Source organism: Phaseolus vulgaris, chromosome 2 (assembly GCF_051622355.1).
Source record: "Phaseolus vulgaris cultivar YP4 chromosome 2, ASM5162235v1, whole genome shotgun sequence".
Lineage (NCBI taxonomy): Eukaryota > Viridiplantae > Streptophyta > Magnoliopsida > Fabales > Fabaceae > Phaseolus > Phaseolus vulgaris.
The window spans coordinates 28,522,775-28,594,863 of record NC_143499.1 but is presented as its reverse complement, the minus strand read 5'-3'; the positions used below and the strand labels follow the sequence as shown (position 1 = coordinate 28,594,863).

The window sequence follows — 72,089 nt, the reverse complement described above, 5'->3', positions numbered from 1 at the left end:
TATCATTATGATTTTTCTTTTTGATGTAAAGTGCATTTCACAAATCAATTTATTTAATAAAATTAATAAAAAAAATATTTATTTAATTAAATTTTAAAAAAATATATACATGATTAATTTTTTTTAATATATATTCAAATAAAAAGTAATAATAATAAAATAAAATTTTCAACTAGTTACGACCTGCCTGAACCATCCCATTTATGATGATCAATGAGGATTTATCTTATAGTATTCAGTTTACATCAAAAGGTGTAGTTTTATTTTGTAATTATAAAAATGGATAAAGAAAACTTATTATAAAATAGATTAAATTATATATGAGTGATATGACTTTAATAAAATAAAATAAATTGAAATCTTCAATTATTTTTATTTAATATTAAAGTCGTTACACCTGGACCAATTTTAATTATTTTTATTTTACATTTAAGAAGTTGTATATAAATTTCAATGTAATTTTTTAATCAAAATAATCCTTCAAATTTCATTAATCCTAAAATCGTGTTTATTGATTACCACTTCTTCCTACAAATTCTTATACTGAGAGAAGACTTATCCAAATTTATAATTTATTCATTTTTATAATTACAAATAAAAATTACACTTTGATACAAAAACCGGTAGATTCACTGTTACAAAAGCGACCCTTTCTCTCAACTCAATTGTCTTCATTTCACACAAAACCATCTTCAATTGAAAACCATTGGAGAACATGGGAAATCACACCCACCATGCCATTACTGCTTTCCTGTCTCTGGAATTTATGTAAAATGTAAAAAAACAAATACAACAACCACACCAGGAATCTCCCAATTTACACTGTTACAAGTTTCTGCACTTTTCTATACTTTTGTGTTTAAGGTGATAGCTTTAGCTCTTTAATGATTACTTTGTTGATTATACATGTAAAACCAACAAAGTTTTTTATTTGTTCACATATATCCTCTATATAGGATGATAATTTATAAATTTTGAAAGTTCTCAGATTTATATTTACTTTATTTTGTTTTTCCTAATATAGTGGTCTCACTCTCCTTTTTTTCCAATTTAATATTTTTGTTTTTTTTTAAGAAATTTTTACTTGATTTCTCTCTTAAAGTGCCCAATTTTCATTATTAAAATATACATACAAAAATTTTAAGACAATGTTTTTTGGATCCATCAAGGCAATGCTAAGAAACATATTCACCTCATTAATCAATATATTTTTGTTTTCAAGGTAAACAGTTGAGAAACATCAAGTCCGCTGCAGCAGAATTGGGGGAGAATTTTTTTTATTTCATTTCACTAAGTACTGTTATTGGTACCTTGTATCAAGAAGAAAAAAAACTGTGTAATTAATTTGTTCATACAGAGATAGCTATGATTTGTTTTAGGTTGACAAATTTATCCTTAAACTTGTAGTTGGCATTCTATATCGTCATATATTATAGAGAATAACAAGAAATTATCCCTTAATATCTGTGGTTAAACATTTTTGGAAAAACAATTAAGAAACACAGAGAACATAAACAATCAAACTCTTGTGATTTGTTGACAATTCTATCTTGTTTTCCGCATTCACATGATTGAAAAAAGTGGATGAAGACTTCTAAATTCAGCTACTTCCTGTGAATCTAATTCAGACCCTTTTCAAATCTCTGTAATAATCATTAACTTATTGTTTTAATTAACCCGTTCAATTTATTCCTTGTTTAATTTAATTACAATCTCGAAAGTAAAGCTTAAGCAATTTAAACCAATTAAATTTGATTGTATTCCTTATTGTGATGATTAAATTTAAAGATGCCTTTTCGGTTGAATACTTCTATTTGGAAATAAAAAAAATAAAAAACACATTGAATTCTTTTACTCAAAGGATCACAAAATTGGTATCAGTAATGAATAGTGTTTTTACTTTTACATTCATAGGTAATAAATGGACAAATATACAATTCGGCGCAGGAGTGAACGTGCAACCGGACACGTGTCGTAATATAGTGCTCACCTGGGTCAGCCTTTCATCGCATCCAACGGCTGATATTCGATTAAAAAAGTACATTCGTTTTGCAGCACGAGATATATAAAGGGGGTCCGTTTGCACTTTTAGAAGTCAGGGGGTTGATCGCTCTTTCAACACTTATCCTTTTCAATTTATCAAAACTATGGGAGTTTCTCTCATCCGAACCGGTTCGCTGCCGGTCCAGAATCCGGTTTTCCACGGTTCACCTCGACGTGCTCTCTCGCGTCAAGCCTCTTTCGCCGGCGAGAAGAACCACGCGAAATTTTCCACGATTTCAATGCACTATTCCCAATCCAACGCCCGCAGGGACGCACCGCAAAACGGGATCAACAGAGCCTCGTCGGAACGTATTCCTGAGAATCCCGACGTTTGCCGGGATCTGAACCGCACCGGATCGTGCCCGCCGATCATACCTCACGAAGAACAATTCCTCTCCGACGCCAATATACGCAAGCCGAGCTACTTCGGGATCATACCGTTGGATCTACAATCCGGAAGTGGCGGCGGCGGTGACCATCACGGCGACGAGACCCTCACCGGCGGAAACGGCGGTGATAGGATGAAAATGGACGCGTACTACGTGGAGATGTTGAAGTCGAACCCGACGGACGCGCTTCTTCTGAGAAACTACGGCAAATTCCTCCACGAGGTGCGTGAAACGCTCCACAAACAAAGCACGATCATTGATTCATTGAATAAAAAAAGAGTCAACGATTTTAATTTGAACGGATGATGCAGGTGGAGAAAGACACTACAAGAGCAGAGGAATATTACGCAAGAGCAATTCTAGCGAACCCTAGAGATGGCGAATTGCTATCGCTCTACGGATCGCTAATATGGGAAACGCAGAGAGACGAAGCGAGAGCCAAATCTTACTTTGACCAAGCCATTCACGCCGATCCTAATGATTGGTATAATCATAATCTCACATTTTCCCGCATAGCCAAACAGAGAATAACGAAAATAACAGCAGTAATTATTATTATTTTAAATTATTAATTATTTTATTTTATGTTCAGCACTGTGCTGGGATCGTACGCGCACTTCATGTGGGAAGCGGAGGAGGAAGAGGAAGAGGAAGTTAACGGAGGAATGACGGAGAAAACGGCGAATGAGATGATCGCTGCTAATAATTAAGAGTGCCACCTGTTTGTTAGTATATATATTCCTAACCGGCGTTGAATGTGAAGGTTACGTTACAAGAAAGCAATAAATGGTGTGGTTTGTTTGATTTGTCGAACCGTAAGCTACAAAAAGAGACCATACACCGGAAAATGAGAGACTGAACTGAAAGTGATACCTATCTCTGTCTTTTTCGTTCCTTCTACTCGCTCTAACATGTAACTTGTAACTTGTTTGTACATGTAACTATGTGCGGTGTTTTCTTAACATTTTTCGTCTTAGTACGCAGTTTTAAAATTTTGTTCATGAGCAGCTAATTTTCCTTATCAAATCTTGGTTGCTGATTAATTAATTGCATCCATTGTTGATACCAGGTTGCTCTGGATTTCATAACCCTAAATTGTATCTAGCTTCTCAACCCAAACACCTTTTGTTTTCATAGTTTAGTAGCTGCATCTATCCTTCCATGTTAAAATTTGTTGCCCGAACTCTGTCTGATATTGGCCACGAATCTAGTGATTCTCTTTTTGTGATGGGTTTGAAACAAGTGTATTTTTAGTTAGTAACTAAGAATAAGTTTTTGGCTAATCACTTTCATGGATGTGTCTTTCTCCAGCCATTTTGTCTCTGAATTGAGTTCTTCAAATCATTTATACCAAAATGCTTGAGATTATTCTTGCTCAGAAGAAACCTGTGAATATTTCATGGACAAATTGGAGACGTATCTCTCTCATCACATGTGACCTGACGTATGTCTCGATCGGTGAACTGTGTGGATAAACACATGGTTCCTGGGTTATGAAAAGCTCTGAGATCTGTTCACCAACCCTACAGTCGATGGAAATCATGGATTTTGCTGTTAAAAGATAGTCGGTTTCTGCCTGTAACTAATATTTTTGTTCTGGTACCAGTTGTTCATACGACAAAGATTCAAGACGAATTTTGTTACAAGTTGTGATAGAATAATCCACATCCTCTGTTTTTGTAAATGGCTCCATGCCTATTGTTTTGACATATTTAATAAGTAATTGCAACTTAAAAGTCATTTTTTAGGTCTACATGAATTATACGGGGAGATTTATACCCACAAAGTCTGCCCACAGAAAGTAAGTACAAATTCTAATAGAATTTTGAAAGATAAAGAAGAAATTACTCATGTTGTTGATTTTTCATGAATTCATTAAACTAGAGATGGAATAACACAAAAAATAACTATATTTAAAGATAACTACATAAGAAAACAAAACAAGTTAAAAAAAAAGATGATAAGTACTATAAAGAAAATAAAAATCTAACGAAGATCTAATACTCCGTTTCAAGGTGGGAACATGGGATAGAAAAATGAGAGATTCTTATATCTTGATTTGAATGATATGACCATCAATTTTGATGTCTTGTTTTTTTCATGAAAGGAAAATCTTTTGGCAAGTTGAATGACATGAGCACTTTCTGATAAAGCCAAACTTAAATGATGAAACACAAATCATCATAATAATACTTTATCCATTGTAATCCACAAGTAAGGGAGGCTAAAATTAAACACTTATTTTTATTTTTTTTTATAACTTTTGGAGAGGGTAGATTACTTATGGAATTTCCATAAATTAAAGAACTATCAAAGAATGCATACTTTATAACAAGAGATTGTCTGCTAACTTGACATATAGCTCACTTTTGAAAAACTTGAAGTGAATTTTATGATCATTATGAATAAACAGAACAATCTCATTTTTAATGCTCCTCTCAATATATATTAGAATTTCTAAGATTGTCTACAAGTGAGGTGTCCTTGGTTTAAAAACAAATTGGCTATTTTGTTAAACAACAAAACCTATGTTTCCCAAAAGAAGTAGGAACAATAACGAGGTATCCATCAAAATTCAACTTTACAAAAGGATTAACATGAGAATTGGCTAGTTTACAACATTCATATTAAAAAATTATTTCCAAGCAATACTTTCTTTCATTTAGAATAAGACCAACTTTGATTTTTACAACTTCAAACCCTAAGAAATACTTTAAATAACTAAGATCCTCAATGTGAAACTTATTATGAAGTTCTTATTTAACTTTGTTAATTTCATTGAGATCAAGGTTATCAAACCCTAGGGTTAACCCTTAAATTGGCGAGTCGACTCAGAGTAAACTCAGAGTTGACTCGGTCAGTCTCGGTCAAATTCGCGAGTTCAAGGTTGAGTAAACGAGTTGTGAAAAAAAGGTTCAAAACGGTGTGTTCCATTATGATTAGGTTAGATTTTAGGGTTTCTTTACCTAGTTACACTCTTCACGCTCACGGTGCTTTCCTCACTGTCATCGTGCTAGCATTTCCGTTGCACTGCACCATTTGTCACGCTGCATTGCTCATCGCACCGCATCGCATTGTGTCGTTGTAGCACCTCACAGCTCAGCTGCTGGTGTAGATTTTTAGGGTTATGACATATTGGAATTGAAATTAGGCTTAGGGATTTTGAAATTAGGTTTAGGGTTTTTTCAATTGGGTTTGGGTTTTTAAAATTGGGTTGGGGTTTAGGGCAGATTGGATTTCTTTTGGTTTTTTGATAGATTGTATTTTTTTTTTTTTGGACAAACTGTATTTTTTGGGCAGATGTCTGGAAGTGGTTCAAATTCAGCATTTTCACTATCACCTAGAAGTAAGAATATTGTGGGAAATAGAACAGATGTCTGTAAGTGGTTCAAATTCAGCATTTCCACTACTACCTTAGAGGATTAGATGAATGAGACTTTTAAACTTGATAACATTTATGTTGTTTTAGTTATTTTGTTGGTCTATGAACATATTTATTTCAATATTATGGAATTGGTATCATGAATTATTTTTTTTGTTAAATTTTTATGTGAAGTAGACTCTTACGAGTCTACAAGTCGGGTTTACTGGCCTCCCACAAGTCTGAGTAGACTCTCGAGTCTGATAACCTTGATTGATACTATTTATAGGAAGCACAACATTATCAACTTAAACTAATAATGGTGCAAAAGACAGTTGGTTTATCTTAACATATGAGGAACGATTTTAGAGCTTTGAATGTATCTAAGAGAAAGAATCGCTAAATTAAGCTTCTTATTACATAGTCTACTATCTTACTTTATGTCTTATCGAGATTTCTAATGTTTGCATATACGAGTTGGGTTAGAGATGGTTATACTAGAATGTGGTCTCATGTAAACTTCTTCATTAAGCTTATGTAATTGATGAATGAATCATTTTTTTTAGACAAAAATAGACAAGATAACTATCAAAGTAGATGATTTTGGTGCATGAGAAAAGTCTAAAAAAATTACCCTCCATTGGTTTGTTTATTTAAAAGACTTGAGCTTAGTATGAATAATAACAAAAAGATAGAAAGAAATATGATTGTCATAACACTTGGGATTAAGAAATAAGAAAAGAGATGTGGAGGGATATATATGGTTTGTAACACTACTATCAAGGATAAAAAAGGAGGATTGGAAGCAATACCCAATGATTAACCATGGAATTCTGAACATATTTGATAGAGTATGAAGGAGTTTTAGACTTCTAAATAAGTGCTAAAATAGTTTTACATTTTACATTGATACTTTGAAAAACTTAACTGATATTGGCTTGGGTTGTCCACCAAGTTGGCATTGGTGAGGGGTGTCTAAGTCTATTTCAAATAGATTAGTAGAATACTTGAAATTAGAAGAATTTCCCTTGCCCTTTGTCTTATATCGAACACAAAATTCATGTTGAAGAATTTCACTATAAAAGTCACGAGTTTCATAAAGATTATCTACGATCGAACTTGTGCATATATACCATAAAATTCACGTAAGAATCTAATGATTCCCATCCTTTTCTTTAACTTTAAAACAAAGCCAAAAGAAAAACTGTTAAACATGTACATTGCAAAATATATCTATACATTTCCAATTTTTTTCATTAGATCTTAAGACAAGTATGATACTAAAAAAAATGCTTGAATCTTAGCGACAATTTTAAATTTGATCTTAAAGATGTGCAATGTGAAACTTATCAAAATGAGAAAAATGATATTTGAAGATCTTTTCATATTTTAAAAGTTGTATCCATACACATGACTAAATGCTTTTTTTGGAAGACTCACAAGAGAGCAATAATATTATCATTTGATTGTATCTCTTTCCAAGCTTCATGCAAGGGATCTAATTATGAAGGATAAGTTATTATTGGGGTTCGAGAGCAATACTTATGTCGTGTTTCCATTGACGTAAATTACTTAGTTAAGAGAGGAAAATACGATTAAGTGTTAAATTTTCCCAAGAACGAAGAAAATATGGATTTGTAGGATTAAAAATATGACTAGAGACCTTGATCATGATTATTTGCGACCATAGTTAATAAAAGATAAAACCTAAAAAATTGAAATTGAAAAAGTGAAAAGAAAATAATAAAATAAATAATTATAAAGACTAACAAAAGATTAAGATTGTGAATTCATCATATATTCATTAAACAATAATACAAAGAAAGGAACATAATTATATAAAAAAATAAAGCAGAGGAACCAACAAATAATAGATTAGGCTTTAAAGCTACTTGGCTAATACTGAACCACGATAATAAAATCCTATGATATTGATGCACATCTGATAAATGTCATAATTCAGTAATATTTCATACAAAAAGATAAGCGCTTATGGACTTTAATTGATAAAATAATTATAATTCAACCTTCGATTTAATAATTTTAATCTTTTTACATATTTTTGGATTATAAGATGAATATGAACGATTTATTCTCAATTTTGTGTTATTTTCAGGAATTTACGAGAAACACATTAGATCTTCTTTTCTTGCTATCTCTCTACTAGTCAACACGAGTGACTAATTATTTTATTTGGAATTGAGAGTAATCTCTTCAAACTACTCTAAATACATCATAAGAGTTTTTTTTTCTTCAACAATTTAATTACAATCATATCAATGATATAAAGTCACTTACCAACATTCATGTCCCTCAATTATTCGTCTTCTTTTCCAACAATTTGATTACAATCATATTTACTTAACACTTACATAATTCATTAAACACCATTATTTATATAGACATCTCACAAAAAATTATTATCATTTTCACCTTAATCCTGACTAGTGTTATGTAATGAAGTGTTCGTCTTGTTTGAGAGAAACTTATTTGACATTTAAGTATCTTATCTTTAAAAAAAGAATATAATTAATTATTATACCTTATTTAAATTAAAATTAAGTTAATCTATTTCAAATAACCACATGTTTAAAACAATATTTGAAACACATGTTCTTTTGAAAAAAAAGTTTGTAATTGAAAATCTTAATAGAATCAATGTTGTAAGTTGATTCTGATATTTTTTAAAATGCACTAATTAAAACTACTGTATGTAAAACTTCAAATAGTGTGGCTGCTGGGATTCGAGCCCAGGTCTCCACGGCCACAACGTGGAATTCTTACCACTAAACTACAGCCACTATATGTCTAAATTGTTAACTTGAAATTAACTGGTTTTAGTTACTTTTTTAATTGTGAGGTTTTTATGAATTTTGTTGGGAAATTTGGTTTTAGAGCTTTCAAGTCTCTAATTTAGTCAATATCTAATTTGAAATATCTTTAATTTAAGTTAATTATTTTTAAATAATTAAAAATAACACTTAATTGCAATATAAATTATTTATCATGAATATACAATAGAATTAATATGTTTAAAAAATCTATTATAAATTATCATATTACTAAACGTATAATCATAAAAATAATTGTTTTTACCCAACAAATTAAAATATTACTTAATTAATATTATTAATCGTTGAGACATTGTTAGTGGTTAGAAAAATAGGAATTATAATATTTATGTTTTCAAGTTTTTCTTTTATGTGCAAAATATATCTGAATACATATCAAATGCCTTTACCTTCCCTTCATTCGACCACCTTAAACCTATTTTAGGGTTTCTTCCAAAGCTCTCTTTTTTCTGGAAGTACTTCTTCACAGATTTCCGATTCATTCTTTCCAATCCAATTTACCAATGGGCAAGAAGAAACCCAAGGACCCGCAACAAGCCGACACTGTTTCATCCCCTTCCAGCATTTTCGACAAGCTATTCGGCAACGCGCCGGAACAGGGCACCGCAACCGCCGCTCTATTTTCTGACGACAACCCCTTTCGGAGAAAACCTGCTTCACTTTCCGACACAGTCAACAACGCTCAAATCCCTTACAATGGCGACGCCGAGAATCGCGATGCCGGCGACGAGAAGAAGCGGAAGAGGAACAGAGAGATAAGCCCAGCCCTTGATCCAGTTCCTGTAACCGAAGCTTTGAAGAAATCGGAGAAGAGGAAACGCGGCACCGATGAAGGAAAAGAAAGAGACCTTGATTTGGGTGCAGAAGCAATTGGGAAAAGGAAGAGGAAACGGGATGAAGTTGAAAGAGAGTGGGAGGAGAAGAGATATGGGCCGGTGGAGAAAGTTGAAAAGGAAGGGATTGAGAATAAAACTGTTGGGAACAAGAGGAAGACGTTGGATGATCCAGCTGATACGATGGTTTCAAAGGAGGGTTTTGATGACGAGGATAAGCTTCTGAGGACTGTCTTTGTTGGGAATTTGCCTCTCAAGGTGAAAAAGAAGATTCTGTTGAAGGAGTTTAAGAAGTTTGGTGAGGTAGAGTCTGTGAGGATTCGTTCTGTTCCAATACAAGATGTAGGTTTTCCTCTTCTCCTGTGAGTTTGTTTTGTACTGTTGAGGTTTTCATTGTTTTTTATTGGGATGATAATTTAATGTTTGTTTGTTCTTTTTTCTTGGTTAACCAGACCAAGAAACCTAGAAAGGGAGCTATCCTCGCGAAGAAAATAAATGATGCTGCTGATAGGTAATGGTTCTGAATTGAATGACTGATGAGGATATTGTTAATCGTTTGTAGTGAATGCGGTTACTTTTTATATTTCATTTGTTTTGAAATGATTCCATTGATTTTGGAGAAAGGTTAAACCTGTTTGTTTTGGGCTTCGAGAAATCATTATGTTTGTTTTTATTTACTTATTCATTCTAAGGATAACTATAAAAGCTCCCTTCATATATTTTATTTTGCAAATAGGTATAGTTTTTTCCCGGTGGACTCGAGTGACTTGTAGTGTGTCTGATAAGACTACAAGCCTGCTCTGTGTAAAGGATACCTTTTTATGCGTTTCTAATAGACACATTGTATTTTTTTTTTTGCAGTGTACATGCATACATTGTTTTCAAAACCGAGCAATCGGCACAGGCTTCTTTGTCACACAACATGTCACTGGTATGTCCTTGGTTCTCAAAGCTGATGTGGATTGGATCAAATATGCTGTTTTACCTTGTGTTTCTTTTCATTGGAATAATTAACTTTTTTAAAAATTATTGTGTATTCATCTGGCTGTAGGTTGAAGGAAACCACATTCGTGTTGATAGGGCTTGTCCACCCCGCAAGAAACATAAAGGGGAAAGTGTTCCTCTTTATGACAACAAGAGAACTGTTTTTGTGGGCAACCTCCCATTTGATGTGAAGGTGTGTTTCTAAGATAATTTTATATTTGAAGGTCACAGAATTGTGTGGTTGTTGTCTAATGGTTCTATCATGTGATCCTTTTCTACAGGATGAAGAGCTTTATCAGTTATTTTGTGGTATATCCAACCTGGAATCAAGTGTAGAAGCTGTCAGAGTTGTTCGAGATCCTCATCTTAATGTTGGAAAGGGTATTGCTTATGTGCTATTTAAATCAAAGGTATGATCAGGGGCCTGAATAGTGCATTTTCATATTATTTCTTATTATAGGCTCTTTTCATATTTAGTTCAAATATTTTATAGTTGATGGATGTTCTCGTGTCCCTTGCTTTTGTGAAATCACTGTTTTTTGGGGTTGACAAGGCCATAAAGACCTAATTTCTTCATTTGTACGATTCCTTTTAAAGGTTCTTGTTATCTATTTCTTAAGGAGATACTTTTTGTGCTATAGATTGCCTTGTTTTGATTGTTTGTTTACTTACTTTGGTGTGTTATGGGTTGGCGCTTCATATTTTATATCATGTCTTTTTGTAACTAGGTACATATATGTCATTTTCAAAAGGTACCTTGTTTCAATGAATTTAGTATTAGTTAGACTTAGAGACTTTGATATTGTGGAGTAGCAATGCGTTATGCCTCAGACCATTGTTTATCTACTGTTGCTGTGTTTTGAGGTAGCAGGAAAAGTAGTGGCCCATTGTTCTTTTGATCTTGGAAAATTGTGGCCCCTGATGCTGCTACTGCTACCACTCTTCTTTCACAGGGCAAAATCCCATATTTATTATCTTGTTTTAATGCAACATTTAAGAAGCCATTTTATGGTATTTTTGCCATTTCGTGATGTTTTATATCAGAAAAACTTGTGTTTCCGATTTGTGAAACCGAACACCTTTCTTGTACTGAGCCAGCTTTGGCAGTGTTTCTGGCCACTCTGGATGTGTCTTTGACCAAACCTCTTTTTATGTGACATTCCACAATTTTCTTTGTCTGTTCGTGTGCCAAGCTATGCAGAGAGGTCTCTGTCCCCTCCCGCATATCTGTTTTCTCCTTTTCTTTGTTTGCTGAGTGGCAGGATCGTCTCTATTCTTTTCCTCCTTTTATGTTCCTTGGCTTCTGTTGTTAATGCGTCTATTGTATAAATAACTGCATTCCATGAAGAGACCTTATTTTTTACTAAATAAATTTTAATTTTTTTCAAGTCATTTTCTTATTTTTAAACATTTATCTTACATATGATCACCACTTAAATAGTATATATATATATATATATTTTTTTTTAATTTTATTATTATTATTATTAATTTTTTCTATCTGCATTTTATATTCTTCAAAGTAGAAGTCATCTTGCATTTGGTTATCCTGTTAGCTGTCTGTTGTGTACCACATTTAAAGTCCATATGATTTACTCTCTGTTTACCTGTGTCTGATTACGTTTTAGTCACCACTCCACATTCTTGTAAAGCTCACTACGTTGTGACAACGCAGATATGACTAGACCTTACAGTTTAGATTTATGAATGATATAAACCCAGTATATTATTGTACATATTGTACGCTGACTTTAGTGCTTTCTCCCTTGTGTTCTTGCTTAGCCAGTCTTATTGCAAGATCAAGTGCCATTATTCCACACCTCTACACCCTGCTTTTGTTACCCGTGAAGAGCTAGGCACTGATCCCCCTCTCCCTCTTCAGGCTTGCAAACGAAGTGTGGCATAATATGCGACAGTTGATTATGGCTAATCCATAATCTACACTCATTCTGCACGTAAAGTCAATGCAATGTTAATCCAAAAAACCCATTCTCATGTGGTTTTTGTCTTAGCTTATGTGTAAATTAATATAATATGGGACAAAGGGCATTATGGTCAGTGCCTAGTTAAACCAACTACATCTCTTTTTTTCTTTTTTCAAATCATCTAGATACACTTACGAACTTTCAGCTCAAATCTTCTTCCTTTTCAGTTTCTTTTCTTTAATCTAAACAATGTCACTTTGCATTTTTTTTCTTCTTTCCTTTCACATTTCCTCATTTTCTATCACGAAACGTGTAAAATTTGTTTGTGCAATTAGGAGAAAATAAATAAATTAGAGAAGCTTTCCATAATCCCAATGCAGATTCAACTTGGGGTGATGCGTGATGACCCTCAGTTGGCTTGCATAGCAGTAGTCTGGCCAAAACTGGAGTACGACCCTCTGGCCAGAACTGCTGATCTTCTGAGTGCGGTTTAGTGTATGAGTACAGAATGAAAATTTTAGGGTTTCTTCTGTTGATTACTACGTGTAAATGAACTGTTACTTCATTTGGTTTATACTGCTAATTCTTCAAGTTTACTAAATGGTGTTTGATTTGTTGTAAATTTAGACATGTTAGGTTGTTATTAGAGGTGTAGTGTTTTTGCATTCAAAATAAAAGTGGCATAAGGAATGTTCAAACCTTTTTCATGTCTTATACCATATGTCAATAAATTATTATTATTATTATTAAAGTTGTCTTGTAAATGCAGGAAGCTGCTAAATTTGTTGTTAAGAAAAGGAAGTTGAGACTTCGAGACCGAGAGTTGAGACTTTCTCATGCCAAAGCAGATGCTACCCCATCTAAAAGGCCAAACCCATCATCAACACAAGCTTCTACCCCATATAAACGGCCAAACCCATCATCAACGCAAGTTCCTACCCCTTCTAAAAGGCCAAACCCATCTTCAACACAAGCTCCTGGTACTCCTGCAAAGAAATTTTCTGTGGCTTCACGGTCTCCTTCGAGCAGTATTAACAGGTCAAACAGAAAAACCAATGCATCTTATCAGGGTCTACGTGCAACCAAATCAGATGTGCACAAGAAAACCCACGGTGGAGAAAACCCAAAAGAACGCCAGACAAAGAGGCCTTCAGTGGCTGCCAGAAAGGCTAAAGCAAAAATGCACATGGAGAGTGGAGCACCTAAACAAGCAGGGATAAAACGCAAGTTTGATAGTCGTACTCCAGACAGTTCCCTGCGTATTAAGAAAGTAAAAAAGAACAGGTAGCTTGTTCTAATTGTTGGGAGAGGAAGTGTGCACATGGAGAAAGTTTTGTACCGACCCTAGCATGGATTCAAGGCAATGGGGGATTTCTCCTACATTTCTCAGTGGACTTGGCACATTTGGTGGCGAATGGTGAAGACGAATTAAGAAATCAGTGGACAGGAATTTAACGTTGTCTGGTCACTTTATTATTTGAAATTTGATGTGTAATTTTAGTTTATAGTGTTCTTTTATTGGTAAGTTGTAACTTTCACTTTGAGGCCTGTTTAATGGCTTTTTTGCATGTCCTACCTTTAGGAGCATTTTTCGATTCTTTTTCATAAGTTTTTTTTTATAATTATACTGTTGTATACTTTATCATGACAACATTCTGCAGAATTTATTTGTCATCTTATTAGTCGAATGGGTTGGTGGGCAATGAAACAGGCAGCATCTTCATCGTCTAAATGTATGTAATCTTATCAACGGGATACTTTTTTTTCTTTGGTTTAAACATTAAAGGATTGATCGAGTTCAAAATTGATTTTGGTACTAAATTAACATTATAGTTAATAATATAGACTTAGAAAAATGACCTAAATTTTCAAGATTTACAAATAATAGAACTTACAAGAATTTATAACATTTAAGTCAATTATTTTATATTAGATTTAAATTTATAATATATAGAAAAGGAAGAGTCATGCAATCAATTAATATATTATTATTAGTAACCATACTTTATTATTTTTATCGTTATAAATAAAACTTTGATTTATGATGTATTAAAATTTTTATTTTATAATATAAATTAGAATTAAATACTATAGCACGAATTAGTTTTTATCTATAATTCAAATTTTAAATATCCTAAATACTTATAGTAAAAAAACTATTCTTATCAATGGTAAGTTTGGACTAGGAACAAAAAATAATTTTAATTTAATAAAAACATATTTAATTTTATAAATTAATATATACAAAATAAATTTATATTTATAATAAAAATAAAATATAAAAAATTTATTGAAAAATAAAATTATATATAATTATTTATTTATATTAAACAATAAATATATCATTTAGTTAAATTGTACATTTAAAATATCTAATTATTTTAATTTAAAATATTTTTATCTTAATTATTTTAATTAATTTTTTAACATTCATCATAGCGTAAAAATATATTTAAACCTTCATTTTATCAACTTTTATCTACGTTGCCGATCCAAAGAATAATAAACAGAATTGAGGTATTGCCCAATGTTTATCTCTTACCTAAAAGGAGAAGGCCGTTTCTTTCCTGCGTACGTTTTTAAGGCTCAATTCCCTGTCTAGCACTATTTATATCTTTATTTTCCTATCTAGCACCCTTTTGTTTTTATTTCCCTATCTAGCATCCTTTTGTTTTTATTTTCCTATCTAGCACTCTTTTATTTTTTATTTCCCTATCTAGCACCATTTTAAAAATAAATAAATAAATAATAAATTATTATTTTTTTAATAATTTTAATTTTGAATGCATTAAAAAATAAATATTTTTAATGTTTAAAATAATTAGAAATATAATTAATGAATAAATAAATGAGTTTTTACAAAATAAAAATAAAAAAGTAATAAATTAAAAATATTTAGTTTAAAATTATTTTTTTTTACAAATGTTACACTTATTTTATTGTTGTTGTTTTTATTTTCTAGACTTATTTATTTTTGCATTTTTTTCTTCTCATTTTTAAGCATTAAGTGTAACATTTGTATTAGTTTTTTTTAGAATTTTGCATTTAGGTAAACACTTCAATATTATTTATGTGTCCACTATTAATTAATACTAATTGACTTTGGTTTTTTTATAAATATGTCCTGTATTTTTTAGTTGAAATTAACATGATTACATCATCAATAATAATAAAAATAAATAGTAATTTATGTTTATAGATTCAACTTTTATGTTGTTGTAAAGTTTAATTTTTTATTTTCTTCATTTAAAAAAAATAATTTTAAACTAAACATTTTTAATTTATTACTTTTTTTATTTTTATTTCGTAAAAACTCATTTATTTATTCATTAATTATATTTCTAATTATTTTAAACATTAAAAATATTTATTTTTTAATGCATTAAGTGTAGCATTAAGTGTAGCATTTGCATTAGTTTTTTTTTAGACTTTTGCATTTAGGGTAGATACTTCAATATTATTTATGTGTTCACTATTAATTAATACTAATTGACTTTGGTTTTTTTTATAATTATGTCCTGTATTTTTTACTTGAAATTAACATGATTATATCATCAATAATAATAAAAATAAATACTAATTTATGTTTATAGATTCAAATTTTATGTTGTTGTATAGTTTAATTTTTTATTTTCTTCATTTAAAAAAAAAATTAAACTAAACATTTTTAATTTATTACTTTTTTATTTTTATTTTGTAAAAACTCATTTATTTATTCATTAATTATATTTCTAATTATTTTAAACATTAAAAATATTTATTTTTTAATGCATTCAAAATTAAAATTATTAAAAAAATAATAATTTATTATTTATTTATTTATTTTTAAAATGGTGCTAGATAGGGAAATAAAAAATAAAAGAGTGCTAGATAGGGAAATAAAAACAAAAGGGTGCTAGATAGGGAAATAAAAACAAAAGGGTGCTAGATAGGGAAATAAATATGTAAATGGTACTAGATAGGGAATTGAGCCTACGTTTTTATGTCATTTTTATAAATTTTGTATTTTAATTTTTTTTAAAAAGTTAAAATGTATAAAGGTTATAATGTGGTGTAGTTTATATTATGAATTATATAATTTATAAGTCTTTTTAAATTAGGGATTAACTTCCAGATTATATGATACATAAACATTTTTTATATGTGAAATTTTAAAGATTAATTTATTTTTTTACTAAAAAAAGAAAAGATAAAAAGATACTTTCACAACATTTTATATAGAGTAGCGCTAGAATGTATGAATGAGCAGGAAGAAGCATCTAAAGGAGAAAGATGAATAAGTATGAAAGGAATAGTATATTATAGAGTATTGCATGAATTCATATTTTCGAATCGAAAAATGATGGTTGAACAACCGCATATGCGTTGCTTCAGCATAAAATCGCTGACGTGGCAAAGATAATAATATTTTATTTTTGTTGTGGGACTTAGTAAAAATTTATGAGAAAAGAATATTTGGGTGCCCTTGTTCACATTGTGAAATTAGGTTAGAAATTGGGGCTACACCTCTTTCAGTTTCTTCTTGAGTTCGTTGTCGTTTCTCCTATTCTCTTCCACATCCTCTTCCACCTTCTCCTCAAGCTTTCTCTTCCAACGTTGGTGGTGGTCGTGGTGGGTGCACCTCTTTTAATGGTGGTTAGTCGTGGTAATGGGTGCGACTGTTTTGACGGTGGTTGGTCATGGTGGTGGTGCGGCTATTTTGACGGTGGTTGGTCGTGGTGGTGGGTGTGGATGCTTTGACGATGGTTGGGTGGTAGTATTGGTGACCAAAGGTAATACACTTTGTCTGTGTTTAATATTTGCTTATTTTTTCGAGTATGATGATTTTTTGTGGAATATACTGTTCAACCGTATATATTTTGGTGCACTTAGTTTCTGTAAATATGCATGGTTTTTTAGAATTTTTTTTCTCCAAAAAGGCATTTTTTGAAGCTATGATATTGTGAAGAAAAATGATGTTGGTATGAGTTGTCCAAATATCGAGACTCTATTGTGAATTCAGTCACCATTGAGTATATAAACTAAGAGAGAGAGGTCACTACATACTGATATTGTATATAGTTAATCCTTGTTTGAGTATCTATTACATATACATGTCTTGGTGTATAAATAATGCAGAGTCTTGCTTTGGATAGGTAATCATGTGAGTTATTATTGCATATATGTGCCTTAATGTATACATAATGCAGAATGATTCTTTGGAATTTGTTAATCATGTGAGTGATTATTGCATATATGTGCTTTGGTATGTAAATAATGCAAAGTCTTTCTTTAGAATGTTAGGTTGATGAGGAACCAAAATTTTTAAGGCAATGTTTAATCTTGATGGTTGAAATTGTATGTTCCTAATTTATTCATAGCTATTACTTTAGAAATGAAAATGATTATGTGAAGTTATTTCTGTATATTTTAATCTGAGAAGAACCAACTTCCATTATAGTAAGCACATAAACAAGTTTAGTAGTTGAAAGTTATGGTAAGAAAACCTTATTTTTGTTCTTTGTGCAGATTAAATATATCAAAACATATTATAATCAAACACAATGGTAACGAAGAGTTTACTATTAATGGGAAATAATCAAGAGACAAAAACTGTCTAATTCATGTTTTCCTCAACAAACTGTTTTGTGGTAAATCGTGCCACTATACTATGTAACCTTTGATCCATGAACCACATTACAAAATGATTTCATTAGTAGTAAAATGCCAAATAATTCTGAAATTTTAATAAGATACTGTGATTGTCTATGCAAAATGAAGATTATATTAAGTTAAATTATTGAACTTAGATGTGAAAAATGGTAAAATAAACTAATAAAGTTTTCTGGTTGGTTGGGGTGGGGCATGAGGTGAGGAGAAAGTGGGTTAAATGAGGTCTTTAGAGACCATGAGTGTAGAGCAGTGTGAAGTGAGCACAAAAATTCACTGAACTTAGAGGGTGATGGTATGTGGTGACCCTAGTACGAATATATGTGACCCACATTACACTTCCTGCACAGACCCAGGGAAGTTTTTTCTATAAATGTGAAGTCAATGTTCGTCTTGGTTGGGAATAGGCATTAGGTGGGGAGAAAGTAGGATAAATGAGTTCTTTAGAGGCCATTAGAGTATGATAGTGTGAAGTATCCACAAAAGTCACTCAACTTAGGGAGTGACAACATGTGGTGACCCTATAGGGAATATGTGATGACCCACATTACACTTCCTGCACAGACCCAGAGAATTTTTTTTGGAAATGGGAAGTAAGTGTTTGTGCTGGTTGGAGTGGGGCATGAGGTGGGGAGAAAGTGGATTAAATGAGTTATTTAGAAGTCATGAGAGTAGGAAAGTGTGAAGTAACCACACAATTCACTCAACTTAGACAGTGAGAGCATGTGGTGACCCTAGTAGGAATTTGTGGTGACCCACAATACAGTTCCTGCATAGACCCAGTAAGCTTTTTCTGAAAATTTGAAACTGAGTGTTGGGGTGGTCATGAGGTGGGGAGAAACTGAATTTAATCAGTTGTTCTTGCACACACGCATTTATATAATACGTTCTCTCTTAATTGGTTTATTTTGTTTTTGGATGAATTGGTTGATATATTTTGTTTTGGACAGTTTTGAAATGGCTTCTTTTGGTTCGACGGGAAAGAATGACGAGGAAAAGTTTGATCATGAAGGAAGGAAAATGAAGGTTTCATTTATTATATTACTAGGTTGCTAATTGATAGTTAATTTTGAAATTGTAAAATTATAGTTTTCGTTAATAACACTACATCTTTTGCTGTGTAAAGGACCGTGTTATTCAAGAAATGAATAGAACTTCGGAAAAGAAAGAGTGGGACAAGAAGGATTAATGTTCGTTTGTAAAAGATTTTTTATTCCATTTGAATCACTATCACATTGCAATTTTGTAAGTTTGTATTATATAATTTTGTATAATGTTTTTTGGGCATAATTTTTCATGTTTTTCATGGAATTGCATGTCTTGGATCCCCTTGGTCATAGAAGAAGATAACACAACAAAATTGTTAAAGCCATGGTAAAGAGTAGAAGATGATGTTTAGTAAAGAATGAACCCATGAATTTGGTTTTTCGTTTGTGATGTTCTTATATTGTATGGTGCAGGCTGTGCAAATTGACCATCTGTACAAAATTCTTCAGAAGTTCGGTGGAATGAATAGTCCCCCCAAAAAAGTAGTCAAACAAAAACTTCCTATACAACCAAATGAGTTAGTATTGATATGAAAACTTTTCTTATTTTTATGCATATGAATATGTAATTTATTTTTATGTGCTTTCATTTATGTAGTTATGAATGTGGAGTTTTGGTTTTGAAATATATTAAGGTGTGGAATGGTATGGTTGACTATGAGGGGAAGACGATGCCTGAATACAACACCATACGTATTTGTTCCCTTCACTATTAGACTAAAAGTTCTAAGTTTTATTGTTCACTGAAAATTGATTTTCACAGTTTTTCAGGATGAACTACAAGCATTCCGTCAGGAAATGGTTTGCAATTGGGTCCTAGGTGCACATAATGCACAACGAGAAAGTGTGTTGACGGACTTCAACTTTCGTGGAAGTTCAGAATGATGGTGGTTCAGAGTCCACAGGATCTGAAGTTTCATGTCGTGCAATTGTCTACTTATTCATTATATGTCTTAGTGGATTTGAACAATTTGTTACATGTTCTTTGTAATCAAATGTGTGTGCACTTGTTGAATGAATTTTTGTAAATGATGTATGAAGTGCGTATTAAAATACCTAGTAAAGGTCCTGGGACCATTCATAAATCTAGAAACATAATGACTTACACAAACTTCCTTTGAGTTGAACAATGTTCCAATTTTTTAATGCGAGAATTGAAGACCAATATTGTTCTACCATATGATGCAACAAAGCTTCTAATTACACTTAATATTACTTTCTGTGATTTCTGATTATGATGACAAGCTTTTCCGAAAATGCTTTTATTGGTATTGAAACCCAAAGGGTCCATTAGCAGGTGCCACATACATTGGAAGGTAAATTTAATGGTCGTCTCTGGTGAAGGATGACTTCGTTCTTAGTTCCTTGGACTCAGTAAAAGAAAGTTATAAATATTTCAATTTCCCCATTTTGCTGCACTAAAATTAGTGTAAAGTGAAGAATATTAAGTTAAAGTACAAAATTTGGTAACTTATTTACCAAGTCTTCCGTATTCTTATTCCCAAATAAATATTTGAGTAATGATTTTTAGTGTAAGCTAAACAACACCCTTTCACCGCTGGATCATTTTGGCTCAATCAAATATTTTTAGTGCAAGCTAAACTGCATCCTTTCACCACTAGATCATTTTGGCTTAATCCAATATTTTTAGTGCAAGATAAACTGCACCCCTTAATCACTGGAGCATTTTGACTCAATCCAATTTTTTTAGTGCAAGCTAAACCGCACCCTTCAGCACTGGAGCATTTTCGCTCAATCCAATATTTTTAGTGCAAGTTAAACTGCATCCCTTCAGCACTAAAGCATTTTGGCTTAATCCAATATTTTTAGTGCAAGCTTTGCACCCCTTCAACATTGGAGCATTTTCGCTCAATCCAATATTTTTAGTTCAAGTTAAATTGCTCAATCCAAAATTTTTAGTGCAAGCTAAATTGCACCCTTTCAGCATTGGAGCATTTTCGCTCAATCTAATTTTTTTAGTGCAAGCTAAACTGCACCCCTTTAGCACTTGAGCATTTTGGTTTAATCCAATATTTTTAGTGCAAGCTAAACTACATCCCTTCATCACTGGAGCATTTTTGCTCAATCCAATATTTTTAGTGCAAGTTAATCTGCACCCCTTCAACAATGAAGCATTTTCGCTCAATCCAATTTTTTTAGTGCAAGCTAAACTGCAACCCTTTACCACTGGAGCATTTTGGCTAAATCCATTTTTTTAGAGCAAGCTAAACTGCACCCCTTGACCAATGGATCATTTTGGTTGAATCCAATATTTTTAGTGCAAGTTAAATTGTACCCCTTCACCACTTGATGAATTTTGTTCAAGGCATTAATTTTAGTATAACCAAAAAGGCACCCTTGCACCACTGAACATGTTTGGCTCGAACGATATTATTAAGTGCAAGCAAGAAAACATCAGTGCTTAAATACAAGTAATTTTGGCTTTTGGGTGGAACGAAATTAGGTGTGTCAAGTAAAAATGCATCACAGCTAAGAGCACTCACATAATTCTTGGATTTAAAAAAATCTTCCGCATTCTTATTCCCAAAATAAATATTTGAGTAACAATTTTTAAAAGAAGAGAAAACATAACGTTTTGTAAAAAATATATATTTTGGGGATAACCATGTACATTTTTATCTTACAAAATATATTCAATACGGTCACAAAAATTTCATACAAACATATACAACCCATCCATTGCATTAAGTGGGTGACTGAACATCTACCACCATTGTTCAATAATACATAACAAAATTGTACACATGTCATTTATAACTCCATCCTGATTACATTCTCGCATTCGTCAACATTTACTCAAAGTGTTGTTTTTTACTTGCAAAGGAATAAGAAAGATGACTTAAAAACATCTTGATGTATAACAAATTTAGTGAATACAGATATTGAAATAAGTTATAGTAGAAATAAAAGAATGACCAGAGGTGCACTTCAATGGTGTGAACTATTCAAATTACTATCTAATGATGTCAAGAACGAAACAAACCCAATAGAAGGACTGCTTGAGACCTAAGAATGGATACAATACCATTAGTTATTATTACATATTATTCAGAGTTATACATAATTTGAAACAGTTAAGTTCTTCAACAACATATATATTTTATACGTACTCCCTCAACTATTTTACGTATCCCATTGAATGTATTTAGGTTAACTTCAGTTAAACCCATAACCCTCGAACACATAACTTTTGAATTGGGTAGCTCGTTTATGGCATATAACAAGTACAAGTAACTTCAATTTAAAAAATCTCGTGCATAGTTATATGGATAAGAACTGTTTTAAGAGATGGAAATTAAATCGAATGTCAAATATGTTATGCATTTTACTAATAGTCACTAGGGTCACCACAACAAGTGACCTTCTAAGTTGAGTGAATTTTGTGCCCACTTCACACTGGTCTACACTCATGGCCTCTAAAGACCTCAATTAAACCAATTTCTCCCCACCTCATTCCCCACTGCAACCAACATGAACACTCACTTTCTATTTTCATAAAAAGTTTCCCTGGGTATGTGAAGGAAGTGTAATGTGGGTCACCACATATTCCCTCTAGGGTCACCACATAGTGCCACTCTCTAACTTGAGTGGATTTTGTGGTTTCTTCACATTGTCCTACTCTCATAGCCTCTACCGAACTCATTTAACCCACATTCTCCCCACCTCATGCCCCTTCCCAACCAAGAGGAGCACTCACATGACATTTCCAACAAAAGTTTCCCTAAGTCTGTGCAGGAAGTGTAATGTGGGTCACCATATATTCCTACTAGTACCACATACTGTCACCCTCTAAGTTTGTGAATTTTGTGCTCACTTCACAGTGGTCTATCTCTCATGGCCTCTAAAGAACTCATTTAACCCACTTTCTACCCAACTCATGCCCCTCCCCAACCAAGACGAACATTAACTTCATATTTCTAAAAAAAAATTCCTTGGGAAAGTGCAGGAAGTGTAATGTGGGTCACCACATATTCCTACTAGGGTCACCACATACTGTCACCCTCTAAGTTCAGTCAGTTTTTGTGCTCACTTCACATTGCTCTACACTCATGGCCTCTAAAGACCTCATGTAACCCACTTTCTCCCCACCTCATGCCCCTCCCCAACAAAGACGAACACTCACTTGACATTTCCAGAAAACGTTTCCCTGGGTCTATGTAGGAAGTGTAATGTGGGTCACCACATATTCCTACGAGGGTCACCACATATTGTCACCCTCTAAGTTCAATGAATTTTTTCTACACTCATGGTCTCTAAAGAACTCATTTAACCCACTTTCACCCCTCCCTCCTGATCCTTCCCAACCAACACGAACACTCACTTGACATTTCCATAAAAACTTTCCCTGGGTCTGTGCAGGAAGTGTAATGTAGGTCACGACATATTCGTACTAGGGTCACCACATATTTGTACTGCGGTCACCACATACTATCACCCTCTAAGTTCAGTGAATTTTTGTGTTCACTTCACACTGCTCTACAGTCATGGCCTCTAAAGACCTCATTTAACCCACTTTCTCCCCACCTCATACCCCACCCTAACTAACTGGAAAACTTTATTAGTCTGTTTTACCATTTTTACATCTAAATCCAATAATTTAACTTAATATAATCTTCATTCTGCATAGACAATCACGGTATCTTATTAAAATTTCAGAACTATTAGGCATTTTTCTATTAATGGAATGCTTTTGTAATATGGTTCATGGATCACGGGTTACATAGTATAGTGACACAATTTACCACAAAACAGTTTGATGAGGAAAACATGAATTGGGTAGTTTTTGTCTCTTGATTATTTTCCATTAATAGCAAACTCTTGGCTACCATTGTGTTTGATTAGAATATATTCTGATATATTTAATCTGCAAAGAGAATAAAAATAAGATTTTCTTACCATAACTTTCAACTACTGAACTTGTTTATGTGTGTACTATAATGGAAGTGGGTTCTTCTCAGATTAAAATATGTAGAGATAACTTCACATAATTATTTTCAATTCTAAAGTAATGGCTGTGAATAAATTAAGAATATACAATTTCAACCATCGAGATTAAACAATTGACATAAAAAAATTGGTTCCTCATCAACCTAACATTCTAAAGAAAGACTTTGTATTGTTTACTTACCAAAACACATATATGCAATATCACTCACAGGATTATCTATCCAAAGCAAGACTCTGCATTATTTATACACCAAGACACATATATGTAATAGATACTCATACAATGATTAACTATATACAATATCAGTATATAGTGACCTCTCTCTCTTTGTTTATATACTCAACAATTATTGAATTGACAATAGAGTCTCCATATTTGGACAAGTCATACCAACATCATTTTTCTTCACAATATCATATCTTCAAAAAAAGACCTTTATTGGAGAAAAAAAAAATCTGAAAAGCCATGCACATTTACAGAAATTAAGTACACTAAAATATATACGGTTTAACAATATGTTCCACAAAAAATGATCATACTCCAGAAAAATAAGCAAATACTAAACACAAACAAAATGTATTATCTTTGGTCACCAATACCATCACCCAACCACCGTCAAAACAGCTGCACCCACCACTACGACCAACCACCGTCAAAACAGCCGCACCACCACCACGACCAACCATCGTCAAATCAACTGCACCCACCACCACGACCAACCACCGTCAAAACAGCCACACCCACCACCATGACCAACCACCATAAAAAGAGGCGCACCCACCTCGACCACCACCAACGTTCGAAGAGAATGCTTGAGGAGAAGGTGGAAGAGGATCTGGAGGAGAAGAGGGGAAACGGGAAACTGGAAACTGAGAAGTGTAACCCCAATTTCTAACCTAATTTCACAATGTCACCAAAGACACTCAAATGTCCTCTTTTCAGAAATTTTAATTGGACCCCACAATACAAATAAAATATTATTTTCTTTGCCATGTCTACGGTTGTATGCTGAAGCAACAAATTTGAGATTGTTCAAATATAAGGACTCTTTTGAACCACACCAGATACATGCTTTGGACCCATTTACTTCAGCGGGGAAAGTTGTTTTCTTTAGAAGCTATTGGAAACCCTGAAAAGCTTAGGTACTGTGACAATTAAATATCACAATTTCATATTAATTAGGGTGTGTTCTAGAATGTCTACATTTATAAGCTATGTCAACTTGGGACTTGGGTTTGCTTTCCCTTACTTTGTACGTTATACTTTTAGGCAAATATACAATGAAGAATGCATTTGTGAAGATGAGTGAAAGTAAAGAAGTGTATGTAATAGGCTTCCTTCTCTTACTCTTGCTGAAAGAGAGAGCCAAGTTGGCATGTTTGTATCCCAGAAAAGAAATGCAAAATTTTACTCGCAAAAAACACGCAGAAAATAAAAGAATAAACACAGAAATCAAAATGTTTTTTTAATTTAAAACTTTCTTTGTTTCTTATAAGTGATTTACGAAGAAAGTTTTAAATATATATATATATATATATATATATTTATAATTTACTTTCTTATTTTTTTCTATTTTAAACTCAAATAATTTTTATTTAAAATAAAATTACATAATTAAATATAATATAATATAATATAATAAAAATAAAATGATAAATATATTTATGTTATAAAAATATATAATAACTAATAGTTATTATAAAATTATAATTATGAATAGTAATAAATAAATAAAACTAGTATAATAAAAAAAAAATTATAAAAAATAAAGATAAAGTTAATAATGTTATTTAATATAAGAATAAGTTTTTATTAAATATTTAAATATTTTTTATCAAATTTATATCATTTTTTACCTTTTCAAAGTTAGTTCTAATATATTACCAAAAATAATATTTAAAAATCACTGAAAATAATATTTTAAATAAAAATAATTATAATTTATAGATAAATTAATTAAATTATCTTTTAATAATTTTTAAATATAAGGATAATTTTAGAAATTTATATTTTTATCAACTTAAAAAATATAATTTTAATTATATCCATCAATCATTCATAAACTTTCAAAAATTTCCTTATACTTTCTAATCTTATTTTAATCCAAAAACTTTATTTTCTTCACACTTCCTTTACAAATCATTTCAAATCCACTATCTCAAATTCACTTCCTAATCCAAACAAAACATAAGTATATTGTATTAGAATATACAACTTTATCATCTCTCATTATAAAAAAACAAATTCTTTCTCCACTCTCATACATCTTTTTTACCTTCATATTAAGTGTGAAAAATTCAATTTTAAATTTTTTAAATTTTTAAATAACTTTAGTATCCCACACCCATTACTTCTCTTCTAGTTACATACCTCCCTTCTAGTCACAATATTTTCATTCTTTTTATGACATTTGAAAGAACAATTCCATCATTTGAGTGTAAAAGAGTTGATAAAAGATTCATTGTATTTAACGTTCAACCAAGAAAAGATATTTTTTTTTTGGTTATCTACTCCATTTTTGCACATTAGTTATTTTTTACCACTACAAGAAACCATTACCAAATTGATTGTTCTCTCTTTTTTTCTTTCTCTTGTCTCCTTCCTCTTTTTACACAATAAATAGATCCTAGTCAATATAACTTGAATCTCTATATTAAATTAAAACTAAAATGAACAGAGAAGTAAGAAGAATTAGAAATGACACTGTATACATTCCAAAACTGAAGAGTTTCTTGATAGAAAAAATAAATGAGTTGCTTGAAGTATAAAGATATTAATTTTACATGAGAAAGTGATAGCTTTTAAGATATTTAGTACAGTAACCCATGCTTACACACTTCTCTTCACATTCATTGCTGGTGCGGTAGTTCCATATCCTACCTGCCACCCAATGCACATGATGCATTGATTCCATGTACGTAACGTTGTAAAACGAAATACTTGGAAAGTGAATGAGTGATTGATGCGTAAACAAATGATGGGAAAGATGAAGAGAAGATCTTTTGTGCATGTAAACATGACAAAACAACTACCATTCAATAAGTGAATGTTTTACACATAATCGACTCATGAACAATGTACATAACTAATTCAGCCACTGGCATAGATCCGACCAATCATACGCTTGTCTTGAAATGCTGCAGCATTTGGAATAAATCTATTTGCAGAGAACCACAGTGAAATTGTTTTTTTTCTCTTTTTCTTTTGGAGATCTGTACAAATACTGAACTGATATTAGCTGTCAGGAGAACAAGGCTACACAATGACTCTTGGCCTATAAATGCTATGATTCGTTCTTGCTTATGAGTGTGGGTGTAACTGAGACAACACCAATGAGAAATAAGGTAGCAACTGAGTTGAAATCATAGAGATCCCCCATGGATTTTAACTCTCCAAGAGCTAACCCAGCCTGCATAAGAAAACGAGAAACTTAAATACAATCAGAGACAATTGAAATATTTTTTTCAAGATACTACAGTTCAATAAATAAAAATACAAAAACTCATAATAAAAATGTATATGATTGATTCATTAGGATAATAGGGACCTTTTCAAGAGAGAAGGACACAAAATTATTCAACATGTTGAGTATTAAACATCAACTTTATTTCAGTTTCTAAATGGGGGAGCATTCACAATTTGCAAAAATTGAAGTGTAAAATCAAATAATAAGAATGACTTGTGTTATTTGTACAATCTGTACAACATTCTCTATCTCATAGAATCACATCATTAATACATTTCACTCTTCTTTGTCCTCTTTTTGTTTAGCTGTTGTAATATTTATTGTACAAATAACAATTTTGGTAGGCTACATACCTTAACAGTGACATAAGCAGCAGGAATCAGTCCAATAACAGTTGCCAAGAAGAAGATATGATACGGCACATCCACAATAGGTGATGCAAAATTAATAAATGTGTTGGGTAGGGTTGGAGTCAATCTCAGAAAAAGCATGTAATTCAACAAACTCTTTCTTCTTCTAGCCACCTGTGGATTCATACAAAAAGCTTTTTATGTTCCATGTGTAGATTGGATCAAAACCAATGTGGTGGGAAGTTGAAACAAACCTGAGTCTGGAAGAATTTCAACTTTTCAGGCCAGAGGGAGGAGAGAATTGGACGTCCAATCATTTTAGATAGGAAGTAGCATGAAGAAGCTCCTGCTGTGGCAGTGAACACAACCAGAGCCACTCCTTTAAAGACTCCAAAGAGCGCTCCAGCAAGCAATGACATGAACACAGTCCCTGGAATCATGAAAGTCTGCATGAAAATATATACCACGCAGTACCCCACCAAGACTTGTGCAGTGTAGTCACTTGTATAGCTCTCAAGGTTATCTCTACAAAAATAATTAAAAGGTACATAAAGCTTTGCACAGTTTATATTATTATCAACTTCCCGTTCTACATTCAGGATTCACTACATTCCCTTTTCTGCCCAAGCACAAACATTTTAAACAAATAGGAGAGTTATATACTATCCACACATGGAAATGAAATGCAAGTCAATAGACTATCTCAAAGCATAGTAGATTCAATCATTTAGCCTGCTGCCACTGCAGACCAAACGATTGAGAAAACATAAATGGGTTTGTGTCAGGTAATATTTCCTTCTCCAGTTAACCACCTCAAGTGTCGGTATTTAAGGTTAGGCTCAACCATATATGCATGACTTGTGGTCAACCTATGACGATCTGACCCTGTGCCTCCAAGTTACAAGGCGTCAACAAATACGACCATAACTTTGCACCAAGGCTCATCCTAAGTCAAATACAATGGAACCATAAGAAAACATATATCTTCATCTCAGTCAAAGCCCCACCGCTGAAGAGTTGGTCGGGGTTGCAACTATTTTTTTATTTATTTAAAGATGGAAAACAAGCTTATCAAAAAGAAGAAAGATGATAACAAGTTAGAACCTAGGACTAACTGCAAACTTCACCAAAGTGTCATCAACGGAACCCTACTATAATAGCACGTGAACCTTCGACCAATATATACTCGCAACTTGCAAGATGCGAGCTTGTTGACTCAAAGCACAACCCTCTATTAATTTATTAACAATAACAAACCTAATATTCTCATATACTGACTCCAAGCTGCGGGATCCCCCGAGACCCAAACACCCTTTTCAGATCTGCTTTTCAAAGGGATAAAATAGAGAAAAGGAAGAGAGAAAAAAATAAAACAGCCTAATCCTGTTTACTCAGAATCCTTATAAACATCATTCTCAAATGGAAAATGATACAAATGATATTTGAGAATCCATGGAGTTGAAAATGATATAAATGATATTTGACAATCCATGGACTTGTTGTGGGTTGTAAATATATCATTACCCTTCTCAAATCACGATTTTAATCATGATTTGACCGATATCACTGCTCCGGGTCAGATCTTTTCATCGGAATAAACCCGATTTGACAATTAGAACGTTCATTTAAACAACAAAAGTTGGAACAAATTAACTGTCGTCAAATTAATAAAAATCGCATCTTGCACTGGAAAGAAACACCTAATAAGAAAACAGAGAAGAAAGAGAACCCAACAACGAAAACGAGGTAAGGGTTGGTCTTTTTTTTTGTTTTTCAATATTTACTTTTAAAATAACAGAAAGGGGAATGTTGGATAGAACATTACCGGAGGAGTTGAAGGTCTTGGAGGGTGCGGGGTAGCTTCAGAAAGCTATAATCGGAATCGGGCATGGTGAGGTACACACCGATTAGACCCAAAGCGAAAATCAAAGCCACCGTTGAAGCCACCGTGGTTTCCCAAAAGCTCAACGGAAACTTGGACGGCGATGCCACAGGTTGCTTCACCACCGTGTTTGCACCTTCCATCTCCTTGTCTCTCTTTCCTTCTCTTCCCTGCCTTATCTTGAGGAGAGAAAGAGAAAGACAAGAGTTTCACAGAGACAAAGAATATTGGTGGTTGGAGGAGTATATGTATATCAAAGTAACCAATCAACTAACTCAATTTTTATTCATATTTTTATAACAGAAGAAAAAAACAGATTCACACACAATTTATTATACATTTTTTCTTGCAAAAAAAACACATTATTATCCGATTTTATTTTAATTTGCACACAAATAGTTTTTTACCTTGTCAATATAATAAATGTTATTTTTAATTATTGAAAAATTCTTTAAGAATAATAAAACTAAACATATTGAAAATCATAAATTATAAGAGATAAAAATTAAAAAACTATGAACATTTTAATAAACCAAAACACTCTAACTGAATAACAATATATTATAATATCCTCATTAAAAAATATTCTAATTTAAATATTTATGTATAGAAATATAATAAGTATTGAATAGGTTTTATATTCTGAACTTAAAATGAATTTCTATTTGAAATATTATTAAATCCAAATTAGTTACGTGAAAATATAAATTCAAACACTTGATAAATATAGTTTTGTTAGGCTTAGTATTTTAAAATTTTCCAATTAATTTTATTTTAGAAATAATATTTTCTTTTAAATTATTTTGTTTATGAAAGGTTTTGGATAAGGGTGAAATTTGAAAAAGGTTTTCTATTTCAAAATAACCAACAGAGTTATTGGTTAGAACGTATCTGTATCTCTCAAAAAAAATATTTAATTCATTAATTGAATAATAATGGTAACTTGGTAAGTTATAATAAAAAAGAATAGAGATTGATACTATGCAAGTGAATGGCGTGGGTGTGGGTCCCACAGAACGGCCCAAATACTTAACCCCACATGCTACTGTTGAATCTTTTGTTGTTGGAGTGGAACATGGTACTTGTTTGTTTATTAAAATTGTGAGGTGAAGTGCCACGCAATAAGCACGTGGGAGGGTGAACATGAAGGAGGAGAAGGCGACGTCGTATTGTAGGGAAGTTAATCATTGACGAACGTCCAATGCGGTATCAAGAATGTGGCATTCGAGTGCTTCACGTAACACCCCTCTCTTCTCCGTTACGTTGTTTTCTGCTTTGTCGTTTCTCATTGCACTGTGTATTTCCTTTTTCTTTCTCAAACCAAGGCTTTTGTCGTTTTTTCCCTTTATGGTAGTCAAACTTATATATTCTAAAGCATAATTACTTTAAAAAAAATTATTATTTTGATATGTTTAATAATTTTACACATTATTTAAAAATTTAAAGTTGATAATAGTTAATATTTTTTTTAATCCATTTAACTATTTTTTAAGGATAATATCATAATAAAATTTTAAATTTTAAAGTGAATAATATTTTGAATGTGTACATAATGTTATATCAAACAATACTTTTAGACATGATAATTAACTATAGTAATGTGATCTCAAACAATAATTTTAGATGTGGTAATTAATTATATAAAAAATAAAGAAAAATTAAAATGAATTATTATGAGCTAAAATTAAGTTATATATAATTTCTAAATCAGAATTAAAAATAAGTATAGATGAAATGTTTACAATATTATTTTCTTAAAAAAAATTAGACAATTATATATTAGCATTTTGGAAAAGTTTGTTTTATTTTGAATATATATTAGTTTAACTATAAATTAGTTTATTTTAAAACAAAATTTTTTATATTAGATATCACTATGTAACATCCCAGCTGACACCTCAAATAACAATAATTTATTATTGTATGAAAAAATTATTATTAAAAAAAATAAAAATAAAAAATAAAAATATATGAAAAATTAAACCAAAATTCATATATTAAAAAAAAAAACGTAATTATAAATTAATTTTACTATACCCAAAATTTTGTCTTTTTTTTTCTCTTGAAAAGTCTATCCCATAGAGACAAAAATACTAATAATTTATAACGCGATAAATAAATAATATTTGATTTTTTTGTTGAAAGATGTGTTTATATTTTTTACGTGTTGGAATATAATTAACTAAAAAATTGTATGTAAAAAGTATGTTTGTTAAAAAGTATTTTTTTTGAATTGGATAATTTTTCTTTGATCCATTTAGCTCGCGGTGACTGACTTTATACTTATTTTAGGAAATAATAATTCTATTGTAGAAAAATAAAATTATTATAGTAAATTTTTAAAAAGCATTTTACTAAGATATGTTTATGTATTATAACTTATATACCAAAACTACATTTGAAATTAAAATTTGTTTTATTAATATCACTTAAATTTTAAAAATCCATTTATTTTATTTAAAATTATTTTAAAATATTTCACCTTTATAAAAACATAATAAAATGAGTTATTAGTCTAACATAAAGTTAAATCAAACTTAAAAATGACCGTCTATTTAGCATGAGTTCAATCAAATAAAAAAATATTCAATAGGTGTTCCATAAAACTCTGGTTCATTTAATATTATCTTTAGAGTATAATTATTAAGTTTGATTTAGATACACTAGTAATGTAACTGTTTATATTGTTACATAATTGAAAAAATCTATATATAATTTAAACTTATTTGGTATAATATTCTAAAATTACCTACAACCAAAAATTCAGTTGTATAATATTTTATAATTGTATAACAATAAAGTAAATTGTTTTAAGAAACTTTAAAAATTGGTAAAAAAAATGGGACTTTAACAAAGAAGTTATTTGCTTTTGCTTGTCGTATGGATCATTCAACTAATAGATTGATTGGACTCTGCAAATTTTAGGTCCAATATTTATTTACAGTCATTAAAAAGCATAAGAAGCAGTTAGAAGTTTTCATTAATACATAATAAATTAAGCATATATCACAGAAAAGTAAAACGTTTACATCCTTACCAAAAACAATATATATAAAGCACGCACAAAGTTCAAAAATACAAAGAATAATAGCACAAATAAATTGTAAAATTAAAATAAGATAAATGAATAAATATATTATAGATTTCACTGAGGATGCTCATTGTCGTTTATTTGGCTACAAGCTTACCTTTTCATTTTGGTTCAATTATATTTATTGGGTATAAATTATGAATAAATAATCGGCTTATTTTATTGTTCACTTTTCCATGGGTGTTGGGTCAAGTTGAATAAAGTCTTCTCATGTAATAAATAAATAAGGTAGATAAGTATTTTTATATTCGGTTGCATAATATATCATATAAATTATTATATAAATATGAGGTGTATTTTTAGTTTAAATCATAATAAATAAATTCACTATAAAGTTAATGTGGAGTGTATTACTAAAATTGATTTAAGGTTTCATGTTAAGGTGAGATAAAGTATTTGTTAAGAAACTAAATGTAATAGTGATAACAAATTATATACAAAGTTTCTTTTACTGATTATAATTATTACAAATCTAAATTTATAATATTTTTATTAAACTAGTATTGTATTTTTCCTGTTACTTAAAGATCTTAAATAATTCTATATATTTTTACATTACCCATTAAAAGTCATACAAACTATTTATAAAGGATCATTCAAACTTAAACTTATATACATATATACGATTACATATAGATGTATATAAGTTATCCATCCTAATAGACAGTCTGTAAAAGGTTATACAAAAAGGCACTGGTCATGCATACATCATGTTATGCATCTCATCTTTAATCATATGTTTTCCAGAGTCTATATAATTAATCTCACATTTTATACATCAGATATCACAACATATATAAAAACATACAACATACATAACATTATCTCATTTTCAGCATATCATTGTTCGAGAGAACTTCTCTTGCTTAAACAATCTATTAATATATAAACATAGCATGACCCATTTCGCTTGAGCGACACACCTATCGCTTGAGTGAAATGTAATAAGAGAACAAACATATTCTTAGATCCATTTTGCTCTAACAACCATCTTATCACTTGAACGGCCCAATCAACCAAAATTAACTTCCATATAACTTTCAACAATCCAACTAACCAAAATTAATTTCCATAAACTTAATCCAAGACTAGTGACACATATGAGAAAAGAAAAAAAAATATTAAAAACTTATATAAAATCGATTATACTCACCAAAATTAAATTTTGCTCGGTTCAAAACATTTTATACTTCTTTAATGATGTGTTTTTGAAAGAAAAGATGTATAACTAAATATTTTTGAAATGAAAAATTTAAAATAAACTAAAAAATAAATGTTAAACTTTTATTTATAAACTTTATTTCTAGTTTCTCTGTAATATACTATATAAAAAGTATTATGAATCTTACATATATCAACTTGTTTATTTTATTTATTTGCAATTTTTATATAGACTGATATACTCCCTTCAAATTTTGAAAACTATATAAAGTATATAAATAAGATTTGTAAAATTCAAGATGTATAGGATAATATGACAAATTATATGGTATAAAAAAGGAACTTTATGCCTGTTTTTCTAAGAAGATTTTCTATTTAGGTATTTTTTTTTATTAATAATTAAATGGAATATCAATTTTTATAAATGATGGAACAAATATGCCATATGCCATAATTTTGTTTATCCCATGGTACATCAGTTAAACCTAGTATATCTTTCATATTTGTTAATTAGGGTTAAGGATTGTCCTGTAATTTCAGATGGAATAAATAAAGTTTGCTTCATTTACTATGATTGGGTCAGGGTAATGATAATAATAAAAACATGTATCGGAAGACGCGCTCAATGATATCAATGTTTGTTTGATTTAGTGGTTAAAAGAAACAACGATGCAACATAAAGTGCATTATGGTCTACTAGGAAAAGAAGAAAAGAAGAAAGAAAATTATGAGTTTGTCTTTCAAGATAACTACTATTTATATCTATATTTTTAAATTGCAAAACTTTTGAAGAAAGTGTAAAATATATTTTTGGCATCTTTAATTTTTTTTTAAAAATTGATTTTAGTCTCAAAAAATTGTATACAATTTTTATTAGGTTTAATTGATTTTTAGGTTTTCATAAATTAGACTATTTTTAATGAGTATATATTAATTTAGTAACATTTATGAACTATAAAATATACTTTAAAAATAATAAAGTATGTATAGAATATTTATTTTTTTGTCTAAAATTAATGTATTGTAAATAAGGAGAATGATATTTTCTTTAACAAATGCATTAATTTAATTTGTATACTCAAACACTTAGATGATGTGAAGTAACTAGAACTACATCTTCTCCAATTAGTTACTTATATCAATTAACTAAAAAATAACATCATCTTAGATTATTTATACAATTAAGATTACACTATAATCTCAAGAATAAAGTCTTATTCAAGCGTTAAGAAAATTGGCAAGAATAATTTAAATCCATGAATATGTATTGACATTTCTCGATATATACTATTCATTAATTGTATATTTATTATTTTTATTCATACCCGTTTACATGAGTACTGGAGTATTTTTACACTTTCTTCTCATCTTTACATATATACTATAAAGTAATCATATATGTGATAATCCCAAATAAATAAATAAATTGAAGAAGATAAATTCTTGTAAGACCATCTTTATTTTAGTAAAAATAATAATTTTCTAAAGTTTTATATTGAAAATAAATTTCATAAAAGATTTGTCTTAAACATTCTAAAATGATTTAGCCACCCTAATTTATAATTGAACCTTCCTGAATTTAAAAAAATTATTTAACTTTTCGTGTGATTTTAGATTATCTATTTTGGAACAATATTTCCAAAAATTTCAAAACATGATTTATGGAACAAAATTTGTGGAACATTATTTTCAGAACACGATTTTAAGAACAAATTTTCTAAAACATAAGTAATATGCATTATGGAATAAGTTTTCTCCGATAGAATTTTTAGAAAAAACTTTCTCAAACATATAATATACTTTCTAAAACAAACTTCCATAATATAAGAGATATGTTTTGGAATAAGATTTTGATAACATATATAATATCTATATATAATACCTCCTTGAACCACTTTTACATAATAAACCTTCCAACAGTAGAGAACAAATGTGTAATTGGAATGAAACGACAATGGTGACAACGCGGCAATGGTGATCTGGTGTAATAGGGAAGAGTATTTTAGTCTTATTAATGTTATTATAGAATGCAGATAATAATATTGGGTGGAGAAAGAAAAGGCTTTGTTATATGGGTTAAGAAAAAGGTTTCCTATAGTCTTTGGATTTTTTGGCCAACCATATCTAATTTTGATTTATGGGTTGCGAATGAATAAGACTATTTCTTCTTGCACCTCCATATATTTTTTTCACACCTCGATAATCTTTTTTATTTAAAAAAAATATCCTTCTGTAACATTTCGGATTACGTAATTCAGAAGTTCTTTTAAAAATTTGTAATTAACGTCCAAATCATATAATATAGAAGTTTTTTTTTTCAGATGCATGATTAATTTTCGGATTATGTAATTCAGAAGTCTTTTTAGCTTCCAAATTATGTAATCCAGAAGTCTTTATTCAGATGTGTGTCCAGATTACATAATCTAAAAACTACTCTATAAGAGTGACAAAAAAAGATAAAAATGTATTTTCACATTTTGTATGTGATAGGTGGAGAAAGAAACAATAATGAATAATGAGTCTCAGGTTAGTCTATTATCACCTATCTGTAATGTTTTAAATTTATTATATATTATAAATCATTCATAATTTGACTTAATTAAAAAAGAAACTAATATTGATGGAATAACATATTATTATTAAAAGTCATTAATGGTTCAAGTATAATTAAGTTAATTATAGTAATCAACATCATTCCACTCTTATTATACCTATACTTTTCACATCATAGGATAGGACCAGGAGTATGGGAAATGGCAACTTGTACGACCAATGGAAAGCACCTCTTCCTATATTCGCATATGCTAATGTAGGTTGGTCCTTTCGTGTCTTTAAAGTCATCTTTTATATATATATATATATATATATATATATATATATATATATATTTTAAATCTGAACTTAAATTCAATTATTTTTAATAATTATATATATATATATTTTTTTTTTAAATTTTAAAATGTTGACCTAGGTACATTGTTGATAGGTACATTGTTGATGAGCATGAATAATGTTTTGTATGGACGAGATTGAGTTGTTTGAAAAGAAACCAAACTTCGAAATTTCAAGACTTAAAAAATTTAGGGAGTGAAAAAAAATGAAAAGGGTATATATTTAAATTAAAAGAATTTATGTGAAAAGTGAATATTTATTATTATTTAATGTTTTTCATATTAATTATTATTATTATAATATAAAAACAAATTTTTTTTCTCACTATTGAGCACTAATTTTTCTCTTTCCATTTTTCCACATATTTAACTGCATGTTACTTACAACAAATCATTATCATTCACTTAGGTATTCTCTTTTCCATGTTTATAAACAGTAAACTCATGGATGGAAACGGAACATAAAAATACTGATATTTAATATTTAACTTATGTTAGTAAGATGAGAAGATAATCAAATTAAATAAGAACTCTCTCATTAAATACAGAACGTAAGAGTAATTATATTAATAAAACTAAATTATTAATTTGTTTAAACATTAATATAGCCTATTTTTTATTTTTAAAAGGTATATTTTTAAAATATACAAATAGCGCATCATCCATAACGATAAGGAAAACAAAGATCATATACATAAACATGTCCCGTATTATCTTAGTTCCAGTTTTATCTATTTCCTGCTACCAAACACCAACAAAACAAAATCTTATCAAGCTTTGACTTTGACAATCAAGAAGCATAGATTGTCCTCTTAGAACAGTGATACAATCTCTCCCGAACTAACACGCGCTTCTATGCCCGAGTCCACATAGCGTCCCAAACAAAAATTGACACATGTATTAAATCTTCTTTCAAATTCACCCGGCCATTTTATCACCTCACTCTCACAGCACTGAGCCTAGTCTAAGCTATATATATGTACTCACCACTTGCTCATCACTTGCTCTCCACTTTACCTCTCTTCTCTTCTCCTTTCATCATTGTACACTTTGCAATTTCGGGTTTCACTGAACGACGTTTGAGTCAAAAGTGCGCCGCAACAAAACCCTAATTCAAGTATTCACTAAAACCTAATTTAATTATTCACCAAAACGTCGCAATGACAGAGGAAAAACCGTTCCGGGTAGGGTACGCCTTGTTGATGAAGAAGCAAAGCAGCTTTATCCAAGACTCGCTCGTGAATCTTGCAAGATCCCGAGGGATAGACCTGGTCCCGATCGACCCGAATCGGAACCTAACCGATCAAGGTCCATTCCATTGTGTCCTCCACAAGCTCTACGGCGATGATTGGAGGAATCAGCTGAACGAGTTTACGGCGAATTACCCAAATGCCGTCGTTTTAGACTCGCCGGAATCGATTGAGAGACTCCACAACCGGATTTCGATGCTGCAGGTCGTGCCGGATTTGAAAATCAACAACCAGACATGGACTGTCGGGATTCCGAAGCAGATTGTGATAAACGAGAAGACGAACTGTTCGACCGGCGGATCTGGAAGGTGTTGAAGTTTCCAGTGATAGCGAAGCCTCTGGTGGCTGACGGCAGCGCGAAGTCGCACAAAATGGCGCTGGTTTACAACCAAGAAGGTTTGAATTCTGTGAAGCCTCCAGTGGTGGTGCAGGAGTTCGTTAACCACGGTGGCGTGATCTTCAAGGTGTATGTGGTTGGGGAGAGCGTGAGGTGCGTGAAGCGTAAGTCGCTGCCGGACATGGGAGAGGAAGAGTTGATGAGGGTTTCAGAAGATTTATGGGCGTTTTCGCAGGTTTCGAATTTGGCAAGGGACGAAAGAATCGACGATAGGTATTATAAGAGGATGCATTTGGATAATGCTGAAATGCCTTCCCTAAACTTCCTTACTCAGATAGCTGGAGAGTTAAGACGTGTGATGAAGCTGAATCTGTTTAATTTCGATGTTATTAAGGATTCTCAACTCAAAAATCATTATCTTATTGTTGATATCAATTACTTCCCTGGGTATGCGAAAATGCCTGGTTATGAAACTGTTTTCACTGACTTTTTGTGTAATGTGTTGTGGAACAAACAACAAAGAGGTGTGTGAAAGATGCAATGAGAGTTGTGAGACTGGTTATGGTGATAGGGATGAGGGTGCCATAAGTTTCTCTTTATCCGGAAAACAAGAGACTTCTTTACAATTATGAAAATATAGTGTTCATTATGTTTAACCTCCTCTTTATTAATATATGTGTATTCGGATATTCCTAACAGGTGTTTCTCAAGAAATTGTGTTTCCACCAAATATTATTATAGGTTTTAAAATGGTAGAAATTTAAATTATCTTTATTTAATATTTACTTTTTAAAATATTGTATTTTTTTTATCAGCATTTAAAATATTGTATTTACATTAATTTGTTAATTTCAAGACGGCACACTTTAATTCCTATTATATGTAAAAAATATTTATAAATATATTTTAAATTTTAATGGTGGACTTTATAAAATAAAACAATTTTGAAATATTCAATAATACAGAAAAAAATTATAATATCAGATAATATTTAGTAACAATCGAAGTATAAGGTAATATAGGTCAAACTTAGTCTAATATTTTAATCCAATTGAATTAAATTTAATCAGTTCAACTTATTTTTATTTAGTAGTGCAACTATAATTAATTTGATTCACCAGGTTTAATAATTTTAAATAAATCACCTTTTATTAAGAAAAAAAATAAACATTTTTAATAATAGTAAAATAAAGAACCCACAATACTTATATGACAATATAAATGATAATCATGTGATAAAATATAAAATTAATTTTGATATAAGAAATAAGTTAAATATATTCAAGTTTTTTTTCCTTTCTGGAAACTCTTTTATTTCTACCTCATTGATGCCTTAATTTTATTATGTATTTTTTTTATAATAATTTTCTTATTCAGCTATATAATTAATAGCATCATTGAAGAAGGATTTGTCTTCCTGACCTGAGGTTTCTAGAAAAGGTTGAAGAGTTGGCACACAGTATGATGAAACTGATGAAACAGTGGATAACGACAAGCCAATTAAGATTTAATGTCTTTGAGATTCGCACTCTCTATTCATGCTTAACAGCTCACAGGTTGTCTCTGTGTGTATGTCTCTCTGTCTCTCTTGTGTGTCTATGTGTGCCATCCTGCCATAGCTTTTCTGAGGTTGGCTGATCGTTGCGGTGTTCTACGATTCCTGACTAATTCACTGTGCCATATAAATGGAATACAGCAGTTTTCCTATTCTAACTTGTGCATTTGAAAACAGATGTGTGTCATAATGTAAAATTTTCAACATGTATTCAATGTGATATAAAAAAAACATAGTTTTGAATCAGTTTTTACAAGTTAGAAGGGATGAGAATATTAGTTTACTATAAAATATAAAGAAAGTGGGTATTTATTTCAAAATTAGAAAAATAATATTATTATTATTATCATTTAATATAATTTTAAGATAAGTACATATTTTTTATTTTTAACACTAAAAAAATTAAATATTAATGTTTTAAAACAAAATATAATTAATCATTTATATTGAATAAGTTAGTTATTATTTTATAAATTAAAAATTATTAATATTTAAAATAATTTTTATTATTAATACAAATTTATAAAATATTTAAAGTAATTTAAGATTTTAGTTTTTAACTATTTTAAATTCTAAATTAATCTAGAGATTAATTTAAAATTTAAAATAATTAATAACATAATTAATATTATATATATTTTAAAAAATATTTTATAAATTTTTATTATTTATAAATATTTATAATTTTTTAATATATAAAATAAACTTAACTTAATTTATAATGATTATAATTATTTTTTATTTTTAAATTAGATGATAAGTAATAATTTTTTTAAAATATAAATTTTGATAGTCAGTAAGGATGTTGGATGGATAAAAAGATGGGATGGTTTTGAGTGTCCATTTATTTATGTTTCCTATCTATCATTTAATTAGGCTATTTTGTATATATTCTTTAGACATTGTACACGGTAAGAATTATAATTTTAATATTAGATTTTACACGGAATAGAAAATGATTTTTTTTAGCATTTCTAATTTCAGTTACTTACTATAAGTTTATAAATAAAAAACATTGTTTTAATATAAATCTTAACATATATAAATTACTCGACTTTAAAGAAAATTAGTTATAAATTTAACAAAATTAATTTATATAAATAATTTTTTTATTTTTTTACATTATTAAAAAATTATTAAATAGAAATTAATTTTAGAAACTAAAAATAATTAGTTACTATATCAACTAAATTAGGTGTTATTTTATAGATAGATTTTTTTTATCTAATTAGTTTCTAAATTGATAACTAATTAACTATCAACTAAAATAAAATATTATCGGCTAACACAAGGTCGTTACATAATAAAAATAAATAAATTTTTTAATAACTTTATATTTTTTAACTCATTAAAAATACTTTAAAATTATTTGTGTCTCTTAAGAGTTGGCTAAGTCAATTCTAATAGTATCCATTTTAGATTGATGTTTTTGTTTAGATGCTAACTTATTATTTTCTAGTAAAATACAAAGTCAGATGTAAGTTTCATTTTCAATTTTTAACCACCTGAAATCCTGTCTATGTGACACACACGCACTGCACGCGCACACACACGCGCGCGCGCGCACACACACACACACACATATATATATACACTCACACAAATATAAAGGTAAAATATCCATTTGTGATCTACCATTCATGAAGGGTGATCTCGAAAAAGGCATATGTCATGTATACATCATGTCATACATCTCAACATTAATCATATACCTTATGACCAAACCTCATATACATGTATACCAACATATATACTCGTATGTAAGTGATTCAACTAGGATCCATTACCCACAAAGGACCAACCAAGAGGGAAAATGTCATGCATATCTACATTAATCATATATAATTGCTTGAGTGACAACTTTGTCGTTTGAGTGAAATACTTCAAGAGTAACACTCTCTTTTGGATTATTCTCACTTTAACAACTACCTCACCACTTCAAGGTAAATCATTTGAGATCTATAACCAATTTCTAAGAGATAAACATGTTGGGAAAAACGGGTAATTTTCCCACTAAAACAAAACCCTAACAGAGCTACCCGACAAATAATATTGAATAAATAAAGCGGAATAATAAAAGAGATAAAGAGGAAAAAACACACCCGAAAATTGTTAACGGAGTTCGGCCTGTTTAGCCTAATCTCCGAGCACAGCAAAAACAACTCCCTTTTATTATTATGAGAGAAGATATTACAAATTGGGATATATAACAGTGAAGGAGGAAAGTTTAATTTATAACCCTCAAACCTCCTTCCCAAACAATGAACCCACCGATGTGGGACTTGGGATTAAGCCAAAATCAACAAATCTCCACCTTGACTTAATTTCAAGTCCCACCTAAAACAAATCTTCTCAAAACATAACAAAAACAAACTTTACAGTGCTTCAAATTTGCACCTCCGGGCGCCAACTTCAAATGTGCAAAATATTAACCAAGTCTAAACAATGTTCAAACTTGGCCCTTGTATCCACCTTGCCTTGTAGCAAACATCTTCTTTATTAGAAAATTCTTCTTTCTTTGCAAATACCCATTTGCACCCAATTGCCTTCTTACCTTTTGGTAATTGTGCCAACTTCCACGTCTTGTTCTTCTTCAAAGACTGCATCTCCTCTTCCATCGCACCTGCCCAATTACCAATCTCTGAACTCATAATGGCTTCTGGGTAAGTGGATGGAATGTCATCAACAACTGGAAGTGCATAGGCAACCATATCCATGAAACGAGCAGGCTTCTGAATATCTCGTCTCTGTCTTCTAACTGCAATTGGCGCTGATTGCTGTTGAGATTCTTGGGTAGGAACCTCTTCCTCATCTGACTCTTCTTCTGCCATAGGAGAGTCACTTGTGGTATTTCGTGTTGGGATCACCACTGTCTGCTCAAACTCCACCTGCTTCCGAACACACTCCACCTGTTGCAGAGTACTATCAACTCCTTCTGGATTTACCTTCTTTAACATGGAAGATTCATCAAAGGTAACATCCCTGCTGATAATCGTCTTCTTTGCCTCTTGATAAGTGTCTAATTTCAGTAATATTTCATATTAAAATATAGGCACTTATGAGGATTTATTGCTAATTTACATATAAAATAATCCCTAATTTATGAATTTATACCTTTTTACATTTTTTATGATCTTTATTTGAATAAGAGTATTTTATTTCCAAATTTGGTGTTAATTGCAGATTTATAAGGAATATTGGAGATTTGGATTAAAGATGAATGATTTGAGCTAAAAAGATAAAGATAGAAGGTCCCAGAATGGAAAAGATGCAAAGAAAGATTGGGCCTTTTTTATGTTTTATCATTTAGCCCATTAGCGCGACACAATAAACAACCTAACCCTAGAAAACTAGGATAAGTAGAGGGCTAGAGGCTCAACCTTAGGGTGCCAGATTGAGAGGAAAACACCATAGAGTGAATTGTAACCCAATTGGGAGAATGGAAGGTGATAGAAGTATGCGTAGCTAATTCTACCCTTTGGGATTGGGAGTAATCTGTTCAAACTCTTATGTATTGAGGTGATATTTTATATATTAATATTCAGTTCTTGATTGATTATTGGTATTGTTGTTTTACTTTTAATTCTCCGTGACAAATTGAGAATCTTAAATCTGACCGGGAGGTATTTTTAGGGTTCGGACCTAAACAACAATACTTAACATATTTGAGTGCTAGGAATAGACTTGAAATGTTAATTGCTATTAAACGTCTGAGCTTCGTTCTAAGTTGTTCTTATAAGTATGCGAGGGATCGATAGTTAGGGAACATTCTTAAGGATTTTATATGCGAGGAATCGATATAAATGATTTTTATACGGGCATCAATTTCAATTAAAGAACTTAATATTAACATGCTAATCAAAATACATGAGAGTGAGAGAGATGAAACTTAATCCCAATTTTTCCAATTGAAGCAACTAATTCTTTGTTTGTTTTCTTATTGATCAGTGCCAACATAATCACTTCACACTCTTTTTTATTGTTTTGTTGTTATATTTAGCGAATATTGTACTCGATGATTAACTGTTCTTTGTGGGATCGATATCCGTCCTTAGGGACAATTATTACTTCTGACAAACGCGGTGCACTTGCCGTAAAAAGTCATCAAGTTTTTGGCGCCGTTGCCGGGGACAGGTTTGATTTGTTGAGTATAATTTCCTAAATATTGTGAATATACTAACTATTTTATTTTTTTTATGTGAATAATTTTTTTTAGTTTTTATTTTTTTTAATTTGAATATTTTTGTAAATATTTTGTTTTTCTTTTTAGATGTGAATAATTTTGTTTTTTTGTTTTCTAGATTTTTTTATTATTTTGTAAAGATTTCTCATGACAGAAAACACAGTCATCTTTGGCAACGGCTCGACCTTTAGACTTAGACATCCCTCTTCTCTCCTTTGTTTGGCTTTGCTGACGACCTCTTGCCACCAATGCTTCTTCTGATGTCGTTGATTTGGTTTTCATCTTATCCTGCTTTCTCAATTCATGACTATATAAAGCAGAACAAACAGCATCTAACGACACATTCTCCTTCCCGTGAAGGAGCGTAGTCTCCAAATGTTCAAATTCACCAGGAAGAGATGATAACAACATCAAAGCCAAATCCTCATCCTCAAACTTCACATCTAAATTCAACAGGTCTGCTACTAATTGATTAAACATAGTGATGTGTGCATTCATAGTAGTACCTTGTTGGTAGTCAAATCGGAACAACCTTTTCTTCATCAGGAGCTTGTTCTGACCACTCTTCTTCAGAAACTTGTCCTCCAATGCCTTCCACAGTTTGTGTGCAGAAGTCTCATTTTTTACAGCGTACTTCTGCTCTCTGGACAGGCAGGATCGAATAGTTCCGCATGCCAACCGGTTGATGATGCTCCAATCTTTCTCCTCTACCTCTTTTGGTTTCTCTCCTTCAATAGCAATATCAAGACCCTGCTGAAAAAGAGAGTCCAAGACCTCTCCTTGCCACATGCCAAAATGTCCAGTGCCATCAAATATTTCCACCGCCAATTTCAAGGTGGACACCGGGAACCTCGCCCATGATGAAGAGGAGCCCGACACTCTGGATACATCCTTGGCTTCTTCTTCTTGATTTGCCATTACAAACTCAAAATATAATATTCAATATTACAAATAATTTCAAACAACTCAAGGTGAACCTTTGGCTCTTGATACCACTTGTTGGGAAAAACGGGTAATTTTCCCACTAAAACAAAACCCTAACAGAGCTACCCGACAAATAATATTGAATAAATAAAGCGGAATAATAAAAGAGATAAAGAGGAAAAAACACACCCGAAAATTGTTAACGGAGTTCGGCCTGTTTAGCCAAATCTCCGAGCACAGCAAAAACAACTCCCTTTTATTATTATGAGAGAAGATATTACAAATTGGGATATATAACAGTGAAGGAGGAAAGTTTAATTTATAACCCTCAAACCTCCTTCCCAAACAATGAACCCACCGATGTGGGACTTGGGATTAAGCCAAAATCAACAAAACAATCATTTGAGATTTATAACCAATTCCTAATAGAGAAACAAACGTGGAAGACAATCCAACAAGTTCCAAAAAATTCATTTTATTTTTATTTTTTTTATTAGCAAAGAATAAATAAAATAAAATGAGACACTTCAGGGGTGTCCCAACCCTTATACAAAAAATCCAAAACAAGTTTCCTAGTACCCTACCAACTAAGGATCCAACATACACTACACTACAAACCAAAATAATAAACCAGATCAAGAAATAGAAACCCAACAAATACAATTACATCTACCCACTAAAGAGATCACACCCTCAATATAGGACATACATTCAACAACTAAACAAGATCTTTGCCAGCAGGCTGAAGTGCCATAACCCAGTGCCAAACTCAACAAACCGATCCTACTAAAAGGAAACGTAAACCAGAAATGACCCACCAAAGAGATCACACCCTCAATACAGGACATAACATCCAACAACTAAGCAATATCTTTGCAACAGGCTGAAGTGCGCCAAATAACCAAGTGCCAACATCAACAAACTGATCTTACAATGAGGATACATAACCAGAAATAACCTAAAAAAAGCACACAACAACTTCCGGAACTGGACAGATCAATAAGCTCATACACCATAAAGATTCCAACACCAGACCGAAAAGCATAAATCAAATACACTTTCCATTACCACAGTCCAAGAACAAAATCATCAACCCGACCCTGCCATGTAGAAAAAACCAAGAAAACCTGCACAAACACACCATGCCTTCCAAACTTGGACAAAAAATTAAACAAGAAACACCAAATATCAATCTTTCAAATACCTCATACAACATTGAGGTTCCAAACACCAATCTGAGTAAGAAAAATTAGCCACACTTTCCTTTTTCGTGACCCAAGACCAAGTCTTCCTTTGTATCATAGTAAAAACCTCCACTAGGTCTACACGCCCATTCTAAAAAACAACCCTATTCCTATGATTCCGAATTTCACTTACAATCCCTACCCAAATACCCCCAACACCTAATAATAGCATGTTTCACACCTATAGGTTTAAACATCTTAAAATGCATTTGTGTCTCACAATGTAGAGGCAAAGAAGATCCCAACCACTCGAGACACATTCCCCAAATTTTCCAAGAGACCTTACACTAAAAAAGTAGATGCCTTACCGTCTCTTCCTCCATACCACAAAAGGGACACCGAGCACACACCATAGGTATACCAAGTCTCAAGAGATTGTCCTTAGTGGCTATCGCATTACAACTCATCAATCGCCTTAAGACACATTTGAGCATCCAATCAACACTTGAGTGTCTAAACCATGTCTCATGTAGTACCACACATTCATGACACATGCACTTCCTTAACATCACTCTTAAGCATTTGAAAATAACGTTTGAACTAAAAGACATATCTCTTTAGACTATTATCCAACGTTTGAACGATATACTTTTAACAAAGAGAGAATCATCTCGATCTCTCTTTGTATCAAGCTTCAAATCAATGCTTGAGCTATACACCACAATGCTTGGGTGAAGAGAAAATCATTTGAGTGACGTAAGACTTGTAGTACAATTAATGTACACTGCTCAGTCTTACCTGAAATACCACATGTAGCTTGATCGAAATTCAATTTTAAAATAAGCCAACATGACTTCCATATGATTTTTTTATAAATTTTTTTTTTAATTTTTAGATTTATGAATAAGGCTATTCCCATGCTTTAACCAACAAATGTAACAATATACATCAATTCCACCATACACTCCACAATATCCTCATATCTTCATTTTTTACATACATATACTATACTACCATATTCCAACAACACATTTAACAACAAATAGATTATATAAATGTATTATTAGTTCCTCTTATCTAGATTGAAGCGTGATTTATCGACAATAAATATTTGATCATCTTCTTAAAACTTCAATAAATCCAAATAAGTCCCCACGATTAATTTTATACTCACAATATTTTCTCTTGACCTTTGATCAAATAATTAAAAAAAGGATAAAACTTAGAGAAAATTAATATTACTTATCAAAATTAAGATTTAATTGGTCAAATAAAATCCTTACACTGTCAACTCTGCATGGTCTTGATTTGACAAGTTTTCATTATTGAAATATCTTTTATAGTTAAATAAAATGTTGAAAGAGAATATTTTTAAACTAAAGGTCTAACTTCTATTTATATATTTTATTTTCTATTTAATTTAAAATATAATATTAAAATATTTTGGTTTTTATAATATTCATCTTAATTAGTTATTCTTCTATCCTCGCAATTATGTGTATTATTTTAATTAGTTATTTTTTATTAGTCATAATGTAGTGCATTATAAACATGTACAATATTTATGGAATTTAATTTTTACAACGAAATCATCCATAAATGCTTTATAGGTCTTTGTTAATAGTTACTGTTGACAAGTAACAAGACATCTTCCTTAAATAGCTTATCTTATCAAAGTATTATCTTTTTTGTGAATTATATTTTGATGATGTAAATTTTATAGATTGAAGATATTTTAATTTAGTTAATTGTATCCTTTTACTCTTATAAATCTCTTTCATGGAATTCTTATTATGAAAAATCCACTAACTCTTTCTACCTTATACTTATTGAGTTTCTTTTTAATAAATGATACTTTGCAACATTTGCTGTTTGTAGTTGACTTGGTACTGAAAAAATGCAAATAGTAGCATTTGATGACATAAGCCCGGAGAAATTGTAAGGATTTGGAATGAAGGACAGGAAATTTATATTCATATGAAATTATTTCTTTTATATAGGTTAGAATTATTCTTTATTTATATACTACTTTCAGTCTTTGTTTTTACTTAAAGTCAAATTTGAGTTTTTTTAGTATATACATTCTCATGTCCATGATTCTTATTTGGTATGGGAATAATAATGTATTAGATGACATTTTGAATATATTTAAGATAAGCTATCATTTATACTTTAAATTAGTTTTGTGAGATTAAATTTACTTCTATCTTAATTTACCTCAAACTAAGTTTAGTAGCGTCTCCCTTGAATTGGGTTAAGTTGACTCTACTTGAGACCTACTCTAGTTGGGTCTACATAAGGTTAAAAATTGAGTCGAGTCTATGTCAAATCGAGTCGTGTTGGGTTCACATCGAGATGAGTAGAGTCGGTTCCTTGTTGGGTTCACATCAAGATGAGTAGAGTCAATCCCTTGTTGGGTTCACATTGAGACGAGGAGAGTCGGTTCCTTGTTGAGTTGACATCAGGTCGAGTCAAGTTGAACCCATTTCGAACTTAGATAGAGTCGTGTTCGATCCAGCTCAACCCGAATATAGTTTGGCCCACCTTTGCCCAACTCGAGTTGGGTTCACCTCAGGCTGAGTTGAGTGGAGCCCATCTTGGATCGAATTGAATCGGGTCCATCTTGGACCGAATTGAGACAGGTCCACCTTGGGTCAAGTTGAATTGGACCCATACTGGGTCGAGCTAAGTCCAGCCACCTCGGGTTGTGTTGAATTAGGTCCAAATTGGGTTGAGCGTGTTAGGTCCATATTAGTCGAGTAGAGTCGATCCCTTGTTAGGCCTAGTCGATTCAGGTCACATAAGGTCATGTGAGTCGGGTAATGTCGTACCGAGTCGAGTCAGACCCACTTCAAACTTAGTCAAGTTGAGTTTATATCAGGCTAAGTTCATATCAAAACATGCTAATTTGGGCTAAGGCAGGGTCGCCCATGGTCGGATCCAAGTCAAACAATATTGGGTGAGATTGAACTCAAATTGGGTTGGGTTGATAAGTTGGACAAGTTAGGTTGTACCTTAATCTTCCAATTAAGTTACAAATAATATAAATTAACTAAGGACCAATTTATAATGTAAAATATTTAGAAATCAATTTATATTTTATAATATAAAAAAAATAAAAATTTATCAATTTATCATTTAGTGTGCTAATAAAAAAACTTAATTTAGAATTGAGTCATTTACCATGATCAAATTTTACAACCTAATCATATATATATATATATATATATATATATATAATTCGCTATAAGACTTTGAGAATAAAAATGAGTTTATGTAGCTATTTGCATTCTTGGATTTGTATTATCTTCTCTTTCTATCTCTCTATATAATGTATTAAGTGTTATCTAATCATCAATTTTTATATAGTTAAAAAATTAATTAAAATGTTTCTAATTAATTAATAGTATACATATCTTTATATTGACAGTAATAAAAATTAATATAAATTAAATTGATTTTTTAATAATTATTTTAGTGAATTTAAAACTCTAAATATTTTATACTGATAATATATCAAAATTAAATTCGCATGACCAATGCTTCTTCCATGGTGGCATCAACAAAATATTCAAGTGGACTTGAGATTTAAGAGTTCGGAAGTTGGACTTTTAGTTTTTTTTATTTCAGTCATGTGTTCCATTAATGGTCTTGTGAAAACTATTGAATGTTAGAAGATGCTTCTTTCTACACCTTCATAGCTTCTACTGCACCTCCATAGATTAGGCAAAAGGATAATTTTGTGCTTAAAAAAATACATTTTCGGATTATACAATTTGCAAATATATTTTTTCTATTTATACCTTCTTAATTGTAGAATTTAGAAGGTATTTCTAGATCCAGAAATATCTTTCTAATTCTATAATTCAGAATATTATTTTTTATAAAAAAATACATTTCGAATTACAGAATCCAAAAGATATTCTTGGATTCAAAAATATATTCTAGATTGTAGAATCCGTAACACTTCTTACTGTAATATGTATTTCGAATTGTACAATTTGAAAGGTAAACTTGGATATTAAATTGTCTTCCAGATTGAACAATCCAGATTGTAAGTTCAAAATGTGTTACATATTGGACAATTGGGAAGACACTTCCAAATCCGGGTTTACCTTCCAAATTATACAATTTATAATACATATTACACTAAGTGATGTTATAGATTGTACAATCCAATATACATGAAAAAAAACAAACACACGAAAAACAAATTCTAAAATAACCGCAAAACTTATCTCAACCACCAACAATCACCACCACCAATCAGCATTGACCACCACATTCCAACCACCACAAAAACCCAAGACTTCTTGAAAATGAAGAAAAAACCACCACACTCTCTACCAATACAAAAACCCTAACATATATTGAGAAGGATATGGTTGAAATTTTAGTGTGGGGAGAAGAAAAGGAGGTTCATGAGAATTTGCCATGTTAAAAATGTGAATCAATCTTGGGCCATTCAACTTAAAATAATTTAATTTAAAACTTTTATCTAAATGAAACATTTTATTTTAGATATAATTAATCATATGAAAGTATAGTGTATTAATAGTCATACTATTAGTAGAAGTATGAAATATGTTTTGTAAGCAATAATATAAATTAATGTTAACAATATTGAAATACAGAGTGCTTCAAACACATTGTTGCGTTACTGGGAACCTTGATTAAGGTAGATGAAACAACGATGACACTGGATGAGATAAAGTATGCAAGGTTTAAAGTTAGAGTATTAGTGGGATGTGAGGCGAAGATAACCAACTATATGAGAATCAACGAAGAACTGTATAAGATATTAGTGGAGGAGGAATTCACAATTCCTGAACACAAACTTTGCCAATGCCATTGGGGTGAAACATTTGACGGAGCCGAAACAGATGATGATTCGATTGCATCTCATGCATCCGTGCGCTCGGGGAATGGGGCTTTCGAAGATGCAAGAAAGTTTGTTGAAGAGGAACTGATGGTGGAAATGAGCAATGCACCGTCACCGTTCGTACAGGATCGCCGACGATTAGAACCATCATTACCGCTACACTGATGTGAACCTTTTTTGGCAAAATCCCTAGGGGCTATATCTGCACCTAATATCTACCTATTCACAAGAAAGGAAAACATAGGGTATGTAACACCAACAACTATAAGTAGGGCTGACGAGGCAAAGAAACATGGGCCTCTAGAAACGACCTAATGCGTTTCGTACCAGACACCCCTTGCGGCTGAGGAAGGGAGGTGCAGGAAAAAAAATCACATTGAGACCTTTTCTAAAGTTGGCCCAAATGTTTGTAGGGTGGAGGATTCAATATGGTTTGGGCTGCTTGGAAGCCCGCCTAATGCGGAAAGGACGAACATTTTAGGAGAATCAGAACAGGTAGGGCAACTTCGGAACGACGACGCCACCGCACACTGTGCCCATGGCCTACCTCGGAAAGACGATGCCACCGCACACCATGCCCATGGGCAATCTTGGAATGACGATGCAGCCACCACTTTTCACCCCCACTCAGTAGAGGTAGCGGAGGAGAGACGGAGACAACTACCACATACGATGAAAATGGCGTAGCAAGGGGAAAAGGTTTCCTCCTATCAAGTTATGTCAACGACGGGAGAAGATATCGTGGGGGAGGTGGTTGCACTACTGTCAATCTCGAGGGTGGAGGACTCTCTCTGCACGACACCTTGGGGGAGGTTAGGCAATCATCTATACATCATATTATTGCCACCGCGGATCACAATTACATGCAAAGCCACCTTCATTGAGGGTCAAGATTGTACAGAATAAAAGATACATATCTATCGTTCAATGAGCAAAGAAAAAGGGGGTTTCAACTGTTTTTGGATGGAACAGAAGAACAAACGAAGGAAGGCAATGAATTGATGTCCTTTAATTCAATTGCCACAACGGAAAGAAGAGTTTTCTGGGTGGGTAAATCAAGCAAAAACAGTAAGCAGGAAGAACGCAAGCATATAAGGTCAGTCTTATCTCAAATTAGTAATTATGTTTCTGACATGGCTATAAATAACTGCAATCGTTTATTTTGGTTAAAACATGGAAGTTTATAAATGATTAAATTATGGGAATTGGGTAAACAGTTAGGTGCTACATGTGGGAATGAAGGAAATATTATGGTAAGCCTGGAAGAACTTGAAAAAAGGGATAGGATTTTAAAATCCCAAAGGGAAGCGGGGGAAAATATGGTTATCAATGAGAATTATATCTATAAATGTGAGAGGATTTGGTAGTCCTGTGAAGTGGAGATATATTAAGGATATCATTAGGAAGGAAGGTATCAGAATGGTATGCTTGCAAGAAGGGAAAATTGTAAATGTCAGTTTAAACAATTGTTGTCAGTTATGGGGGGATAATGATATAGATTATTTCTACAACGAACTAGTTAATGGAGCAGGTGGTATTCTTACAATATGGCACACATTTTTTTTTTCCAGTGTTCTAATCATATTATTTATAAATGGTTCATAGTGTTTTTTTGGGTTTTATAGGGAGAGCAATATTCCTGTTGTTATTGCAAATGTGTATTCTTCATGTAATCTACAAACGAAAATGCAAATGTGGGAGGATTTAAAAGAAATCAGACAAAGGGAACCTTGTAACTCATGGAGCATATTGGGGGATTTCAATTCTATAAGAAGTGAAGGGGAATGAAGGGGGATAAGTCAAGCCAGTGGTAATAAGAGAGAAATGCAAGGTTTTAATAATTTCATTGATAGTATGGAGATGGTTGATATACCTTGTATTGGAAGGAAATATACCTGGTATAGACCTAATGGCAAGGCTAAGAGCAGGCTTGACAGGTTTTTAACCACCTTTGAATGGTTGCAACATTGGCCGGGTAGCAAACAATTTGTCTTAGATAGACAAATATCTGATCATTGTGCATTGTTGCTAAAATCAAACATGACAGATTGGGGACCAAAACCATTCAGGTTTCTTGACATTTGGCAGGAAGATAAGGAGTTTGACAACTTTGTTAAAAACAAATGGGAAAGTTATTTGGTTCAGGGAAACAAAATTTTAGTGTTAAAAGAGAAATTGAAAATGCTAAAGAGTGACATGAAAGGATGGAACAAAGATGTCTTTGCATATACAGACAAGATCAAAATTGATATTTTTAATAAAATACAAGAGTTTGATAGACGAATTGGATGAAAACAAGATAAGGGAATGCAAAGAACTTTTGAACTAGTTACAAGATATCAATATGAGGAATGAATCTTTACTACAACAAAAGTCAAGAGCACTATGGTTCAAGAAGGGGGATTCTAATTCTAAATACTATCATGCATCAATTAAATGTAGGAGGATGAAGAATGAGATCAAAGGAATACATTGCCATATCTCTGACAAATGGGTGGAAGAGCCAAATACGGTAAAGGAGTTGGTTAAAGATTTCTACAAGAAAAAGATGTCGGTTGTCGAGGATATTGGTGTTAGGTTGGATAATGTTGAATTTAAGGAGTTAATAGACTATGATAACATGTTCTTGACTGATCCTTTTGACGATAAAGAAATTAAGGATGCTATTTGGAATTGTGATAGTAGTAAAAGCCCTGGCCTAGACGAAGTAACTTTCAGTTTTATTAAAAAGCATTGGGGTTTGCTAGAAAAGGATGTGATGGGAGCAGTAAAACACTTTCACAGCGAGGGGAAGATCCCAAAGGGATGTAATGCCTCATTCATTTATTTATTTCGATCAGCAAAGAATATAATAGAATAAAAGAGGTACTTCAGGGGTACCCCAACCCATGTACAAAAACCAAGTAGCCCAATACAAAGGTAAATATAAACTCTTAAAAAACACCTTACAAGCAAAACAAACAGATCCTAGTAAAAGTTAAAACCATTTCCTATTAGCTCCTAGCGGACCCACAACCATCACCTATTTTAACCAAATCTTCAGAGAAAACAGATCTGTGACCGCATGGGCTGGTATGCACCGCGCTATAAAGCTCGAAGACCCCATCACGTGTCTTCATATGCTAACCCCAACACAACTGCATCTTTTGAGAATCAGGAAAAAAAACCAGCTAGAAGCCAAACCTACCTTTCTTTTATACCCCTTAATCTGTACAAAACAGAACTACCAGCATTCTTTGTCTATCACAGAGCAACTTCAAACCTCCCTTCCACACCTCTGAACGACTTCTAACTCCAAACTATGGCATCAGAACTTCCTGAAAGCCAACTAGCAAACCAGACATCCTTGAACCAGCGCCTGCTCGGGACCAGAAGCACCTTATTTCCTATCCTCACATCCACCTTATAGCCTGCAAGAAAATACTCCAGCAAGGATTATATCATTTCCTTTTCCTGAACCATTACATCTACAGAACATATTTCCACCCTGCAACACCCCAACTTCTCCTTAAACCTGTGCTAAAAAAATCGAAGTCCCCTTACCCCCCACATCCCTATACCAAACCTGTAAAGGCCTCCCTACTCTTATAACAAATGCCAGATTAAAACTCCAAAACTAGAAACCTGCTATTTAATTTAACAACATTGCCACCACACCTACCTGCCATCCTCGCCCCACTCCTAGCTAGCACAGTTACCTAATACATGACATGAAGATACAGAAACATCTCAACATCCTCCTCCATATCAGTAACTTTGCAAACAAATGTTTGGATTAAGAATCCAATCCGAGTAGGAATATCTAAAGGGAGCCGCCCCAAACTTCAAACATAACCAAGTGGCCAATTGAGCTGAATGGAAGATTTCTTCAGCGTCCGATATCCCTTGTTTAAACACAATTAGATTTCTCTGATCCCATATGCTCCGAACAATTGCAACCCATAGGCCCTTCCAGACTTGATTTTGCTTAGTAGTTAAATGAGTTAGGTGGAAGCTCTCAAAGTGAATTAAGAGGTCCTTGTGCTGAACAAAGACAATACCCATCCACCTTAGACACAATGCTCATTCATAACGTTGATCCTAAAGTATGAGAATCCTCAATCTCTTGAAAAGTATAGACTCATCTCACTTGTAGTACGTTTGTACAAGATTCTGACCAAAGTGCTATGTAGTAGGATTAAAAAAGTTATTGAGAAGGTGATAGATGGGTCACAATCAGTTTTTTTTTTTTTTTAATCTAGTAGAGGATTATTAGATAGTGTCCTATAGTGAATGAGGTCATGGATGATTTGAAAAGAAGGAGAAAAAGCGGGGTGATTGTAAAACTTGACTTCGAAAAGGCGTACAACTCAGTGAGTTGGGAGTTCTTACTCTTCATGATGAGAAGATTAAGGTTCTGTGAAAATTGGATACAGTGGATTAGAGCATGCCTTGAATCTGCTACTATCTCGACATTGGTAAACGGTAGCCTGACAAAAAATTCAAACTGTTTAGAGGCCTTAGACTAGGGGATCCGTTGGCACTGTTTTTGTTTCTGATTGTTGCACAAGGTTTGGCTAGACTAGTAAAACAAGCGACAAGGAAAAAACTTGTTTTCGGGATTAAAAGTCGAGGATAAAAAGGTGAATGTGAATCTACTCCAATTTGCTGATGACACCGTTTTTGTATGCGAATCAAATGTACAAAATATCAAGGCTATTTTAAGATGTTTCGAATTAAGCTCTGGCCTCAGAGTAAACTTCCACAAAAAGAAAAATTGGTGCAATTGGAGTAGACAGTTATGAGGTTAAAATGTATTCAGAAATACTCCATTACGGCCTAATGGATATACCATTCACATACTTAGGTCTACCTATTGGTGGTAATCAATCTAGGCGTTCATTATGGAAACCAGTGATATCGAAGATAAGAAAGAAACTTTCGGTATGGAAGGGGAGGAACCTCTCCTTTGCGGGTAGAGTTTTCCTTATAAAATTTGTTACCAATGTCATACCACTATTCTTTCTATCTTTTTTTAAAGCCCCGGTTGGAGTGTGCAAGGAGATCACAAAATTATAGAGAAAGTTTTTGTGGGGGTGGGGAGCGGAAGGGAGGAAAATTGTCTGGACTAGCTGGGAGAACATTTGTAAAGCGAAAGAGGAGGGAGACTTAGGTATTAGAAGCATTGATTTGTTCAATAAGGCACTCTTGGAAAAATGGTTATGGAGAATGGGCTCCTCTAAGAATGGTCTTTGGAAGGATGTTCTTGAATCAAGTACGGATTTTGGAGGACGACAAATTCATTTACACTGAATCGAAATAGGTATAAATCTAGATGGTGGAATGATTTATCCAAAGTCAGCCTATCAGACCAAGGTGACAAATGGTTCAATTCAAATATGGTTTAGCAACTTGGATCCGGGGAGAAGATCAAATTTTGGGAAGATGAATGGCTAGCCAATGGTCAACTCAAAGGAAGGTATGAAAGAATATATAATAACTCTGAGCTTAAAGACGAGACTATTTGTAGTTTCAGAAGATGGTCTACAGAAGGGTGGGAGTGAAAATTTAGTTAGAGAAGAGAATGATTTGAGTGGGAAAGCACTATGGTAGAGGATTTTATGGAAAGTATATCACATGTGTCACTACGCCCAGATAAAGAGGACTTACGGTTATGGAATGATCCTCCATCATACACATTCTCGGTAAAATCTGCTTATAATAAGTTAGTAAATCAGAGATCTGGGGGGTGTCAGTGGTGTTTGAATATCTTTGGAATTTAAAGGTTATGCCCTCAGCTCAATTTTACGTGTGGAGGGCCCTTTCGGATAGGATATCAACTAAGCAGAATTTGCATAAAAGGGGTGAGATATTGGGGGATACTCTATGTGTTTTATGTGGGAGGGAGGAGGAGTCAACTTCACACATTCTTGTTTCATGTAAGGTATCAATTAAAGTATGGAATATGTGCTTTAGCTGGATAGGGATTAGTTCAGTAAACCACAATGACTTGATTCATCATTTCGAACAATTCTCTTGTATATGTTTTAATCAAGAAGGCAACAAATTATGGAAAAGTCTGAGTTTCAGTGGTATGGTGCACTTGGAAGCATATAACAAGGTTATTTTTAACTAAGCAAAGATAGATGTAGAGAAATTTTTTACTTTGGCACAAGTCCAATCATTTGTCTTATTCATTGACCAATGTTATGGGTATGTTTTCTATCTTGAATTAGTTGAAAGGTGTAGAAGGTAGTGTTCTTTGGAGCAAGTAAAGCTGTAGGGAAGCAGTGAATAATCAATGATAGAGGGGAATGCAGAGGAATAGAACTTGGAAGGTTCACGTGGGAGTCACTTTTGCTGGAAGGAAGGACGGAAGAGTCTTTATGTAAAGGAATCCCAGAGGTTCATGCGTTGAAGAGAATACAGGTCCAACGGCTGATTTTTATGACTGGTTCTGCTGATGGCGGGGGCGGATTGATGATGCTGGTGTTGTCAAAGTTTACGAGACTCTATCTAGTGTAAGAGTCGAAGGAAATCTTCAGGTTCAAAGGAAAGATGCCATGTTACTCCCAAGATCATGTTCTTGATATACAAACACTAAAATATGTTGAATGGTAACTTGGTGGGAGCTGGGAACAATAGAGCCGAATCATGCCGGTGCTGATATTGGTGGTGTTGGTAAAATCTTTTCTAGTGTAAAACGCTTCTTTGGGTGTTGTTTTTTTTTAGGATTGTAGGTGCAGTTTTTGTTCTGCTGTAAGTATATAGGTGTTGTCATGGCAACAACTCTTTTAGTTTTTTTTTTACTTTCATTATGTGGGAATCCTTTACCTTGGACACCCTTAAAATGTTCCCATTTTAATTAATTTTATTATTTGTTAAAAAGAACACTATTAAAAAGTAATAATTAAGAAATAAAATGTGATTGTTGCAAATAATAATAATATAATTAATTAATAGATTTTAACCATGCTTTAAAAACAAATTTCATTTTTTTACTTGTTAAATGGTCTTTGACCACTTTTTACTTTGACTACTGAATTATAATTACTCCCACTTTTCAACTGTACTTCAAGAGTTTTAATTAACTTCAAAATGTTTGACAATTTGATAAAGTGAAGAAACTTTAATTATTCTTCATAATAACTTTGTTTTACGGGTGTTAGTCGAATCATATTATCTTTAGTAATAAATTTTTTCTTTCATTACATTTTTTGAATTTTTTATAATCTTATCTAGTATTTTTAAGTGTCTGATTTCAACATGTTTATATTGCAATTTATATATAAGAGGGCATAAAGGTTAATTATATATATATATATATATATATTTATATAGACAACTAAAAAAATATAAATATTAAATAAAGTGAATAATTAACTATTAAAATATATAAATAAAAAATAAATGAAGCTACAAATTTGAAAAATATAACAGTTTATGTATTTTTACTGTAAGATGATAACTCAACCATTACAATCAATATTAATTGAACTGTTTTGGCTTATATATATCAGAACAAAAAAATCCGAATTTCAACCAACCTAATTAAATATAACATTTTTTCTTTGATTTTAATCTTAATTTTTTGTTTGCAGAGTGTGAAAGAAAGTAAGAATAAATAAAAAAGATAAATAATTTACATGACACAGATGAAAGCTTAGACATGCATGGAATATAATATAGTTTCTTTTAATACTCATTTGTAGAATGGTATTAATGCTCGAGTTCCATTAGGTAGTGTTGTTGTAAGGAGTTAACATCTATTGATTATTGTTAAAACATTGGAGGGGTATTATCTCTATGTGATTGTACAATGGAAGGAACACCTTTCTTTTTCTCTAACTTCCCCTTTGATCTTAAAGAGTTCGATTTGTGGAAAATTTTCCGAAGATGGGGAAGAGTGAGTGATGTCTTCATCTCTAACAGATTAAATATAAAGAAGCAAAGGTTTGGATTTGTTAGATTTCATGGAATACAGAATGTTAGGGAGCTGGAATATCATCTTAATACAATATGGATTGGGAGTAGGAAATTAAATGCTAATAGACCTAAATACATCAGAGCAACAGAAACAAGAAAGGAGTGGAATGCAAAGCTGAAAGAGAAGGCATTAGAGCTAGAGAAAGAAATTAAAAAAGTGTGGAGGGCAAAAGGAACAAACACGTATGCAAACACTGTCAAGTATGGTAATGGAAACAGAGCACAATTGCAGAACAGGGGAAGTTTGCACACTATTCACTTTAAAGCAGAAGAAACTCCTAGAGAATGGTTAAGAACCAGGGGGGAACTCCCAGAGTGTCGGATTTAAGAAAAATATTAGGATTGAACGAAAGCTTTATTTTGGGAGGTCTTGGCTATATAAAGGTTAAAATTCTTGGGGGGATTCCATGTGTTACTGAAGGGAGAAAATGAAATGACGATCAAAGAAGTCATAGAGGAGAATAAAGAATGGTTCCAAGAAATGTTCGACACAATTATTCCTTGGAATGAGCAATTTGTAGCGGTAGACAAACTGGTATGGGTGAGATGTAGAGGATTACCTTTGAAGCTATGGAATTATGATTGTTTCAAACACATCGCAGCATTATTGGGAACCCTCATTGAGGTTGATGAAGCAACTCTAGCATTGGAAGAGATGGAGTACGCAAGGTTTATAATTAGAGTATCAGTGGGGTGTGAGGCAAAGATTACTAGCTATATGAAAATCAACGATGTTTTGTATCAGGTTTCGGTGGAGGAAGAATGCACAGTTCCAGATTATAAACTTTGTCAATGCCATCGGAGCGAAGAATCTGAAGGTTCTGAAACGGAGGCTGACTCAATAGCGTCTAATGCTTCAGTGCAATCAGGGAGCAGGGATTTTGAAAAGGTAAGAAAGGTCGCCGAGGAGACATCGATGGCGGATGTGAGTAAGGCTTTGCCACCGGCGGCACAAGGCTCTCTACCGAGGATGGAAGACTCTCTACGTGGGTCACAAACAAGGGAGGCATACCAATCACCTCTCAAACAAAATTCAAACGAAACGAAGCACAAACACACGAACACCCATTTTCAATCTGGTTCGAGTTTAAGCAGAATAAGGGACACATATGCACCGTTCGACAAACCAACAAATAAGGGGGATCAATTGGTTGCGAATGTTATGGACAATCAAACAAAACAAGGCATTGAACCGGTCACAATTAATTCATCCTCTACAATGGAAAGAATAATTTTTTGGGTGGGCGAATCAAGCAAAAACAACAAGTGGGAAGAACGCAAGAATGTAAGGTCAGCTCTATCTCATATTAGTAATTCTGTTTCTGATATGGCAATAAATAACTATAATCGTTTGTTCTGGTTGAAACATGGAAGTCTAGAAACGATTCAGGTATGGGAATTGGGTAAACAATTAGGGGCTACATGTAGGGATGAAGGTAATGTCATGGTTAGCCTAGAAGAATTAGAAAAAAGGGATAGGAGTTTGAAACTCCAAAGGGAAGTGAGGGAGGTTATGGGTTACCAATGAGAATTCTTACGTTAAATGTGAGAGGGTTTGGGAGTCCTGTGAAATGGAGGTATATTAAGTATTTGATCAGAAAGGAAGATGTTAGAATGTTGTGCTTGCAAGAAGTAAGATTGTCAAACTTTAGTTTAAATAATTGTTGTCAGTTATGGGGAGATAACGATATTGATTATTTTTATAGCAATCCAACTAACGGGTCAGGGGGTATTCTTACGATTTGGCATAAAAAGTTTTTCTAGTGTTCTAATCACATCATCAATAGATGGTTCATAGTGTTCTCGGGGTTTTTCAAGGAGAAAAATATTCCTGTTGTTATTGTAAACGTGTACTCTTCTTGTATTCTGCACGTGAAAATGCAAATGTGGGCAGATTTATTAGAGATTAGGCAAAGGAAACCGTGTAACTCTTGGTGCATTTTGGGGGATTTCAACTCATAAGAAATGAAAGGGAATGTAGGGGAATAAATAGTTCCAATGGTAATGGTAACAAGAGAGAATTGCAAGGTTTTAATAATTTCATTGATAATATGGAGTTGGTGGATATACCCTGTATTGGAGAAAATATACTTGGTATAGACCTAATGATAAAGCAAAGAACATACTTGATAAATTCTTAATTTCCTTTGAATGGTTACAACAATGGTCAGGAAGTAAGCAATATGTTATAAATAGACAAATATTTGACCACTGTGCTTTAGTGCTAAAATCAAATGTGGTAGATTGGGGTTCAAAACCTTTTAGGTTTCGTGACATATGGCAGGAAGATAAGGAGTTTGAAAATTTTATTAAAAACAAATGGGAAAGTTACTTGGTTCAGGGCAACGAAATTATTGTGTTAAAAGAGAAACTAAAGATGTTAAAGAGTGATATGAAAGGATGGAATAAAGATGTCTTTGGGCATATTGATAAGATTAAACTTGATATCTTGAGGAATATACAAGAGTTAGATATGAGAGATGATGTAGATGGTTTGGACGAAAACAAGATCAGGGAAAGAAGAGAACTTTTGAGCCAGCTACAGGACATAAATGAGAGGAACGAATATTTATTACAACAAAAGTCAAGAGCATTATGGATTAAACAGGGGGATTCCAACTCAAAATTCTTCCATGCTTCCATCAAATGGAGGAAGATGAAAAATGAGATAAAAGGAGCACATTGTAATCTCTCTGGTATCTGGGTGGAAGAACCAAATAGGGTAAAAGAGGTGGTTAAAGAGTTTTACAAGAACAAGATGTCGGCCATCGAAGATATTGGAGTTTAGGTTGGATAATGTGGAATTTAAGGAGATTTCTGAATCTGATAATAGACTCTTGACAGACCCAGTCAATGAAAAGGAAATAAAGGAAGCCATTTGGAATTGTGATAGTCATAAAAGTCCTGGCCCTGACGGAGTAACTTTTAGTTTCATTAAAAGTAACTGGTGTTTACTAGAAAAGGATGTGTTGGGAGCAGTAAAATTCTTTCACAAAGAGGGGAAGATTCTAAAGGGTTGTAATGCTTCATTCTTAACGTTGATCCCAAAGTCTGAGAACCCTCAATCCCTTGAAGAATACAGACCTATATCACTCGTCGGTTATCTGTACAAGATTTTGACAAAAGTGTTGTCTAATAGGATTAAAAAAGTAATCGAGAAAGTAATTGATGGTTCACAGTCAGCTTTTTTGTCCAATAGAGGATTGTTAGATAGTGTCCTTGTAGTGAATGAGGTTGTGGACGATTTGAAAAGAAGGAAGAAAAGGGGGGTGATTATGAAACTTGATTTTGAGAAGACATACGATTCGGTAAGTTGGGAGTTCTTATTTTACATGATGGGAAGACTAGGGTTTTGTGGAAAATGGGTTCAGTGGGTTAGAGCTTGCCTTGAATCGGCTACTGTCTCGGTTTTGGTAAATGGTAGCCCGACAAAAGAATTCAAACCAACTAGAGGTCTTAGACAAGGGGATTCGATGGCACCGTTTTTGTTTCTGATTGTCGGACAAGGTTTATCTGGGCTTGTAAAACAAGCGACAAGAAAAAACTTGCTATCAGGAATTAAAATAGGGGATAAAAATGTGGAGGTGGATCTACTCCAATTTGTAGACGATACCCTCTTCTTATGCGAATCAAACGTGCAGAATATTAGGTGCATTAAGGCTATATTAAGATGTTTTGAATTAAGCTCGAGTCTTAGGGTAAACTTCTTTAAGAGTAAGATAGGCGCAATTGGAGTAAATAGTTATGAAGTGAAAATGTATTCAGAAATACTTCATTGCAGCATAATGGAGATACCTTTCTCATACTTAGGTTTAACTATAGGTGATAATTCGTCTAGGTGTTCTTTTTGGGAGCCTGTGGTATCGAAGATAAGGAAGAAACTTTCTGTATGGAAGGGGAGGAACCTGTCATTCGCGGGAAGAGTGTGCCTTATAAAATATGTTATCAACGCTATACCACCATTTTACTTATCCTTTTTTAAAGCACCAATTGGAGTGTGCCAGGAGATTACAAAATTACAGAGAAAGTTCCTGTGGGGGTGGGGAACGGAAGGGAAGAAAATTGCTTGGACTAGTTGGGATAATATTTGTAAAGTGAAAGAGGAGGGAGGTCTTGGTATTAGGCGTATCGAGTTGTTCAATAAGGCACTCTTGGCAAAATGGCTATGGAGACTGGGTTCCATAGAATTTGGTCTTTGGAAGGAGGTCTTAGAATCTAAGTATGGTTTGAGGTGGTTGTCAAACTCATATGTACCGAAACAAAACAGGTTTACATCTAGATGGTGGTTAGATTTATTCAAAGTTAGTATTTCAGACCAAGGAGTTAATTGGTTCAATCAGAATATGGTTTGGAAAGTTGGATCAGGGGTGAAGGTCAAATTCTGGGAAGATGAATGACTATCCAATGGTCAACTCAGAGTAAGATATGAAAGAATATACAATAACTCTGAGCTTAAAGACAAACCTATTGATAATTTTGGTAGTTGGAACGCAGATGGGTGGGAGTGAAAATTCAGTTGGAGAAGAGATTGGTTTGAATGGGAAAAAACTATGGTAGAGGAGTTCATGTCAATAATATCACAGGTGTCACTACAATCTGATAAAGAGGATTCAAGGACATGGAACGATCCTCCATCTTATACTTTTTCGGTAAAATCTACTTATAATAAGCTAGCTAACCACGGGTTTGGGGGGGGTATCAGTGTTTGGTTCTCTTTGGAATTTAAAGGTTATGCCCTCAACCATGTTTTATGTATGGAGGGTCTTATCGAATAGGTTAGTGACAAAACAGAACCTGCACAAAAGGGGAGTTTCATTAGGAGATACTTTATGCGTATTATGTGGAAGCGAAGAGGAGACAACTGCACACATCCTCCTTTCATGTAGGGAATCAAGTAAAGTTTAGAATATGTGCTTTAGTTGGTTGGGAATTAGTTTAGTAAACCACAATGAATTAATTTATCATTTTGAACAATTCTCTTGTATGTGCTCTAACAAAGAAGGCAATAGGTTATGGAAAAGCCTTTGGGTCTCAATAGTATGGAGTATATGGAAGCATAGAAACAGGGTTATCTTTAACCAAGCAAAGATAGACGCAGAGGAGATTTTTACCATGGCACAAGTACAATCATGGGTATGGTTGAAACACAAAGAAAAGAAAGTTATCTTTTCCTTTTCTGATTGGATCTTATCACCATTAACCCGTGTTAACATGGTAACTAGGTAAGGGAATAAATGTGTTTTTATTTTTGCATATGTTGATGCATGTATATTACAGGAGCCATCTTAACCCTCTTTATATTCTGCATGATTGGTTGGATGTTGTAATAAATATGGTATAATTTTTTCAAGAACAAGGTAATGGGTTCGTATTGCTTCTTTGAGTTAGTTTGAGAGGTGGGAAAGGTTGTGTTATTGGTGCAGGTATAGCTGAAGGGGAGCAGCGTATTAATATTATAAAAGAAGAATGAAGTGTGAAAAGATGGTGGTACGAAGATTTTTTTATTCGACAAAGGTGGAGATTTAAACATGCTCAAAATCCTTCTGGAGCTAGATAAAACCAAGGCAATTCTTGGTGGTGTCACGTATGGTACCTTTGTTGTCAGTAATGGTGTTGTTCAAATAGGTGTTATGATAGGTCTTGATTATATATGAAAATCTTGGATAATGTGTTCCTTTGTAGAAAGCATGTCTTGTTGGAGTAAGTAAGAGCTTGAGCATATAGTAAATTACCTTTTTGCTATTGAAAGCAAGCTATAAACTGCTGGGTTGTGATAGTTTTTGGGATACTATTTTAGTGTTTAGCTATTTTGCTGTCATGCTTAGATTTTGTTTTTTGTAAGAGGTTTTAAACAGGATTTTTACATGACGTCGTAATAGGTTTGATTTTTACAGGTAGTTTAGTCCAACTTTGGTGGGTTTGTATAAGGGTTAGGACACCCTTAAAGTATCCAATTTAATTTAATTTCTTTAATTCTTTGTCAAAAAAATTGTTAATAATTTTGATTTGTTCTTCACGAAATCTACCTGAGGGAAGGGCAATGTGTGGGAGACGCGCCCCCGAAATAAGCTTAGAAAGGTGCAGGCGTTTTTGAGGGGCAAACATGACTTTGTTTGAGGTTTTTTTTTAGGGTTATGGAGAGTACGTAGCCTTTTAACTTTTATAAAATTTAAATTTGAATAAATAATATTTAAAGCTCCAATTAATTAGTGTACCATAGTTATCTGTTTTTAAATTCGCATCATCCAATAGTGTTAGTTGCATTATCTTTTTCTTTCAAACGAATATGACTATAAAGACGAGGTTTCTTGTTAGAATGAAATAGGTGGTAAATAAAGTCACGATGATTCTAGAAACAAAGTTTTTGAAGGATAACTTGTGTCGTGTCCTTCATTAATCCCATACCTAAAACATTATCTCAAAATAAAGGAGGTAATAATTATAATCTTCTTTAGTGAATTTAAAAACAAAGGGGTGGTTACATTGGATGTGGCCTCTTGCAGCATTTTTTTTTCTTTATCGTTATTTTTATCTTCTTTCAGACTTAACCAATTAATCTGACGGAACAGTTGGTCTGGAATCTGGAAAAATCTAATAATTCCAACGACAATTAGTCATTTGGATTAGCTTCTAATCTTCTACATGTTCATCATTTGATGTGATACTTAAGAGAGCATAATTTCTTTAGTCGGCGAGAAATTGTGGTGACAAGGTTGACTTATACATCATACACTAAAAGTCAGATGCATAACTTGATAGAGTAATTAGACCGTGATCACTGTAGAAAAAGCCTAGAGGATTTGGAATTTGTCATATTTCAGTAGGAGCAAAGAGGAAAAAACCCCTAGTCATAGATAAACTCACCAGAGATGAGACATACATCGAAAGAATTCCTTAGAATTTTTAATTGAAATTACAAAAGGTCATATATAAATTCTTTCTGAGAGAACACATATAAAGCTATATATATATTGATGCAACTCTCCATATATATAAATATGCATACTTGTATCTTTAATATATATGTGTGTGTATGTTTTGTATACCCATGTACTGTATAAAAGAGAAATGAATCTAAACAAAGAAAAAAACCATGAATGAATAAAACTGCGTATCTCTTCTCCGTACGTAATATATATCCATGAATTGATGGATCATCCTGAAAGAGAATCGATGATTCTTCTACCACATAATCGGTGACGCAGAAGTGGATGTAAAGCTGCAGAATAAAAAGGAAAATATCAGGTTAACTGAGAAGGTAAATAAATATGCAAAACCTGGTCAATTTTATAACTAATTGAAAGCTTAAAATGTACCAAAATTATATAATATTACAATCAGTATATTCATAGTTTTTTCTTACAATCAGTATTGTGTAAGAACAACATAATAGCTCGTATTTTAATATTATCTTGACCTTCTTGTGCTCAAAACATCCTAGTTTTGATCAAGCTATACACTTTTTTTCCCCTTTTTATGATAACATTCAGCAAAGTTATAGTATGCGTCTTCACATTGTGCTTGTTTGAGTTCAATAAATATTTTTAGTAAATTGAAAATTTGACTTCGTGTCATATGGAAATTAACTAATATATATGAAGCTTATAACATTTTCTCACAAGGTGCATGGAAGCAGGTAAAACCTATATAGCTACGAAGAACACGAAAGCAGTTGAGAATAGGGTCTTACTCTAGAATCTCTTTCCAATAGGAATCGCTTCTTTCATCATCAAGCAACTTCTCCCAATCATCAAAGAATGTGTTGGAAGGTGACTCTGTGCTCGTTTGTGCTAAGTTACCACAACTGTCCATTTGGTTGAAGGTTCCCATCCTCGGGGAGGCAGAAACTAATGCAGGAAGAGGGTTTTCTTCTTGATTTTCACGTGAATGATTAGTGCTGCTAATTTTGTTGTAATCAAGATCCTGTGGAACGGATCCACCCTCCGCATCTGCCAATGATTTTGAAACATCCTGCTGCTGAGAGCACTCACTTTGTGCTTGAGAGTACACACTAGGGTTAACAAATCTTTCACTACCACTCAACACCACAGGCTCCTTAGTTTGGAGGGGGTTTGTGCCGTTCAGAAATGAAGGGTTGAGATTGCCTAAGAGGTAAGGGTTACCCATGTTAACAAATGAATTGTTGTTCATAAGTTGCAAAAGATTTTGCAGCAGTTGTATTTTGGCTAGCTGAGTGATATCTGGTTGTAAACCAAGATGGTTACTGCCCCAAGTTGTACTCGTAACACTGCTCAAGTTTGACATGCCAAGCAACTGAGAAAGACTCATGAGGTGATTCAAGTCTGTCCTTGGCTTGTGAGTTTCTGGATCAATACCCATCTTTAGAAGCTTTTTCCTTATGTGAGTGTTCCAATAATTCTTGATCTCATTATCAGTTCGTCCTGGCAGATGAGCTGCAATCTTCGACCACCTACAAGAAAAAATACAGAAAAATATCAAAACAGGTTTCCTTTAGTTAAGGAAGTTATTAGCTTCAGAAAATTTTCCCTTTTAAGAAAATTGTTTCATTTTTTCTCATATGAATCCCCAAAAATAAGGTAAATTTTTTAGACTTATTTACAATCGAAGCAAACATGTACATACTTGTTTCCGAGAACTGAATGAAGGTTGATGATAACTCTCTCATCTTCTTCAGTGAATTGGCCTCTCTTGATATCAGGCCTCAGATAGTTTGTCCACCTTAATCTGCAGCTCTTACCGCATCTATTGAGCCCTGCACGCTTTGGAAGTGTTCTCCAACTGCCATGGCAGTGTTTACTGATATAATCAATCAGCTTCTCATCTTCTTCTGGTGTCCATGGTCCTTTCTTTACACCCCTAATCTCCTCACGACACGGTGATCTACCCATAATGTAGAGGCACAACAGAGATATGTTCCAAGACAAAGAATAGTAAACACTTAAGGTGGTCTGCTTTCAGGGAAAAACTAAGTTAGGGTTATAGTTTAATTGCTCGTGATATTTGGTTTTATAGGTGCAGAGGGGACGCGAATTCAAGAAATGATGTCATCATTTTATTGTTTTTTCAATTACGTTTAATTGGAAAACAAAGGGAAAAATGATTGTGTGAAAGAAGTTACCTAGAGATTACCCTTTGGTATATTTCAGCCACGGAGAAATTTAATTATTGGCAGATATATGATATAACTAAAACCAGGATTAGGTAGGGCAAGTGTCGTTTAAGCACAAGGTAAAGTTCATTGAATTTCCTAAAGTGCCTACAAATATTGTTTGAATGGATTCTTTTTTATTTAGTTATATATCGTGGTTTGACCTGTTGGTCCAACGTTTGAAGATTTTCGATACAATCGAGAATAGCAAACTAAAAGCCTATTTTCTTTTTCTGTGTTTTTGAAGCAGCAGCATGCCCATGAACGTTCATGGAGTTTTGGGAGATTATGATACTGTTGAATTTGAATTTGGAAACTACAAATAAAAAGTTTCACAGTATAAAAAGTACCAGTGAGCTATATATACCATGTCACAGAATTTAAACTAGCGTACGAAAAATTCATCTGATTCATTGCTAGTAAGTGTAGAAAAAAATATATGTTTAAAGATGAAAGGGCTCAATTTTTTTGTATTAATGGAAGAATGCCTTTTTAATTAGTTTCTTATAACGCTGTAAGATATCATAGGTTTACATTCACTAATGGTAGATTTTTCTGTCCAAACTTCATATTTGATTATGTGCTATTTGAATTCCAATGAACTGTATCAGAATAAGAGTTTCAAAACTGAAAAATAATGTCGGGGAAACAAATAACATCGAAAACTTTACAGAGCCTTGAAGTGCAAAAGCCCCTCCTGGTAAGGTCTCATCATGGGTCCACCCCATAGGGTACGTAGTGTGCAAGATCTTGCCCTAACTAACATGGATGCTTCCTATGTTCCTTCATGCACAATATTATCTTCAGTTGTTCATTTTTTTCATCAGTTTCGTCACCAACTTTGTCATTTTCTTCTTAGATTTGCATCCCTCGATTGTGTTGTCATGACCAACGTCTGCTTGATAATAATAATTGTCAAGCACGAACAATGCACCACCTGCTCCTCTCATTCATTGCACTCGTTTCAAGGATGAACACACTTTCTCATTCAAATTTCTCAGACGACGGAGCAGTGTTTCCTCCACAATTATCACATAGTATAAAATATTCACTTCTAAAGGAAAGGAAAGAGGGTGTGAGCAAAAAAATCCTCCAATGACCATTATTAATTACGAGGATGTTGTAACGGTGGTCCTCTTGTGATCGCTGGTTTCCGTCATTATTTTTGGTTTTTGTTGATAAAGTATTAACAATACGTACACGTACACGTCAAGGACAAAATTAAGAATAATTAAGAAGAGATATTTCAATAAATATATTCAATTATATTTTAAAACCTAATCGATATTAAACTGGTCAAATTCTATTTTAAGGTTTAATTGTTCAATGGTGGTCAAATTGTGGTCCACCGGTATTGATAAAATTATTATAATAACTAAATAATATATAAATTAATACTAAAAATGTTTGGAAGTTCCATATTGCTGGAAATTCGAGAAAAGAACAATTAATTAATCCATGTATTCAATATTTAATTTAGGCTACATTCAATCTCTTAATAGCAAATATATAAAAAAATTCACTAACTAAGATACTTGGTTATAAATATTTTCACTTCTCTAGATTATAAGATGAGAATCGTCTCACTTATATATTGTAAATTGATTTTATTTTAGTTAATATAAGATTTCAAACATTTCCTAAGATATATACCGATTGTAAATATTTATGGATAATCTAACTACAACCCAACAATGAGTATCACGATAGATCCAACAAACTTCTCTATAATAAACTTTGATACTAAATTAAGAAGTGAGTTTTAGTGAATTATGTATAGATAAATTAGACTTAAATTCACTTATTTAATACTAAAAAGATTATTTCTCCTTTTCAAATTACACTTTCAATACAATATTGTTATTTACAAAAAGATATGTATTAGTTGAAGCACTTCAAGTGCTCCTTTATTTAATATATTTTTTATGCTTGATAATTATTAGTTTTTTACAAAAGATATGGTTACTTAAAAACAAATTTGTTGAGAAAATTTTTTTAAAAACAAATTCTCAATCTTGAAACGCCATTTAGGTAGATACCAACTAGAAAGTATGTTTAGATGTGTTTCTAAACACTTTCAAACAACAAAGATAAGAAAAAAAAAATTAACCTTTTATAAATAAAATGAAAGTTTAAAAAAATTATGAACTAATTACTTTCAGTTTTTTTCTTTTAAAATTGTTGAAAATCCCACATCGACTAGAGAAGAGAACATTTTATTGTATATAAATGGATACAAACCTTACCTTATAAGTCGGTTTTATGAAGTTCAGTTAAGGTTAAAACTCATTTCTTAGTAAAAAAATTTATACATAAATTCTTGAAAATATTTGAAAACACTTATCAATTCCAATTTGAGACCCATCCCAGATAAGGTAGACTGGGAGAAGGTGGAAAGAAAATTGTGAAAGAGATAAAATGTGATTGACTTACGGATACACAAGATCGAATTGGAGGGAGACATTCATCTTTATTCTTTTACTAAAAAGGTGAAATATTTGACATCTTATTGATGAGAGTTTGATTCAGACCTCTCAAGTAATCATGTGGAGGTTTGATGTGGTGGTCAAAGAGAGAGTGACATCACAACATAGATTTGTCAACCACCAAATGTGAACTTGGTAAGATATGCTGCAGATTCTTCACTTCTTACCTCATTTTTGCTTTCAAATTTTTTTTTTTCACTTATTTTGGATCGACAACTGTATAGTACTATAAGTCAAAAGTTAACAATAGTGAAATGTTAGGGGCAAAGAAGCTGTGGAGTATTGTTGAAGTCAATCTAATTAAGGACATTTATGAACAGTTACTTATCAAACTTGGTTTCCTTCAATAAAAAATTATTATAAATCAACACTTGATCAATTTTTATTTATCTAAAGTATATTTGATATTCGAATTAACATATATAAAAACTGAATAGTGTTGTTGTTAGTTAATTAGCCTTATATATTATTGGAAATTTAAAAGCTTTTTCATATATATATATATAATATATATATATATATAAATAAATAAAGTTTTTACTTAATACTTAACTATTTCTTATATTTTTCACTAAATGTTTTTACTAAACTTAAGCTTTAAAGAATTTTATGTAGGTGAACCTTTCTTCTATCTACAATAACAAGTTAAAGTTCATCCTTAAAATACAAAAAGTTAAATCTTATTCTTGAGAAATTTTCAACACTATTGGAAAAGAAGACTTCCCCTCTTTACATCTTCGAAGGCTAGTTTTCCAATGAGAACATTTCTTTATCATAATTTATATTAGTTAATAATTTAAATTACTTCTTTTAGAAAAAAAAAACTTTTTGTAAATCTATATATATGTTTGCCAAAATTATAAACTAATTGTTCTCTAAAGTTGGAAATACAATTAAAACAATTCAGTAAAATATAAATATGTATTGTTTTCTTGAAATTTAAAGGTAATGGATTTGAAAAGTTTCGTAATTTCTTGTAAAGATTGTTGCTATTATGAGTGTCTGATTCCTTTGCATTATTGGTTCCAAATATACCATTTCCAACTTCATTCTCAACAAGATTTCCAAATTTTCTCAACCTATAACTTTGCACCTTTGAACATTCATAATTTCTTATCTCCATTATATAATTAACATCCATTTTATCTTGTTAACTAAAATTATGAATGATTTCTCAATCTCATAAAATGTCCTTCAAAAGTTGTTTCACTTAGTTTTCTTTGCACCACCGTACATCATTAGTTAAAATTAAAATTTAGTTAATAAGCATCTACCTACCACTTTAAAAAGTATAAGAAATC

General features: G+C 32.2%; 5 protein-coding genes, 1 non-coding gene and 1 pseudogene across 7 annotated transcripts; 4 read left to right on the top strand and 3 right to left on the bottom strand.

Moving 5' to 3' along the window:
* Positions 1–2,079: 2,079 nt before the first annotated feature.
* On the top strand, positions 2,080–3,394 carry LOC137811253 (uncharacterized). Its single transcript, XM_068612924.2, has 3 exons — positions 2,080–2,654; positions 2,744–2,916; positions 3,025–3,394. Exons 1-3 carry the CDS (start codon positions 2,148–2,150, stop codon positions 3,140–3,142), a joined length of 798 nt encoding a protein of 265 aa, XP_068469025.1. The 5' UTR covers positions 2,080–2,147; the 3' UTR covers positions 3,143–3,394.
* A 5,128-nt stretch (positions 3,395–8,522) lies between these two features.
* On the bottom strand, positions 8,523–8,594 carry TRNAH-GUG (transfer RNA histidin (anticodon GUG)). The gene has a single exon. It is a non-coding gene; the product is annotated as a tRNA-His (tRNA).
* Positions 8,595–8,994: 400 nt separating this feature from the next.
* Positions 8,995–14,061, top strand: LOC137811251 (RNA-binding (RRM/RBD/RNP motifs) family protein). The gene is made up of 6 exons (XM_068612922.2): positions 8,995–9,820; positions 9,931–9,989; positions 10,340–10,409; positions 10,530–10,655; positions 10,744–10,872; positions 13,157–14,061. Exons 1-6 carry the CDS (start codon positions 9,149–9,151, stop codon positions 13,673–13,675), a joined length of 1,575 nt encoding a protein of 524 aa, XP_068469023.2. The 5' UTR covers positions 8,995–9,148; the 3' UTR covers positions 13,676–14,061.
* A 12,702-nt stretch (positions 14,062–26,763) lies between these two features.
* Positions 26,764–30,050, bottom strand: LOC137811252 (SNARE associated Golgi protein family). 2 transcript variants are annotated; one of them, XM_068612923.2, is made up of 4 exons: positions 29,693–30,050; positions 28,122–28,392; positions 27,871–28,041; positions 26,764–27,460 (listed from the first exon to the last, which is right to left on the bottom strand). In XM_068612923.2, the coding sequence occupies exons 1-4, from the start codon at positions 29,890–29,892 to the stop codon at positions 27,335–27,337; spliced, it is 768 nt and encodes a 255-aa protein (XP_068469024.1). In that variant the 5' UTR covers positions 29,893–30,050; the 3' UTR covers positions 26,764–27,334. The 2 variants fall into 2 exon arrangements, with proteins under 2 accessions (XP_068469024.1, XP_090154633.1); XM_090298507.1 differs by having other exon boundaries at positions 28,122–28,297; positions 29,693–30,017.
* A 7,846-nt stretch (positions 30,051–37,896) lies between these two features.
* On the top strand, positions 37,897–39,131 carry LOC137809680 (inositol-tetrakisphosphate 1-kinase 1 pseudogene; annotated as a pseudogene).
* A 13,930-nt stretch (positions 39,132–53,061) lies between these two features.
* LOC137809316 (uncharacterized) lies at positions 53,062–54,067 on the top strand. The gene is made up of 2 exons (XM_068610445.2): positions 53,062–53,276; positions 53,650–54,067. The coding sequence occupies exons 1-2, from the start codon at positions 53,062–53,064 to the stop codon at positions 54,065–54,067; spliced, it is 633 nt and encodes a 210-aa protein (XP_068466546.2).
* An 11,926-nt stretch (positions 54,068–65,993) lies between these two features.
* Positions 65,994–68,134, bottom strand: LOC137811250 (transcription factor MYB53). The gene is made up of 3 exons (XM_068612921.2): positions 67,777–68,134; positions 66,863–67,603; positions 65,994–66,391 (listed from the first exon to the last, which is right to left on the bottom strand). The coding sequence occupies exons 1-3, from the start codon at positions 68,040–68,042 to the stop codon at positions 66,355–66,357; spliced, it is 1,044 nt and encodes a 347-aa protein (XP_068469022.1). The 5' UTR covers positions 68,043–68,134; the 3' UTR covers positions 65,994–66,354.
* Between the last annotated feature and the right edge of the window lie 3,955 nt (positions 68,135–72,089).

Bases quoted from the DNA above. Each gene is read 5' to 3' on its own strand.
- LOC137811251 (XM_068612922.2), top strand. From the start codon at position 9,149: ATGGGCAAGAAGAAACCCAAGGACCCGCAACAAGCCGACACTGTTTCA. The intron at 9,990-10,339 runs GTAATGGTTCTG...TTTTTTTTGCAG, and splicing joins ATAAATGATGCTGCTGATAG to TGTACATGCATACATTGTTT. The intron at 10,873-13,156 runs GTATGATCAGGG...TTGTAAATGCAG, and splicing joins ATGTGCTATTTAAATCAAAG to GAAGCTGCTAAATTTGTTGT.
- LOC137811250 (XM_068612921.2), bottom strand. From the start codon at position 68,042: ATGGGTAGATCACCGTGTCGTGAGGAGATTAGGGGTGTAAAGAAAGGA. The intron at 67,604-67,776 runs GTATGTACATGT...TTTTTCTTGTAG, and splicing joins CATTCAGTTCTCGGAAACAA to GTGGTCGAAGATTGCAGCTC. The intron at 66,392-66,862 runs GTAAGACCCTAT...TTTATTCTGCAG, and splicing joins TATTGGAAAGAGATTCTAGA to CTTTACATCCACTTCTGCGT.
- LOC137811252 (XM_068612923.2), bottom strand. From the start codon at position 29,892: ATGGAAGGTGCAAACACGGTGGTGAAGCAACCTGTGGCATCGCCGTCC. The intron at 28,393-29,692 runs GTAATGTTCTAT...TTATTTTTGTAG, and splicing joins CAAGACCTTCAACTCCTCCG to AGATAACCTTGAGAGCTATA. The intron at 28,042-28,121 runs GTTTGTTTCAAC...ATGAATCCACAG, and splicing joins TGAAATTCTTCCAGACTCAG to GTGGCTAGAAGAAGAAAGAG.
- LOC137811253 (XM_068612924.2), top strand. From the start codon at position 2,148: ATGGGAGTTTCTCTCATCCGAACCGGTTCGCTGCCGGTCCAGAATCCG. The intron at 2,655-2,743 runs GTGCGTGAAACG...CGGATGATGCAG, and splicing joins ACGGCAAATTCCTCCACGAG to GTGGAGAAAGACACTACAAG. The intron at 2,917-3,024 runs GTATAATCATAA...TTTTATGTTCAG, and splicing joins CACGCCGATCCTAATGATTG to CACTGTGCTGGGATCGTACG.
- LOC137809316 (XM_068610445.2), top strand. From the start codon at position 53,062: ATGGAGATGGTTGATATACCTTGTATTGGAAGGAAATATACCTGGTAT. The intron at 53,277-53,649 runs GTTTCTTGACAT...AATTAAATGTAG, and splicing joins TGGGGACCAAAACCATTCAG to GAGGATGAAGAATGAGATCA.